This window comes from Peromyscus leucopus, chromosome 18 (genome assembly GCF_004664715.2).
Source record: "Peromyscus leucopus breed LL Stock chromosome 18, UCI_PerLeu_2.1, whole genome shotgun sequence".
Classification (NCBI taxonomy): Eukaryota; Metazoa; Chordata; class Mammalia; order Rodentia; family Cricetidae; genus Peromyscus; species Peromyscus leucopus.
Window position 1 is genome coordinate 709,091 of NC_051078.1, and position 72,089 is coordinate 781,179.

The 72,089-nt window shown below is 39.6% G+C and overlaps 4 protein-coding genes across 4 annotated transcripts; 3 read left to right on the forward strand and 1 right to left on the reverse strand.

The window, feature by feature from the left end:
- The first annotated feature begins 6,964 nt into the window (after positions 1–6,964).
- Positions 6,965–7,903, forward strand: LOC114683524 (olfactory receptor 6C74-like). The gene has a single exon (XM_028857852.1). It carries the CDS (start codon positions 6,965–6,967, stop codon positions 7,901–7,903), a length of 939 nt encoding a protein of 312 aa, XP_028713685.1.
- A 13,658-nt stretch (positions 7,904–21,561) lies between these two features.
- On the reverse strand, positions 21,562–27,954 carry LOC114683544 (cytoskeleton-associated protein 5-like). The gene is given in 5 exon segments (XM_028857869.2): positions 21,562–21,792; positions 21,795–24,564; positions 24,755–24,888; positions 24,891–27,042; positions 27,044–27,954. Coding segments are annotated over 5 exon segments (6,075 nt in total). The 5' UTR covers positions 27,917–27,954; the 3' UTR covers positions 21,562–21,646.
- Positions 27,955–39,452: 11,498 nt separating this feature from the next.
- LOC114683545 (olfactory receptor 6C6-like) lies at positions 39,453–40,909 on the forward strand. Its single transcript, XM_028857870.2, has 2 exons — positions 39,453–40,351; positions 40,781–40,909. Exons 1-2 carry the CDS (start codon positions 39,453–39,455, stop codon positions 40,815–40,817), a joined length of 936 nt encoding a protein of 311 aa, XP_028713703.1. The 3' UTR covers positions 40,818–40,909.
- Positions 40,910–57,913: 17,004 nt separating this feature from the next.
- LOC114683551 (olfactory receptor 6C6-like) lies at positions 57,914–58,879 on the forward strand. Its single transcript, XM_028857877.1, has one exon. The coding sequence runs from the start codon at positions 57,920–57,922 to the stop codon at positions 58,877–58,879; it is 960 nt and encodes a 319-aa protein (XP_028713710.1). The 5' UTR covers positions 57,914–57,919.
- Positions 58,880–72,089: the final 13,210 nt, after the last annotated feature.

A 72,089-nucleotide genomic window follows, 5' to 3' on the forward strand; every position in this document is an offset into this window, starting at 1 on the left:
AATATTTCTGAGACTGTTATGAGTGGGATTTTCCCCCTGATTTCTTTCGATGTTTGTTACTGGCATATAGGAAGGCCATTGTTTTCTGTGTCACTTTTATGTCTTGATACTTTGCTAAACATGTTTACCAGCATTAGGAGATTTTGTCTCTTGTATCTCAAATTTTCTAGAACTTTCATCCTGAAGGAATTTGGATTTTGTCAAAGGCTTTTTCTGCATCTAAGGAGATGACCATGTAGTTTACATCCTTGAGTCTATTTATGTGGTGGTTTAAATTTATTGGTTTATGTATGTTGAATCATACTTGTATCTCTCGATTGAAGCTGATTTGATCTTGGCCAATGAACTTTAAGATGTGTACTTTTTTTCATAAGATGAGTTTTGTCACTTTTTATTATTTTTAAATGTTTCATGTCATATGTTTTGATCATATTTTCCCCTACAAAATAAATAACTCTCCTTTATACAAGAAACAAAAAGAATGAAAAAATCTGGAGAGCAATCACATTCACAAAAAATACTTCTTAAAATTAAGAACCTTGGAATAAATCTAATCAATAAAGAATTTGTAATAAAAGCCTAGACATTATAAGCTTTAGGACACTGAAGAGAGAAACCAAAGATGACACAGGGAGAGATCCATACACTTGTATTGGCAGGTGTAGTATGTAAATGGTATCAATAACACACAATGCTGGGCAAACTGGATATCAACATGTAAAAGAATGAAACGTGCTCTTCCCCTCTCGCCCTACACACAAATCATTTTCAAATGATCAAAGAGCTCAATATTAGACCAGAAACTCTGAACATTCTAGAAGAAAGAGTAGGACGTACACTTCAGGACACTTGCTCGGGTAGGGACATTCTGAGTACGACACCACTCACACAGAAAACAAAACCAGCAATCAAGGGTGGAGTGCCATGAAAACTGTTAGTTAAATGCAGAGACAGCATAGAGAATGGGAAAATATCTGTCAATTACACGTCCAACGGTGGACTGTTGTCTGGAATTTGCAAAGAACTCAAAAAAACAAACAAACAAACAAACAAAAAAACCTAAACATCAAGAAAAACAAAAACCCTGAACATAAAAGACAAAGATTGTCAGATGACTACAGGAATAAGTGTCTTCTGGCCACAGCAGGAGATTTTTCTTACAATATATTATAATTATGGTTACCCCAAACTCCTCCCAGTTCCTCCCCACCTCCCTTTCCATCTAGATCCACCACTTTCTGCCTCATGTTAGAAAACAAACAGGCATCTAAGGGATAAAATATAACAAGATAAAACAAACAACAACAAAAAAACGAATCAGAATAGAACTTCTGAACAAGCCATATGGAAACCTATTTTATAAGTTTCATGTTCGGGGATAGGGGGTTGTGTGTGTGTGTGTGTGTGTGTGTGTGTGAAGTCTGATCAAGAACTCTGGTTTTGTGTCATTTGAATGAGAAATGTCCCCTATAGGCTCCTGTATTTAAATACTTGTTTCAAGTTAGTGGTGCTGTTTGGGGGAGCCTATGGTACCTATAGAAGGAGCAAACTCATTGGAAAAATACCTCACTGAATGCAAGCTTTGAAGGTTTATGACCTCACACCACTTCCTACTTTTTTTTTTGCTTCCTGTTTGTGTTTTAAATGTGATCAGGCAACTTCATGCTACATCCATCATTCCATTCCTTCCCTACCACAGTGAACACTCCCCCTCTGGAATCATGAGTTGACATTAAACCCTATTTTTCTGGTTTTCGTCATTGTATTTTATCAAGAAACAGAAAAGTAATTAGAAGAGCGATTCTACAGGTCCCAGGAGTCATTTTCATAGTATCATTTTGCTAAATATCAAAGTATAAAACTTCTCTCTAATTTGTATTTCTGTCCTCATAAACCAGTGTTACTCTCAGATCTTATCAGAGAAATTTCTTCATGTAATGCATGATTGTTAATGCAGAAACTCAAAACCAATCAGAGTTCAGCAAACAAGTTTTATTGGAATGCTCACTATCTACAAAGAGGACATCAGTATAACTCCCCATCCTCCCAAAGCTCAGGGACCCTGATAGAAGAGGGGCAGAAAGACTGCCAGAGATCAGGAAGGACTAAAGAAAATCATGCATTTAGGACATGACAGTGCTTCTGCATCCATGAACTCAACAGCAGCTGTGGGTATCTGCATAAGACCTGTGCAAACTCAAGACAATCAACATTACAGATAGACAGGGAAAGGGCTCAGAAGACTATCTTTAGCTGAAGAACTATTGATTATTGACAGTTGATAGCTTATAATAAAAGGGCAGTCTCTTTTTCTTGAAGTTGTGGCCCTTAGTAGCTGACCACACTTCAGTGGACGGCTCCATACTCATGAATATACAGGAATCACAAACTGTACTCCTTGAATTATGTTTAGAAAAGAGAAACAAAGTTAGGGATGATGATGGGATGGATATAGGAAAAGTTAGGAGGAGGCATGAGAGTGAATACGATCAAAGTACATTATAATCATGTATAAAATTCAAAGACTTAATAAAATATATTGGAAAAGAAGTGGACTGAAATGTTATAATAAAATCTAATATTTAAACTACTTTAAAAAGTGGAATGCTCATCATCATGTTCATTCATCAATTCCCTCCCCTTCAAGGTTCAAGGATCTAGGAGAGAGAGAAGATGGAAAGATGGCAAGAACCAGAAGTTATGGGCGATTCCAAGGAAATGGCGTCTTCTAGACACATCAGGACCAACAGAGACTGTGGCAGCACAGACAGAACCTGTACGGACTCCAGCCAGATGTGGTCTTAGCAATAAGAGGGAAGAGTAGACATGGGTTCCTCCCCCCAACGAAGAAGCTATCTGCAATTCACATCCACTTGCAAAGGAAAAATTAGTTTCTCCAATGGAGTCTCTCTGAGTGTATTAAGTACACCTCAGGGCTGGTCCCATGTACAGGAGTGGTTGGTAGTTGGAAAACTCAATGGTATTTTTGTAGTTATGGGGTATGTGTGTATTGTATTTCTAGATTTATTTGTTTTGTTAAGATAAAAAGATAAAGAACATAAAATTGGAGATTGGGAGGTTCTGGGAGATATTGGGAGAAATATGATCAAAATATATTGCACAATAAAAAAATTAGTAAAAAATTTAAAAATATATGTTATATGAATTTTCAATTAAAAAAGGAAAAAATGGTCACAGCAAACAAACCAAAAGCCATCCCACTGTGTTTTTATTTAAGTCATAGTATTTAGCACACTTGTACTTCCTGTCGTCACTCAACAGACAGGGAATGTAGTATTCACTTGCCATTCACTAGGCCTCTTCAGCACTCAGTTGACAGCTTGCAGCACATTCTAAAATCTTCTGTAGATGCTGAATTGAATATTGTTTCTGCTCTACAGTCTACTTCCACCTCTTCTGGCACACACACACACATATATGTCAGAACATCCTTTAGTTCCACACAGCTCAAGACAAACAATATTTCATATACAATTTCTTCAGTTCAGTATTATTTACCTAAAATTATTTAATGCCACATCAATCATCATAGATTTGTTATCTTATCAACTCTTTCAACTATTTCATTCTTCCAAACTGCTTCAAACCCCCCAAATAAAGCATATACTTTTAAAAATTGAATTTTTTTCTTGTCAGGGCAGAATTAAATGTTAGAAATTTCCCAACATGCATTTCTTCTTCACAAAGAAAATACCTTACCATACTATATGTTTCTCAATCAGTTGGTGATGTCAGTATGTGTGAAAAGCTCTGGCATCATCTGTAGCAACCTTAATCTTACACTAATTTAAACTCATTTATATAATAAATTTCTTAACAAAAATATTTTGTTTTGATTTTCAGCAATTTGTTCTTACATATAACTTCAGAAATAACATCTTCCCTGTAATTTTGATTATAGGTCTATAAATTTTCAGATCATTTTCTTGAAAGATTTTATTTACTTACTTACATTCTGTAAGTTACTTTCTGAAATTTGAGTTAGGTCATGTTTTCTAGCCAGGCTGTTAGTATATAGACATCAGTGTGTTGAGTTTATTTGGAGACTGTAAGAATAAAACAGGCTGGACTTTCACGAAAGACATATTTCTTGTCAAGATATGATAATATTGTCAAATGTAGATATAATAATTATTCCCTTCTCATATATTTTTAAGTAGATAATTAAGGAGCCCATCCATGCTCAGAATTCTTAGGAATCCTAAAGTATTTTGAAGAAAGTTGAAATTTTACTGTAGGTCTTAGACTCCTTCAACATCAACATAACAAGATTCCCTATAGATACTAGGACTCTTTATTAACTTAGTTATTTTGTTTTCAAAGTTAATGATAAAAATGGTCAATTAGCAAACTTTCCACAAAAATCCCCAAGGTTTTGTACCAGGTCTGAGTGAAAACATCATTTATTATTAAAGAACACGACGCCTCCAGTGGTATAGAGACAAAGTCGTGTTTATTGAAGATGGAATAAGGCAGAGACTACAATTCTTCAGTTACAAGAAAGCAGAAGCACACTACTGTTTGGAAAGACCCTGGTTATTTCATTTGTAGGGAAAACAGAACAGTGGATTGAAGGATGGAACATCCTGAATTCTGATTAAAGAGGGAAAAATATAATTTTTTTTTAAGTGAGCTGGATTTTAATCTGAACAAGAAGAAAACATGGGTTAGGAAAAAATACTCATTTTGGAAGAATTATTCATATTGAATTTTTAAACAAAAAAATAAAATTCCACGATGTATCTGCAAACAAAACCTCTGTTGAACTCAGAGAAAGTAAGTATTTTCAGTGTTTGTCATGCTGCATACAAAGAGGCTGTATTATGAACAGTTATGTCTTGAATACAGGTTATACCATCTAAACCCGGCATTAGAGATATTCAGACAGCATCCTTATAACTTGTGGCTAAGCTTCCTGTGGATGTATCTGAAAGCTGGTTATTCTTGTTTATTAGAAAAGTTTTACACATAGAACTCACAGTGCTTTTATTCAAACTTTATTGGTATACATTGCTTTACATTTAAAAATTAGAAAATATAATACTTAATGTTGGAGGCAGTACTGAATGTGTAAATTATTTCTTGCACAAACAAAGCTACTCAAGTTGAACTGAAAAATAATTGAGAAGAAATGCTTTAAATTTCATGTCACAGGTTTATTTTCTAATTGAAGTAAGTTTAAATGTAAAACTCATAAAGTTGTTTTTCCAGCTGAACTAGTTCTATTTAATAGTACCAAAGAACTCTAAAATTAACAAATACCACTAACAAATACTCACTTTAAACAATTTATTTCAAATCTCATTGAAATTAATTTAGCCCCTTAAAATATATATATATATATATATATATATATATATATATATATATATATATATATTTATTCTAGATGTGGTGTTACATGCCTTAAATCCCAGCACTCAGGAGGCAGAAGCACCTCTGTAAGTTTAAGATCACCTTGAACTATACCAGGTAACTTTAACTCCTGAACCAAAACTTGACGTAATGAACTTTCTCATATCAAACATATGCCAAATTTATCGAAGAGCACATCCATGTGGAATTCAGAAATTCTGGATGATACTGAAGTTCAACTCCACTGACAAGTCCCCAAACTAAACATTTATCTCACTTTCTATGTTTCTTAAATACTTTTATAACTAACTTTTAAGGTTTTTATGATAATTATTATTTTACTTGGTCTATTTCTAAGGGATAAAATAATATTAATCTTGTTTTTATGTAGTTTCAATTAAAGATATTGTGCTTTTTTTTTTTAAGGCCACCTTGGATGGCTCCTGGCTAGCTTGGGATATGTAGTGAAACCCTGTCTCAAAATCATCAAACTCCTCCCCCTGCAAGGCTCATGCCTAAAAGGAGATTACAAGAATGTGAGAGCCAGAGGGGGTGGAAGTTTCCAAGAAAACAGTACCTTCCACACTTAAGGACTGATGCACATATGAACTCACAGAGACTGTGGGAGCAAGTACTACAAGACCTGCATTGGTTGGTTCAGGCAAGGTGGAAGCCCAGTTCTGAGATGAAAAATGAACATGGGGTGCCTTTCTAACCAAGAAACCATTTGCAATTGATACCCACTGACAAAGGGATAACCAGGTTTCTCCCCTTCACCCCCACCCCCAGAGCTGAGGACCAACCAACACAGGGCCTTGTGCTTGCTAGGCAAGTGCTCTACCACTGAGCTAAATCCCCAACCCTGAAAACCAGTTTTCTATAATGGAGTCTCAGTGGATATAGCAACCACCCTCCAGAGTAGACCTCATGCCCAAGAATATTTGGCCAACAGAAAACAAACTTCATGACTTTCTTGAGAACTTTTTGTTTCATTTTATTGGATTTGTTATGTTTTTATCTTGTTTGTTTTGATTTTGATTTTTGTGTGCAGTTTTTTGTTTTTGTTTTTGAGAGATAGAGAGACAGGGAGCATTAATTTGGGTGGGTAGAGAAATGGGAAGGACCTGGGGGAGGGGAAAGATGATCAAATATATTAAAATAATAATAATGATAATCAGTAATAATAATATATAGAAATGCTTTGTTTGCAGAAACAAAGAAGATTATTTGAATAAAACGTATATTTTTCAAACTAGACTAAACTATTGGGAATCAATTTTCAAAAAGTGGTGAAAATGGGAAATGTGTAAATACTGATCACAAAAAATAATATAGAATTTTTTGCAAGTATGAAAAAAATAGCCAAAAAGAATGAGAAATGAGTATCTAGGAAATGGGATTAGATACAGTTGTTATGCTTGTAGTTCTAACCAATGAATAAATGTGAAAATATTGAAAGGGGTAAAAGCTGCATTTCCGTTAACTTGCTGGATTCTTAGTATCACCTTCAAATATTTACAGAAGAGAACACATCAACTCACATGTATTATTTTTCTCCAGGATGAGAGGATTTAGAAGACATTTAGACATGAGGAACCACACATTGGTGACAACATTCATTCTTCTTGGATTGACAGAAGACCCAACATGGCAAATTGTAACCTTCTTTTTCCTATTTATAACTTATCTGCTGAGCATCACTGGAAACCTTATCATTATCCTTCTGACTCTGCTGGATTCCCACCTCAAAACACCCATGTATTTCTTCCTTCAGAAGTTTTCCTTCTTAGAAATCTCGCTAACATCTACCTGCATCCCTAGATTCCTGGTCAGCATAGTGACCAAGGATAAAACTATTTCCATTGAGGCCTGCTTCACACAATTATTTGCTAGCCTTATCTTCGGGATAGCACAGTTTTTCTTGCTGGCTGTCATGTCCTATGACCGCTACGTGGCCATTTGTAAACCCCTTCATTATACAACCATCATGAACACCAGAGTCTGTACTTGGCTATTTGGCACTTGCTGTTTAATTGCTTTGTTGGCGATCTGCCCTGGAGTCATTGTAAGTCTGGGTTTGGAATTCTGCGATGCTATTATTGAACACTTTATCTGTGACTACTCTCCCATCTTGAAGCTTTCCTGCAGTGATACAAGGTCTATGCAACTGGTCAACTTCATTTTTGCCATCATTATTCTCCTGATGACCTTGGCACTAGTAATGTTCTCTTATGGGAAAATCATAAGTACAATTCTGAGGTTCCCTTCTGCCCAGCAGAAGAAGAAGGCCTTCTCTACCTGTTCCTCCCACATGATTGTTGTCTCCATCTCTTATGGCAGCTGCATTTTTATGTATATCAAACCTTCTGCAGAAGAAAGGATAGCTTTAAACAAGGGGGTTGCCATACTCACCATTTCAGTTGCACCAGTACTAAATCCTTTCATATACACCTTAAGAAATAAGCAAGTCAAAGAAGCCCTGAGGGATGTCATTAAAAAATGCACCTCAGCTACTTCAAAACAGTGACTTTGTCCTGATAAAGTGTGCTAGTAAGATAACTGAAAGTTATAGGCCATATCAGCTACTGTTTTGACATATCTCTGTTTTGCTTTTCTATTGTGGAAGTTACAGGTGTCCGTACTTGACTCTAACTCTTCTTATAGATTTTTATATTTTTAGTGAGATTATTTCTCTTCATTCTTTCCCATATGTGTTGCTGGATTCACTTCATTCTTTTAATTTAATGCTATGAATTGTTTGGCTTCAAAAATATTCCACTATGAATTCCCTATGGAAACAGCATATTGTTAGTTTTCTGGCTGCGTTGTGTTCTTACCCTGCAAGGAACGTCACAAAACACGACAGAATCCGCTTATAGAGTTTATTAGAAACGAAGGATAGAAAGTGTGCAGGCCTTTGGGAGAGACACGTGCGTGGAGAAGGGGAGTGGGGAATATGGCGCCGGACTTTTAAAACCGGCTGGGGGCATGGCCAGGTCACGTCACTACTCTACGTGTGTACGTAGGGCACATGGTGGTGCTGCGCGCTTGCATCACCATGCAACGTCACGGGACTCTGATCACGCGAGACCCTTGGCCCGGAACTTGATGGGTGGAGACTTCCGGGCCCACCGGTATCCTAGCTATGGGACGCTCTTGATGCGGAAGTGGCTGGACGGAAGTGTCCGCCCCGTAAATGGAACCGTGTTGTGGTATTCTAGCTACGGGACGCTTTTGATGCAGACATGGCTAGACGGAAGCATCCGCCCAGTAAATGGAACCGCATTGTGAACCCTTCACATATGTCTATGATTTTCTAGCAAATATGTGCTTAAAGAAAATATTTTTTCTTTTATTTTATTTTACAATACAATTCAGTTCTACATATCAGCCACGGATTCCCTTGTTCTCTGCCCTCCTGCCCCTGTCCCCTTCCCCAAAGAATGGAAACACATGAACTATGAACCAATGGCTGAGGGGCCCCCAACTGGGTCAGGTCCTCTTAATGGGTGAGACAGTTGATTGGCTTGATCTGTTTGGGAGGCATCCAGGCAGTGGGACCGGGTCCTGTGCTCATTGCATGAGCTGGCTATTTGAAACCTGGGGCTTATGCAGGGTCCCTTGCCTGGCCTGGGAGGAGGGGACTGGACCTACCTGGACTGAGTCTACCAGGTTGATCTCAGTCCTCGGGGGGGGGGGGGGGGGGGCTTTGCCCTGGAGGAGGTGGGAATGGGGGTGGTGGGCTGGGAAGAAAATATTATTTAAGAGCTGTTTTAATAATAACTTATTTTAGTCTATAAATCTCTAGGAACACTTTCTTCTGTGTTACTTTACCAAATATCCAAAATATCTTATATTTTTGGAAACAAAGTCTTCTTCCATCCTTAATTTTATTCTTTCTTATTCTCTATCTCTGTTTTTCTTAATAGTGACTGATAGTAATTTTCCATACATATTCTTTTTTTATAGGTCATTTACAATATTTTCAGTTTTTCTTTTTTTATTCTCTCTTTGTCTCAATAACATACTTAAAAATCTATATTTGCAAACCAGAATATTATTTACAGTCATCAGCAATACATATCCTTGTGACATATTCCACACTTCTGTTTTTGAAGACTTTTGATTTTCAAAATAAAGAAAGCAATAAAACATAAGAGCATCAACATGCTACATCTTCAATATCCATTCTCAATCCCGTGTATGTGTCTGTTCTCTGTCAGATTCCAATCAACCACCACTGCTACTCAGTGCTCCTCTCCTCTCCTCCTCCTCCTCCCCCTTCTCCCCTCCCCGCCCTCCCTCCCCCTCCCCCCATTCAGTGCTCCTCTCCTCTCCTCCCCCTCCCCCCTCCCCCTCCCCCTTTCCTCCCTCCCCCCTCGCCAAGAATAATTCCAAAGTCCAGACCCCACCACCCAGGCTAGGAGCCTTTTCAAGCACAAAAGTTACCTGGCATTTCGCCCTGTGGGCTGGGCACAGCTGTGCAGCTTTGCCCTGTGGTGGACATGAAGGGTTAACTGTACAACACAGCCCTGTGGTGGACATGAAGGGTTAACTGTACAACACAGCCCTGTGGTGGACATGAAGGGTTAACTGTACAACACAGCCCGGTGGTGGACACAAAGGGTTTGGTTCAGTAGGCAATGTCCACCTTCTTTCATGGAAGCTTTAGACAAACTCGGTGTCAGAAGCAAAAGACACCAAGGCTTAAGGAGACTAGAGACTTAGGCTTCAGACTGGCAGACAAGCAGTCTCAAGAAAGACCGGTTTTAACCGGTCAGAACAGACTAGCAAAACCTGTACCTCTGGCTCCAGAGTCTGGGCTGGCTCCAAACCCCTGCTCCTGGACTCCCAGGCTCTGGGCACCAGAGGTGAAGCCTGGAACAAACGTCCAAGAGATTAGGGGGGCAAATGATGGAGGAGTTTGGAATTTAAGGACATTTTGTATCTCAGCTGCCCAGCCCCAACTAGGACGCGTGTGACCCAAGTGTGAGTTCACGAGTGACTCAACTTCCCAAACCTCTGCTTCTCCCTCTGTGAAGTGGGACTAACTAAACGTACACACGTGCTACTAAAATCCCTTCCCTTGGGGAGATAAACAAGATATAGCCCTCTCCCTAAGGTTCCAGGACAAATGAAAGCAGGATTTGCTGAAGTTCACTCTGGAGAACCATCCCTGGGCTGGTGGTCCTGGGTTCTATAAGAAAGCAGGTTGAGCAAGCCATGGGGAGCAAGCCAGTAAGCATCACCCCTCCATGGCCTCTGCATCAGCTCCTGCCTCCAGGTTCCTGTCCTGTTTAAGCTCCTGCCCTAACTCTTTCAATGATGAACTACAACGTGTGAGTGTGAGCCAAATAAACCCTCTCCTCCCCCAATTGCTCTGCGCATGGTGTTTCCTCACAACAGTGACCTTCATTAAGGTACCAGCCTATATAGTCTAGCCCTCCCCAAGGTCCCAGTGCATCAGGGAATGCCTTGCATACAACAGGCGGTAAAGAGGGTCTTGTGACCCTCTCCATTCCCCCCACAAGAGAATGTAAAGAACCAATAAGCACAGCTGGACTGGTGAGTTTGTAAACAGGCACAGCTGGTCTCCCCAAGATGGCTGCTGCTTGGCACAGAGAACATGTGAGGCATGGGACCTGGGGATAGGAAGGAGAGAGATCCATATCAATAAAGCGAATATTTTAGTGGGAGGTACAAAGTGGCTCAAGACTGCTGTGTGACCTTGGGCAGACCATCTGGCCTTCTGTGCCTCTTTTTCCCCCCCACCACTAAAATGGGCACAATAAAAGCCCTTGCTCCTCGGGTAGAAAAGCACTCTTCTCTGTAGGGTTCTTAACCCAGTTCTTAGCCCACAGTGCGAGCTGATGGTACAGCCATGGCAGATGCAATTTCCACTGTACAGTCTGAGAGTGGTTGGAGAAGGCTGGCATTTGGCCACCTGGGCACAAGGGGCACAGAGTGAGTGGGGGGCAGCAATCAGGTGGCAGGGGATGGGTCCTGCAGGAGGCCGGAGGGTACCGAGGATGAATGGTGTGCTCACAGAATGGTGTGCTCACATGCTCATGCATGCTCTGTGTCCCTGGCAGCCATACCTCAGCTCTTTTCTCAGCTGCTTTGAAGGGAGGGAGCAGGGCATGCCCTGGGCACTCTTGTGACCAAGAAGCAGGTTCTGGAATGAGGTGACTCACTCAGGACACAGTACCCTCTCTGCTTCCCTCCTCCCCTGGAAGAAAGGCCAACTGAGTCCAGGGAACTGATATGACCCCAAGACAGCAGGCCTGGGGAGCTGGGCGGGGCAAGAGGTTGGGTTGGGCTGCGGGCGAGCTGGACTACTGGCACTTCAGGTGCTAGGCATGGCCTTCCGGGATGTCCGCCCTGAGCTCTGTTGCCCCAGCAGTCCGATTCATCAGTTCTAAGATGTGAAAGGACTTCTCTCTCCCTTCCAGGCTGGCAGGACAAAGCTACCTACAGACCCACCGATGTGTTCTTCTTCAGGGCTTTGTGGTCAGGTTCTGTCCCTATTCTTTTCTCTCCATTGCCAGTGTCTATTCCTTATGCTGGGCTTGAAACAAAACAACAACAACAACAACAAAAAGGGGGTGGGGAGTTGGGGATTTTGCTCAGTGGTAGAGAGCTTGCCTAGCAAGCACAAGGCCCTGGGTTCCATCTTCAGCTTCAAAAAAAAAAAAAAAAAAAAAATTGGTACAGTCCTTTCTCTAGCCTGATAAGACTCCTGTGGCATGCTCCTCGGCCCATGCCTTAGTCACATTTCCCTCATGTGTCCTTAGTGTTCCAGCCTCAAACGTGAGGTGTCAGCCTGTCACACGAGCCAGCTTCACATGGCTCCCAGCCACAAACAATTATAGAGATGGTGGAATCGAGAAACTCCCCACACTCATTATTACAGAGTCTGTTGGGCCATGGTCTGTGGAGGGGACCATCGTCTGGAGAGGGGACTACTGTCTGGGGAGGTGGCCATCGTCTGTGGAGGGGGCCATCTTGGAGGTTTTGAAGCTAGAATGTGCAGTCTTCCTTGAAGCCACAGAAATGCAAGATGGAATGAAGGAGGTAGGGAGCAAGCAGAGGTCAGCCATGCCCTCACTCTCTCTGATCTGTGCTTGCAGCTGGCCGTTCTACTGTGTGCAGACATGCCCAGCCAGTCTGGGTTTCAGTTGGTTCCAGATGTCATCATCACTGGGGTGGAAAGAGGGTGGGGTGGCCAGTCGGGTACTGACTAGGATGGATTTGTTATGTGCTGGAATGGTGCTGGCACGGAAGAGGAAGTGTTAAATGTGGTGGGAGCTCGCTCGGGTGGGAGGTCAGCACCGAAGAAGACAATCGGCCTATTCAACAGACACTTAGTGCTCAGGGGACAGCCATGGCCAAGGAGGTGCCACAATGGTCCCTCTTGTCATGAGTGTGTGCTCTGCTGATGGCAACATGGAATGCAGCCTGCAGGGATGTAGTCCCTGAAGGGGTGGAGCCTAAAGTCTTACCCCAAGACTAGACTTGGTGAGGGATGATCCTGGAACTGGGCTCCTCCATTCTGATCAAAATTCCAAGCAATTCCACACTCAGTCCTTCACTGAACCACCTCCAAAGTCCCCTAGAGTAAGCCTCTTTGAAGCCAATTCCACAGCTCAGAGTGTCTGGGAGGGTGTGCTGCTGACTTTTCTGGTTGCTGTGACCAAATACCTTCAAAAAGCAACTTGGGGGACGAAGTGTTTGTTCAACTGGCAAAGGGTTCAAGAGGATGCGGTCCATCATGGGGGGGGGGAGGCAGGGCAGCTGGAAGGTGCAGAGGGGATGAATGTTGGTAGTTAGCGGTTCTCTGCTTTTTATGCAATCTACTTCAGTCGGTGGGATGGCACTGCCCATATTTGAGGTGGGTGGGTCTCCCCACTTCAATTAAATAGATAATCTCTCACAGATATACCCAGAGTCATATCTCTGGTGATTCTAGGCCCTGTCAAATGGACAACCTACTGTTAATCACCACAGAGGGTCAATGCCAAATCTCTTCTGACAGAACTCCCTCCACATCTGGCCCACTGTCCCTTGCTATGTGCTGATTCTTAGAATTTTGGCAGAAGGAATGTCACCACAATGGGTCTCCCCAGTGGGTACAGACAGATGACAAGGAGACAGACGGCTTTTCTGATCCCTGGCAGCAACTGTGAGCTCAGTTTGTTGGGGGCCTCAGAGTGGAGAAGAAGGTCAAGTCATTTGGGTCTAGGGAGAAATCATCAGCCAGCGCTGTGACTCAGCGTGGAGATGGATGGCCCCTTCAAGTCTTAGGGCTGAGCAGAAGTGGCCACCAGAAGACAGAAGGAGGAAGGAAAATTCCACCATGCCCTGGGTTTTGTGGGAGGAAGAAAATGGAGGACAGAGAGCCACACTCCAAAGATGCAATTACACCACACAAATATTCAGAACCGACTTTTCCCTGTGTTTGTCTCCAGCCATGAAAGGCAGCTCTGTTACTGGTGTTCATGTTCAAGGTGTGGTTAATCCATTATCCATGCACTAGCTGTCAGAGCACAGCGGCTAAGGCCTGTCACTGTGCGGGGCTTAGATTCAGCTGATACCTGCTAGCCAAGAGCTGCCACACCCAGATAGACAGATGCACCAGATAGTCCTTAGGTAGCCTCAAAAGTCTGGATGGAACCCTGCTCAGGTCACAGTGGGGCTGGGAAGAGGGATGCCCAGCCTGACCTGGAATATTCATACAGATTGCCTGAAGGTGACCGACAGATGAGAGGGGGTTAGGAAGTGTAGTGGGTAGCTGAGACCAAGCCAGAGTTCTCTGCTGGGTGGTACCCCCATCTCTCCTGGATCCTGTAACCCATCCCTATTGGCTGTAAGTTATCCCAGAAATAAACCTCTCTTGATTACCAGATAAATTACGTGGAAATTGCCTCATTAAAAACAACAATAAGAAGCCGGGCGGTGCTGGTGGTTCACGCCTTTAATCCCAGCACTTGGGAGGCAGAGCCAGGCAGATCTCTGTGATTTCGAGGCCATCCTGGGCTACCAAGTGAATTCCAGGAAAGGTGCAAAGCTACACAGAGAAACCCTGTCTCGAAAAAACAAAACAAAACAAAAAAACAAGAACAAAAACCCCTACAACAATAAGGAAGCATTTAGCCTGGGGAAGAACTGGAGGTATAAGAGAGAGGCAGGGTGGGGGTTGTGAGAGGAGAGGAGAAGGCTGGGCCTGGCTGGGCAAGAAGCTGTTGTGAGATGAGCCAGACTGTGGGTAGATAACTGCTCATGATGGATGAGACCCTAGATTCCTTCTCTAGGGCCACAGGACAAAAAGAAGCCATGAGGGGGCGGGAGGGGGAGGGGACACGGAATGGAGTAAGCAATGTAGTAGAGGTGAGAGGGAGGGAGGAAGCTGGATGGCCACTTTGGCTTTTGTCCCACAGGCCTCATAGACACCAGGGGCAAGTGCTCACAGTCCTTGTCATAAGAACGAAACATGAATCTGTAGAGATGCAGCCAAGTAATTCTAGGGTATGGAACGCAGTACTCAGAATGTGTGATACGCATACATAGGTACATACAGTCACAGGACTGTCTGAGATGTGTCTAAATGGCCACATGAAAAAGCCTAGCGTGCTCCTGTGTATAAGAACAAGACATACCGGGCGGTGGTGAAACATTCCTTTAATCCCAGCACTCGGGAGGCAGAGGTGGGCAGAGCTCTGTGAGTTTGATGCCAGCCTGGGCTACAGAGGAGTTCCAAGACATCCAGGGATGTTACACAGAGAAACACTGTCTCAAAAAACTAAAAAGAAGGAGGAGGAGGAAGAGGAGGAGGAGGAGGAGGAGGGCAGCAAACATGTGAGGCACCCTCCTCAGGAGTCCCCAGGAATTCTGACCTAAGAGTTGGTGAGAAAACAGCCCTGACTTGGTCTCTATCAGCCTTGTCCTTGCTCATTCTGAGAGAGGCCCAGTTAACAACAGCTTCCAGAGACCTGGGGCAGCCAGTCAGGCAGTGGCCACCTGAGAACACACAGAGAGGGAGCTGCCCTGGTTGCCACCCAGTACCTGGGCCAGCTGAGCTACAGCACTCCCAAGCCATGGAAAACGCCACCAGGAGAGCAAATGCTAACTCAGTTTATGGGAACCAAGCTGGAGAAAGGGTGCTCTCTGCAGGCAGGCCTGGGTCCTCAGGAGATGTGTGGAGTGCTTCCAGAGGGGTGTCCAGGCTGGTGACAGTCACTAGGAACTCACAGAGGGGGATGCTCCAGCACAGATGCCACACATCACTGTTCAACAGAGTCACCAAGGTCATTTAAAACAGGAACACAGGCAGGAGGGAGGGATGGAGGGATGGCTCCGTGATTCAAAGCACTGGCTGCCCTTGCAGAGAACCCAGTTCGGTTCCCAGCTGCTCACAACTGCCCATTCCTCCAGTTTCAGGTGAGCTAACGCCCTGTTCAGGCCTCCAAGGGCACCTGCACTCATCTGGTATACGTACATGTGAAGAGCAGCATTGACGCACATAAAATAAAATGAATAAATCTTTTTAAAAAACAAAGCAGAAGCTGGGCATGGTGGCACACACCTTCCATCCCAGCACTGGCAGGGGCAGGTGGATCTCTGTGAGTTCAAGGCCAGCCTGGTCTACATATCAAGTTCTAGGACAGCCAGAGCTACATCATAGAGAGACTCTGTCTCCATTAAAAAAAAAAAAAAAAAAAAAAAAAAAAAAAAAAAAAAAAAGCACTGGGCATTTTCTATATGGAGTTGTTGAAGTAGGGACAAGGGGACAGGCAGGCCTAGTCCGTCCCATCCCGTTCCACACCACATCCCGTGCTGATCTCCAGCACACACTGACCAGCAGCTAGTAGAGGGAGAACAGCCCAAAGAGTTGCTCTCAGCTCACACCACACAGGCCACACACCCTGTTCACACTGCACCCATGACACCACACACACACACACACACACACACACACACACACACACACACACACACACCTCAGAGCTCACCTCTCCAACTCTTCTGCCTACTTACCTATTCCAGCAAAGGGGGCCCCCACCCTTCTGAGAGCTGGGATCAGTGCAGGAAGTCACAGCCATCCCCTGTCTGCCTGTTTTGTATGAGAAATGCCCAACTTTTGGTCTCAGAAAGGATGGAGTGGCTGGGAGTACTCGGGGGTTTTCCATCCTGGCAGGGACTATGGGGAAGTCACCTCCCCCTGGACCCCCTCCCCCGGGCTGGGAGAGGACCCTTAAGAAGCCCAGGACTTTAGTTCCCCTGGGTTTTGTTCCTGAGGCCCATTTGGAACCTAGGGAAGACTAACTCAGAGTTTTCCTGCTTTAAAGCTTTCTGATTTGTAAGGGATCTCCTTTCTCATGGCGTAGTATAGACCCCAATGCATCAATATGAATTTGTCTTCTCTTCTCCAGGGGAGGGAAACTTAGAGGCCTTACAGACCTCTCTGAGGGGAGGGGGCCTGTTCCTGCTAGTCTGCGCCATCCCAGACACCCCAGCTCCGTCTTAGTCCTCAGAAGCAAACCTTTACTGGGCGCCATGTTGAAGGCTCTGTAGCAATGACATTACATAAGACCACCTAATGGTGGTATTTTATTTGTACTGAAATGTGATTTTAATTGTATGTTAATAAATAAAATTGCCCGGGGGTCAGAGTTATTAGAGCCATAGCAAGAGTGTGGTGGTGGCGGCGGCGGCGGCGGCGGCGGTGGCGGCGGCGGCGGCAGCAGCGCACGCCTTTAATCCCAGCACTTGGTAGACAGAGCTAGGTAGATCTCTGTGTGTTCAGAGATACAACCAGCATTGGAGACATACGCCTTTAAGACCTGGAGGGCTGTACTTACAGGCAGTGACGAGGCAGTCATGTGTTTGGGTTTACAACCAATGAGAAGGCAGAACAGAAAGACTATATTAAAGACAAACACACAAGAAGCTCTCTTTCGGAAAGGTAGGAGCATCACAGGAGGAAGGGTAAGGTTTTAGCTCTGAGCTCTGACCTCTTGGCTTTCTCTTTTACATTGGTTCTGTGTTTCTTATTTAATAAGATGGTTGGCTACATCTACACCACCCTGTCAGGACAATTGCCATTTCCTTGTGTAGACAAGGACCCAGGAGCTTTAAATAGACTGGGACTCTCACGACAGCCTCTCCCTGCCACCAAGACTGCACTGTCCTCTGTCTGGGGAAGGCAGCAGGGTGAGTAACACAGGAGCATGAGGACTATCTCCTGGGACAGCAGCATCTCCATGCATCCTCCCGGGACAGCAGCCAACTCCATGCATCCTCCTGGGACAGCAGCATCTCCATGCATCCTCCTGGGACAGCAGCATCTCCATGCATCCTCCTGGGACAGCAGCATCTCCATGCATCCTCTTGGGACAGCAGCATCTCCATGCATCCTCCTGGCTCCTGCAGCTTTATGGCTTCATCATTGTTAAGAGTGTGTTTTAATGAATGGAATTCCCACAGCGATTCATCAATTCGTTTAAAGTTGCACCCAATCCATTTTCCTGTGAGCTTGGGCTGAGGCCACTTCTAGGGAAAGAGAATTGGCCTTCTCCCACTGTCTGTCCTACCTGCCTGTCAAAGACTAGAGAGGAACATAGCATCAACAGCCAGGGAGAAGAAATGCCTCCCATGTCACCAGTCTCTGTTCCTTCCATATTCCTTTTTATAGTGACAAATAAAATGTGTGTGTGTGTGTTTTTAAATAGAATTAAAATGAAACAATTTCATTCAACTTCCTCCCCCGGTACAACCAAAGCCAAGGCCTTTCATCTTTGGAGGCTTCTGTGACTATAGTTTTTCTGTTTGAGCCACTCTTTTGTGGCTGAGAAAGAACCTTTCTTCCATGGTAACAAGACCCAGAAGTTGATAATCCAAGGCAGCAAGCTGTCCTTGTTGAGATCTTCTGGAAACAGCCAGGCCCTCTCCCACGGAACAAAGTGACACAGACCTAGGAAATCCCCAGCTCCTGCTTTCCCCACAAAGCAAGCTCAATGACATCTCCTGCATGGGAAGACAGAAGAGGAAGTGCCGTGGGTCTAGGCCAGAGGATGAAGCTGTTTCCTCGGCACACCCACGCAGCCTGGTGGGTACTGACACAGGGGCTGCTCCTTGTCCTGGGCCCAGGAGACCCAAGCCCCACAGGAGCTCCTCTGGCAGGCTGTGTGCAGATTGATACAGTTCAGTACTGGGCAGGACGAAAGTGCCCATGGGAACTCAGAAGGGAACACTATTATCAGAGAAGTGGGTCCCAACCTTCCAAGGGAGCTGGGGACCATATTCAGGCAGGGCTGCCTCTGAAGAACAAACATAAAATGCAGATTCATCAAGGAGAGATCTGACCCTGATAGTGTGAAAGAGGATGTTTGGGGCGAGGAGAGGGGAAAGAGAAGGTTGTGGAGAGACAGGTAGATGGGACAGAACAGGAACACCAACAGCTGATGCATCCTCCAGCAGCCAGGGCATTCAGAGAGAGAGAGACAGGCTAGAAGAACAGGGGCGTGTGCCTGTGGGTCATGAAATACAAGCATCCTTGGGGCCTCTGAGGCTGCAGGGGTCACTCAGAAACCACTGACATGAACCCAGGTAGAGAGGGAGGTTAGATGGAAATCTAGAAGTCCTCATTTACAATGGATATTTCTGTCTTCTCCTCCCCCAGCAGCCCAAGAAAAGAACAAGTTCTTCAGACTCCAGCCTAGCATAAGTTATTGCTACAAATATAAAACGTTTTTTTGTTTGTTTGTTTGTTTGTTTGTTTTCTGAGACAGGGCTTCTCTGTGCAGTTGTGGTGCCTGTCCTGGATCTCACTCTGTAGACCAGGCTGGCCTCCAACTCACAGAGATCCGCCTGGCTCTGCCTCCCGAGTGCTGGGATTAAAGGCCTGGGCCACCACTGCCCAGCAAAATGGTTTATTTTTAAAGCAAAATCTCCCTTTTAGTTACGAAAATAAAGCCTATGTGGGCTGGGAATGCAACAAAGTTGGTCAAGGGCTTGCCTAACACTCATGAAGCCCTGGGTCAGGTCAGCAGTACTAAGATTGGGTGTGGTGGCACACATCAATAATCCCAGCACTCTCAGAACGTGGAGGCAGGAGGATCATGAACTCAAGGTCATCCTCATCTATATAACAAGTACAAGGCCAGCTTGGGCTATATGAGAGAGACTTTGTCCTGAAAATAAATAAATAAACAAATAAATAGATTGTGCTTGTGAAAATTCCAGTAAAATGAGTATGAAATTAAGAATTCACCTTAGATGGAATACATGCAAAGGAACGAGCAGGCAGACGAGATGGTTGAGAGGGCAAACGCACTTGCCAAACAAACCTAATGACCTGGGTTTGGTCCCCACAGCCCACACAGTGGAAGGAGAGACCAGACTCGTGAAGGCTGTCCTCGGAGCTACCTCCATTTGCCCTCCGGGGCACAGAAGCAGGTGCGTGCAAATGTGTGCATATGCATGCACACACACAAATATTAATAAACTATATGAAAAAAGAAATTTGAAGTAATGAGCAACTGCTGGGCTTTTGCCCTTTCAAACACTTGCTATGCATACCAGGATGTTAGTGCACTCTGTGGAGGGTAACTTTGTGTGTGTGTGTTGGGGGGGGCTAGCTTACACTTTCAGAGGTTCAGTCCATTATGATCGTGAAGGGGAGCATGGCAGCATGTGGGCAGATGTGGTGCTGGAGCTGAGAGTGCTACATCTTACAGGCAACAGGAAGTCGACTGACTGTCACACTGAGGGAAGCTTGGCAAAAGAGATCTCAAAGCCCGCCCGCCCCCAAAGTGACACACTTCCTCCAACAAGGCCACACCTCCTAATAGGGCCAATCCCTTTGGGGGCCATTTTCTTTCAAACTACCACCCATGTGTATACGACCACTGGTGTAGTATAGAGTGACCATAGGAAAATGGTTAAATAAGTTACACATGCCTTTAATCCCAGCACTCAGGAGGCAGAGGCAGGTGGATCACTGTGAGTTCCAGTCCAATATGGTCTTCATGGCGAGATCCAGGCTAGCCAGAACTACACAGTGAGACCCTATCAAAAAAGATACATTTATTTGAAAAATGTGATTCCGCTAGAACAGTAATACCAATCAAGAGGACGACTGTCTGTGCTCTCCTTGTTATGGTTTTTATTTAACTACTGTTATCTTCTGTGTATGAGTGTTTGCCTACATACATGTGTGCTCATGTGTGTGTGCAGAGCCTGTAGAGGGTGGCTGTCCTTACCTACTTCATAGTCCGATGCTGTATGTACCAGGCTGGCTGGCTCAGGGAGCTTGCCGGGAGTGCCCGAACTCCACTGATCATCCCACGGCAGGAACATTGGGATTACAGGTATATGTTACCATGACCAGCTTTATGTGGGTTCTCAGATCTCTATGCTGGGTGCAGCAAGTATTTTAGCTTCTGACTCCTCACCTTAGCTCTAAAAAAATGTAATCCTGAGACATCTACAACAACGATAATATGACTGTTATTATCTATGAACCATATAGGCAACATTTCCATGTCAAAACCACAGTAGTCTAAGACTGCTGTGATAGATCATCAGTGAGATGCTCAAATTCCTCTGAATTCTATTCATAAACCCGCGAGTAGCCATATTCCGGGTCAAGAATGTGAGCAGGTTAAGAATTCAAGGCTTCCTCTTAGTTAGCTTTGCCTCCTAAGGAAGATAAAAGCAAGACCATCTTTGTGGTAACCCAAGAAAGGCTCCTGTATGTGGACAGTGTGGCCGAACCAGAGGGGAAGGCTTGTTCATTGTGTAAATTTGTTTATTTTTTTTATAGTTAATGCAAACTTTATTTATAAAAGACTCTTAAATTAGTTGTCTCATACCATGCATTCATACAGAATACAGTGTCCCTTCAGGGCTACAGGAGAAGAGCTCACAACTCAGAAGGAACTATTAAAAGAGTTTCTAATGGCTGAAAGCTAGGAAAAAATTAGGACAATTTTACAAATGAGCCAACAAAACAAAAAAGATATGGAGCCTAGTCTGCGCTGAGGGAGCAGCTGTTTTGAAGTCTGTACACTAACCTAACCCAGCCAGTCTTCTAGAAGCAGCACCGACGGGAGAAACAGCCTGTGCAGACGTGTGCCACTACTGCTCTTCCCCATCTGCTGTCTGATGCATACAGTTTGTGGACAGGAGGCCTGCAGTGGCCACTTCACACTACAGGATTTCTAGATTAGTAAACTAAAGCTGCAGAGTGCTTGCTGAGGGATGGGCAGCTTCATTTACGACTGCTCTTTATTCTCTCCAGTCTCTTTTTCAAGTCATCAATGTTAGTTGTGGAGGAGGAGGAGGTCATGGTTCCTGCAGAGTGGGTCTGGTTGGAATCCAGGTCTGAGTGCTGGTGCTGCTCGCGGGACTCCCGCAGTCTGTGGAAGAGGCAACTGGAGGAATTGCTGGTTTGGAGAGCAAAGAGGTCAGTGGAGGCCGGTCATCTTGCTTTGTGTTGTCAAGACCACACTGTTGTCGGAGAATTTTTAGCCTTTCCAGGTAGACGGACGGTCCCACTTCTTCTCCATTTGTGTTCCCTATAGAGGACACTGTGCTTGTGGGGGTGGGCACACATGTGACCTCCATCTGAGGGGAGATGCCTGTTGAAGAGGGAATGCGGCCTTTGCCTTCTCTCTCCATCTCAATCACCCAAAGGCCTCTCTCAACGTAACTCTGAAAGAACTGTGAGGAGTTTTTCAGGAATGGTTCAATGTCAGCATCTGAATATTTCTTCTTATATTCATATAACTCTGCTAAGCCCTCTTTAGTGTTCTCTTTAGATCCAATCTTCTTAAAAATCTCAGCTAAGAAATCATTTACTTTGGCCTTTGATGATTTTTCATCTATCCGAGAAGCTCCCTTTTCTGTTTCCTTCTCAGACTTGCTCCCAGTCTGGTCCATACTGTGCTTCATCATTCGACACAGGTGAGCCTCCAGCTCAGACTCATTCTTATTGTCAATCATTGTAAGGTGGTCTAGGATCTTAGGTCCTTTTAGTTTGCATAATGTATGCAGAAGGGTCTTTAGAGTCCTTATAGGAAATTCACTTTTGCACTGCTTCAGTTTCTCTTTGGGAAAGACCTTCTTGAAAATGTGGATGTCCAGAAGAATTCTGTCTAGGCTAATGCTGTTGATGGTGTCAGGCAATAGTCGAACCATTCTCCGTAGACACTTCATAACAAGTTCTGAGAATTTGGGAGAAGTAGCTGTTGCTAGTAGGCTGTCCTGAAGTAAAACAAGCAGGGCACTGAGGATATTGGTTCTGTCTGATTTCTCCAAAACCTTCACCACCAAGAGGTTCACAGAACGAATCACCTGTTTTCCTTCCTCAAGATCTTCAATCCGAGAATCCAGCATTAATGTGATCAGGCCATGCATCAAGTCTTTCAGTACTCCAGTGGAGGCCTCCCGGGCCAGGCTCTCTATCTGAAATAGCGAAATCATGTTGCCAATGATACAGCTATACAACTTGATGATTTCATCCTTGTCCAACTTCTCATCCGCCATATGTGTGCTGTAGATGAGTCTCAGCTGCATAAAGGTTGCGATCAGAAACTGATCAATGTGGCCAGACATAGCTTCCGCTTTGTCTTCCTGCCTCAGGACCTCATCAATCTGTGTCAGAGCTTGGATACTTGTGCTGATGTTACCACTGGCTACTTGGCAGATAATGAAATTGATAGTGGATGCTGTATTACTGTGCATGTCATCAAAAAGTGGAGAGACAGACCGGATCTTAGTTTCAGGAATAAGGACAGGCTCAAAAATGTCATCAAGTTTGTGCTGGACGAGTTCTGGCATTTCACACCGGACTGTACCATTGTCATTCTCAATCTCATCTAAGTCCAGCTGGAATTCTCGGCGGACCATCTGCTGTGCTGCTTCAGGATGCCCACTCATGCTTTGAGCTTGGTTAAGTTTGGAGGACATGTCTTCAGCTGGTCCCTTGCATAGCATGTTGGCATTGGAGTTTATATTCTGTGTGCGCTGAGGTTTCTCTTCAGCCTGTTTCACTGGCACAGAAGAGGGTCTCTTTGCTGACCGCTTTATCCTCTCCTCAAGCATGCTCATGTCCTTCTCCGAAAGATTTCCAATCAGTTTGAACACCTGATCTCCATGTACGTTGTACACTGTAATGATGGTGTTGAGGGCAGCGTTCTGAACAGCATTGTCTCGGTCTCCTATGTCAATAGCTATCTCCTTTAAGGCTTTTCCTGGGGTTGGATGACACACATTCATACCATAGGACTCAACTAGGCAACCTAGCTCTTCTAGGCACTCTGCTCTCTGCTTAGAGTTTTTGGATCTGGTCCCTTCCATGATGAAGGGGAACATCTTGCTGGCTGGGTAGACAAGGCACATCTGGTTCAGGATGGCACGAACATCTTTACGAATGACATCCTTTGGTTCTCCAACCTTGAGGATGAGATAGGGGATAAAGGAAGATGCTTCGTTCTCAGTAAGATGATACTCTTCCTCACTCAGCAGGGTAAAGAGCAATTTTAAATATTCCAGTACTTTCATTAGGACGCTTGTATTGGTGTTGAAAAACCGGAGGGTAAGCCATTTTAAGATAAGATCCAGGCAACCAATGACACCTTCTTTTTCACTTTCCAAGTGATCAACCATGACAGCCAGGGCTTTATTGTGATGCTGAAAGTCTGAGTGAAACATTTCATCTTGTAACCATTTAGCCACACAGCTAGACATTTGAGTCTTCAGCTGTTCAATGTATTCATCACGTGGGGTAGTAAAATTCCACTTTAGCACCTTTAATCCTTTCTCATCTCTCATCCTTTGCTCCTTCCCATTTGGAACAACAATAAAAATAGGTCCCAACTTGTCGTCATCTTCCTTTAAGGTGGTTTTGCTTGGCACTTTCTTCCCTTGTGCACTCTTTGCTTTGGAAGAAACTCCTGGAGCTTTAGCCTTTTTCAGATCAGGCTTAGCTTCTAGGGTGCTGGAAACAGAATCTTCAACAGGTGCTGGTGTAGGCTGGAATTTGGTTGGAGCCGACCCTCCCACTGGTTTGGACATTGTCTTAGCAGGTGCAGCAGGATTGGATGGCATGTTAGCTTTGGCCTTTTCTAGCATGGACAGTACTTGATCTTTAGAAGTTGGCTTTAGTTTCCCAGTAGCCTTGGCCATTTTTTCTTTTTTTTTTTTCTTTTTTTCTTTTTTTTAAAGATTTATTTATTTATTATGTATACAGAAGAGGGCGCCAGATCTCATTACAGATGGTTGTGAGCCACCATGTGGTTGCTGGGAATTGAACTCAGGACCTTTGGAAGAGCAGTCGGTGCTCTTAACCTCTGAGCCATCTCTCCAGCCCGGCCATTTTTTCATATCCTAAATGCATCATAAAGAATGGCAAAGCATCTTGGGCCTTCTTTCGTACATCTCCATTTCGATCTTCCAGACAAGAGTACAGATGAGGAACACAGAGGATAAGGTCTGTTGGAGTGGAACGAAGGTAGGTAGTTTCTCAGCCAGCCAGCCCAGAAGCTCTTGCCTCAAGAAGGGATTTTCTTTTTTGAGTTCTTCAGAAAGATCTTCTCCCTCCAGACATTCCTTCATGCCAGTCTGTTCTGCCCAGGCATTCACAGTTGCTAGGGCAGCAGCTCAAACATTGTTCTTGCTATCACCAAGGACAGTAATGACAGGGATGCCTAAGTTCTTTACGTGCTGCTTGATGTTCGGGCCCATGGCTACTGCCAGCTGCTGAAGGATAGTCAATGTCTGCTGCACCAAGATTTTATTTGAATCATTGAGTCGACCCTTCAAGGCAGTTGGAAGTTCACCTATATTTGGTTGGATAAATTTTGCTTCATTGATAATACCTGCCACTTCATCTAGGCCTTCTTTCCTGATCTTCCAATTCTTGTCACCAATTTTAGACATCAACTCTGAAGTAATTTTGTCACTGATCTCTATCCTTGGCAAAAGATCAACAACATCATTGCCCCCATCGTCTGGTTCTTCTCCTTCTTCTCCTTCATTTGTACCACTTGTGCTGTGCTTGGAAATTCCTCTGGTTGGAGTGGGTGGGCTTTGTCCCTGCATCTTTTCAAACTCTGCATCTATCTGGGATAGAAGGGCAGGCTTCTCATCCTCAAAGAACATTCTCAAAGAAGGACCAACATATAGATACATCACGCCAAGCAAGGTAATGGCAGAAGTCCTCACAGCTGGATTTGTTGCAGCAAGAGCAGTCTTCACATTGCTAATGAAAGCTTTGACATTCAACCCAGTAAAACCAAATTCTTTTATTGCATTTGATAACCAATTTAGAGTTTCTGACTGATTCTTGGGATTCTTTTGTGAGAAGGCCATTGACATCACCTGTTCAGCTGTCCATGGCAACATACATGCTTCAGCTATTGCCATCATAGCTTCTTTTGCATTGTTCCCACATTTCACATCTCCAATCTTGTCTACAAGGCCATCTAATACAACCTGAGCACAAGTTTTAGAAAAATTTCCCTTCTGGGCGATCAAAGCAACTATGTGAAGCTTCGTCTGCATCACCTGAAAATTAGTTTCTTTCCATCCAGGTGTTTTGGCTAGCATCCTCACTAATGCCTGGCATGGCATTTCAGTTTGCTCCATTAGTTCAACAGCCTTTTGGAATTCTTCCATACAGGCTAGCCTTTCCTTCCAGTTGCTACTGTCTAGAAACTGAATACAGGTTGGGGGAAGAACAGCTGAAGCCTTTTCTTCACATACTTCAATCGAGAGTTCGGGCTCCACCATTTCTTTAGTCTCCAATCCCTTCTTAGTCTTTGTTCCAGCATTTGTGGAACCTCCTGGTGCAGTTGCTTTGCCTTTCTTAGGTGGTCCACCAGCCTTAGCAGTAGGTGCTTTCTTTACTGGTCCTGGTTTAGATATTGAAACATCCTTCGTGTCTTTGTCCCCTGCAGCCCCGGATGGAGCAGCCCTTCCAGGTGCAGGCTTGCAGTCCTTCTTTTCAGCTGCAGAACCAGTTTTCTTACCATGAACTAGCTCTACTTTTTCTGAACATTCTTTGATCTTGTCAAATTTGAGTTTGTCAACATCAGCTAAGAATGGGTTTACCGCTTTCTCACCAACCACCTTCAAAGCAGTACCCAGTGCTTCAAATGCAGCATCTCTGACCTCAGTAGCAGAATCATTGATGTGCTTAAGTAGAGCAGCACAAAAGGGCTTTAGTAAACTCTTCGGCAACGTAGAAGTGGTGCAGTGACAGAAGCTTCTTGCAATAAAAAGAGACGTCTGCTGCTTGATGGTTGGGTTTTTATTATCCATTACTGCTAAAACATCCTCACTGATGTTCTGTAGTGTGGTAGTGAGGAAGATTGCATCGATTGCCTCCTGCAGGGCTTGCACCACTTGAGGCTTCTTTTCTTTGAATTTTTCCAAAATTGTTGGTACAACATGTCCTGCATATTGTCCGAATTTCTTCCTTAGCCCAACAGCCAGGCCAGTAAGACATTTTGCTGCCAAAGCTACCAACATGACATTGGTGTCCTTTCCAACAACCTTCTTTAAGGCTTTGACTAAATCTGCATAATCGACTGCTTCCAGTTTGGGTTTTTTCACTAGTACTTCTACAGACTCCAGGGCTTCTTTTCTCTCTTGCCACTTTTTTTGCTTCAATTTTGTCATAAAAGTCTTTGGGAAGTTTGGAAAGGATCTCTACTGCTTCCAAAAGCTCATAAGCATCTATCTGTGGTACCTCATCACCATCATCACCACCGCCCTCTGCATCTCCAGCAGATTGTTGCTGTTCCAATTTAGCTTCTAGTTCCTGTTGGGAACGCAGAAACCGACTTGGTTTAGGAGCACCTGTTGGCAGCTTGACCCATTCTTCTTTTAATTCTTTCAACTGGACAGAATTTATATTTTGTAATGGATGTCTCAGGGCATCTCGAATCCATCGATAAATCTCGACAGCAATCAGTTTGGCTTCATCCCGAACAGCCTTGTCTCGAGAGTCAAATAGTTTTGGCAACACTTTAATAATTGGCTTAAGTAAGATGATTTTGGAACCAAATTCACTCAAGGCTTTCCTCAGTGTCTCTGTACAGGCCACTATGATCTTGGGGTTCTTATTATCCAGACCCTTTAAGAGCTCTTCTTGTACAGACTCTCCTTTTTCAATCTCTATATACATGAGGCAAATCTCTATGCCCAACTCCTTGGCTTTGGCTTTAGGTTGGTTGAAGACTTTACTTACAACACCTGATACAACTTCTCCCGTGGTTTTCCCTGCAACAGCAACATGGGCATTTTCAACATAGACAAGTGTGGCTTCCAGTCCTTTCAACTGAACCACTGCATTGGAATCAGTGACAAATTTTTTGATTAATCCTAAGTATTTGGACCATTCTGGGTTTTTTTCATCCTTTATTTTCTGGAAGATCTTCAGGGCCTCTTCATACCCACTTAATCTTGCTTTCCACAGCTTATGTTCACATTTCTGATCAACTGGCACTTTCAACCACTCACTGTCATCTCCCATTGTGCTTCTAGGTTTTTCTTGGAGTTAAAATAGTTCCTCCGCCGCCGGGTCAGACTGTTTATTTTTTTTTAAAGATTTATTTCTTTATTTAATATACAGTGTTCTGTCTGCATGTATGTCTGCAGGCCAGAAGAGGGCACCAGATCTCATTACAGATGGTTGTGAGCCACATGTGGTTGCTGGGAATTGAACTCAGGACCTCTGAAAGAGCAGCTAGTTCTGTTAACTGCTGAGCCATCTCTCCAGCCCCAGATTTGTTTATTTTATTTTCTGTGTGTGAGTGGGTTTGCCTGTACTTATCTGTATGCAGTGCATGTATGTCTGGTGCCCGTGGAGGTCAGAAGAGGGCACCACGCCCACAGAATCCGAGTTACCCATGACTGTGAGCCACCCTGTAGGTGTTGGGAATCAAACCTGGGTCCAGAAGTCAGCCCTTGGGTGTTGTTCCTCAGGCACCATCATATCAACTTAACATGGCATAACAAGATGCAGTAAGATGAGGCATAACACTCAAATAAAGGCTGGACAATGAAAACAAGTAGGAGGAAAGGGGTCTTGAGATCAGGCAAAAGAGTCAAAGACACCTGCCACTCCCACTACTAAGAGTCAAACAAAAAACCCAAGCTAAACAACCACAGCATGTGTGCATAGGACCTAACACAAACCCATGCAGGCTCTGTGATAGTCTATGTGCCCTGCCCACTTGATTCTGTGGGCTGTGTTCTCCTGGTGTCATTGACAGTCCAGGCTACTACAATCCATCCTCCCTCTCTTCCTGGTATTCCGTAAGCTCTGTCTCATGGTTGTGGGTCTCTGCACCTGCTCACATCAGCTGATGGAGGAAGCCTTTCTGAAGATGATTGGGCTAGGCACCGATCTATACCATCACATGGACAAAAAATGTACAACAAAAATTTTGATCTAACAAAAATGAGAATGTGCTAAATGTCACTAGCTGATTCTCCTGAACAAAAGAAGAGATTGAGTCAGTAGAATACTGTGGGTATTTGTTATCTCCAAATCTATACTTCTGTGTCGACTGACAGGCATTCACCACAATTTGGATGTTTTCTTTCTACTTTGCCAAACTGTATCTTCAATGCCCCAAGTAATCTCACATTTATTCTGGACAGGAATAAGAGCAGAAAATATAGTGTAGGGCAAGATAGAAGAATGAAAGCTTGCACCTCTGAGTAGAATGTGCTTTTATGTTGGTTACCTTAAGTAGTCTTTATAAACCCTCCTAAGTCACTGTAATTCATAGAGCAGAGAATTAAGATGGGGAAGTAGGAGAGAAGTAGGCATTCTATGTCCTTAAGTATCTCATGATTGTTCTATGGTTAATAATAATTGTCAGCTCAACACCTAGGAGAAAAGCCTACAGGTACACTTGTGAGGGACTTTGGAGATAAGGTTAATTGATGCTGGAAAAACCCATCTTATTTGTGGGTGGAAACATTCCCTGACCACTGGATCATGGACTATATAAATGAATAGGGTAAACTGAGCACTAGTAAGCATGCACCAATTCATAGCAATTCTTGACTGTAGATGTAGTGTGACTAGTTGTTTCAGTTTCTTGCTGAGGTATTTTTCCCTACAATGAGGAGATATAACTTAGAATTGTGAGCCAGACAATCTCTTTCTCCCTTAGTTTGCTTGTGTCATGGTATTTTATCCACCAATGGTGAAAGGAACAAAGACAGTTTGTATACGTGTATATGTTTTGGTGGGTTTTTAACTCTTGGGTCACTGTCTTTTGTTAAGTACCACAATTTCAAGGAAAAAATTTCATGATGTTAAGCAGGAAAAAATAAATAATTATTCTACCTATCACTTTAGTATCACTTAAGTTGAATCCAACATTTTAGAGGTGGTCCTTTCTTCCTGAGAAGTGGTTCATTGCTACGTGATTGACTTTGCCAACTGAAAAAAGGCCAGAAATTCTATTTTATTGCCTAGGAATTTTCTATTAATGAACCCTTTTTTGCTACTCCAACATCACCCCCCCCCATATGAAACATAACCCAAAACTTATTTAGGAACCAGATCAGGCATCAAAACCCCAAAACACTTCTGGCATCACTAGTTCTGGAAAGGACAAGAGGCCCAAGTATGTTTATGTCATTATCCTTGAAAGGAACTGGTTACTTTTCTTGTGATCTTTATCCTAAACTCTGGAGCCAGTGTTCAGCTCCTGTTATCATCATTATCACCACCCACTCTCAAGAAGTATCATGAACTTGGGCAGTGACCAGTCTACCTTCTTCCATCACTGTGGGGCTGTAGGTGTACCGTTAAGGGTATTCCTCCAGTAGGCCCATCTAAAAGCACCCAAAATCTGCATCAGCAATTTTATTCATATAACTCCAAAATGTAGAGAGGAAAGTAAGTCCTTAACTGGTGGCCAAAAAGATATGTGAAGGAGAAATAAAGACAAGAGTTATTAGCATTACATGACCTAGGCAGGTAATCAGGAAAAGTCAAAACAAAGGACACTTTTTACATGTTCAAATCAACATTTTCAATAGGCTTTTGAAAAAGCGTCTTGCTATGTAATCCAGGCTGGCCTTGAATTCCCCATTTAACATCAAGCAGTCCACAAACATGTAATTATCCTTATCCTCTTGCCTCATGTTCCTCCATCCCCACTAATTCCTGGTCTACAGAGTGAGTTCCAGGACAGGCACCACAACTACACAAAGAAACCCTGTCTCAAAAAAAAAAAAAAAAAAAAAAAACAAGCAACAACAAAAAAACACTAACCATGAAGATGAAACACGTATAATGAAAATATGCACTAGAGATAGGTAACACAAGATTCTAAAACATGCAAAATATCCCAGGTTCATTATCTTGAACAAGTTATATTGTGCCAGTGGCTGTATTATCTGAAGCAAACCACAGATTCTGAACAGTCACAGTCACAACACCCACGAGTTCTTCATAAGAGCAGAGAACAATACCAAAATTCATACAAAATCACCATAGAATCAACATACCCAAATAAATCTTGACAAAAATAGAATAGTGTTGAGATTTCTCAATAGACAATTTAAATTTATGCCTCAAACCCATAGTGACCAAACATAGTGAATGGTATTGGAATGAAAACAAGCAGATGACTAATAGAATATAAATATTCATCTACAGCCATGACTCTTGACAAATGTCAAAAACAAATGGTAGAAAAGAGACAGACTCCTTAACAAGTGGTGCATCTAATTTAAATGATAAAAACTAGATTCATTTCTCTACTCCTGTATAATATCAGCTTAAGATAGAATCATGATCTCTTTATAACGTCTTTCCTTTCTCCTTCATAAATCAGTTCCTTATCATCTTCTCAAAAATTCGTTTATTGAACAGTTTCACACAATTATATAATATACACTGGTCATTTTCACCTCTATTACCTTCTCTTATCCTCCCAGTCCTTCTAGTGGAATCCCTTAAACTTGAGTGGGGAGTCATTTACCAGAGCATGAGAAGCATACCACTGGCTATGACACTGAAGAAAATATCTTGCTATCCATCCATCAGCAGCCATTCACTGTTCTCATGGGGGAGGAGAGATGACTCAAGCTGGAATGTTGAGGGACTTACCCATGTGCAAGTAACTATTGGTATTGTTAGATCAAAAGTGCAACAGCTATGTCATATACAGAAGATAGGGATTCATAGCATACCTCCTCTTCCTCTGACTCTTAAATTCTTTTACTCAACTCTTAGGCATTGTGCTGTTCCCTTAGCACAAGAGAGGAAGACATACATACATACATATATACATACATACAATTATGTATTAGCATACATATCAATAGTCACTTATTTTTAACCTGTTGACCAATTACAAGTCTTCACAGTAACATACATCTACTCTAATCAACACTAATCTACTCTTACCAATACTAATGTTGATAAGTGCTAATCTATGACCATAAACAAATACATTGAAGAAATAGTGATAGCCATAACATGCCCCAATAATAGCTTATTCCCCAAGACCTAGAGCCTCACTAGTCATGAGCTTTTGATGAGGTTTACAATAAGCATGGACTTCCTTCTTTGAAGCAGCATTAAGTTAAATCAAAAAGTGATTAGTGACTGCCATAAGAATCATGTCACTTTTGTACCAGGGATGCAACAATTTGACAGACCATTGAACTATTTGGTCTTCTGAGTCCACAGCTGGGTAAAATACAGCCTTTTCTCTCTCAACAACCTGCATGGCAGTTTCCTCCAATATGAAATCTAGCCTTCAGGGCTTAAGCTTCTACTTTAGTTCCATCTTTATATCTGTGTATATTAGAGCTAAACAATGAGATATCTTCAACAATATAGTCATCACTTATCTACGGTATGAAACCATAAAAATTGACAATAGCCTGTTTGGTTTGGGAGGCCCTAGGAGGCTCTTTCACCAAATTCTAGAGAGGTATCATACTTTTGGCACTGATGTTTTCCTTTTGTAACATATGGTTCTGGGACCAGTATTATTTATGCTGGCACTATACCCTAATTCAAATTCATTGACAAAAGTTAGATATGCTACTAAATTAGCTTACACAGTAATTTGGTTTCCATGTGGCTTTTTCAACTGTCTTTAGTTTTGATCAACACCTCCTACTGTTTTCTCTCCTCAATACTTCTTACCTCCCACCCTCTCTTAAAACTTTCCACTCTCAGTATCCCCATATTTTCATATCACACTTGTTCTCCTACCCTCCATATCGTGCCCTCTTTCTCCTCCTCCTGTGTTTCTTTTCTAATTCTCTCACATGTACAAACATTAACTTCAACTTGAGCAGAGAAATCTAAAATTTTGAAGGTAGAATCCACATATGAGAGAAAGGAAGTGACATTTGACTTTCTGGGTTACCTCTTTTAGGTAAACTCTTTATTTAGAGTTACCTCTTCATTTCAACCATTTCCACACAAATTTCATAATTTTGGTCTTTTATTTCTTTTTCCTCCTAAACAAAATTCTATTGTGTGTATATTTCACAATTCCATTTTCCATCCATCAGTTGATGAGCAAATAGGATGACTCTAATTCCTAGCTATTATAAGTAGAGAAACTGGTCGGGCGGTGGTGGTGCACACCTTTAATCCCAGCACTTGGGAGGCAGAGGCAGGAGGATCTCTGTGAGTTTGAGGCCAGCCTGGACTACCAAGTGAGTTCCAGGAAAAGGCGCAAAGCTACACAGAGAAACCCTGTCTCGAAAAACCAAAAAAAAAAAAAAAAAAAAAAGTAGAGAAACTATGAATATTGATGTGCAAGAGTTTCTATGGTAGCCTATGGTAGCTCAAGGAGTGGGGTAGATGAGTCACACCATAGTTCTGTTTTAGCTGTTTAAGGAACTAAAACACTGAGGAGCTTTTAGTATTTAATATGACAAATTATGGTTATAGCTGTTACAATCTCCCCAGATTTCATCACACCCTTTCCATTTGTTTCTTTGATAATAGAGACTCTGACACTCTTATGCTACATAGAATGCTCAAAGTAATTTGATTTTCATGTCTTTGTTGGCTAAAAATATTTAACACCTTTTAGAATGTTAATAGATATATATTCTTACTTTCAGGGCCTTCTTTTAGTTCCAGGGCCCATTTTTATTGAATAGTTGTTTTTCTTGATGTTTGAGTTTTGAGAGGTTATTTTATATTCTACATGAGTGCTCTGTTAAATATGTACTTGACAAAGATCATCTAATTTTGTGGACTTCCCCTTCATTTATATAGCATTTTTTATTGCTTGCTATACACGTGCTTTTACATTTCATAGGATTCCATCTGTATGCCTTATTTCCTAAGTAACATATTCAAAAAGTCCTTACCTATGCCAGTATTTTGTAATTTTTTCCTACTTTTTCCTCTTGCTGTTTCAGTTGTTCAATGTGATGATTTTGTCCTTTTTTTTCTTTTCCTCCTCAGTCTATCATAAAATTATTATAGCAACATGAAATAGGATCTTCTTTCTAAAATAATGAATGCTGGTGAGCATGTAGGCAAAAGGAATCCTGATATATTGCCAGTATGAATGCAGATTACTATACTCACTATATGGTATAAAGACGTCACAAAATAACTGTAAATACAATCACAATGTTTAACAGATAAACCACTCCAAAGTATACACTCACAGGTGTCAGTCACTATACAAGATATGAGTGAATAACCATATCTATTGCAACACTTTTCACAATATCTATATCATGGAGTCAGCCTAAGTGACTGTCAATGCGGAGATATATTAAGAAACTAAAGTAGATAAACATAATTAGTAATTTTCAGGCCCCCAAAAGACCAAAATCATGTTAGTTGCAGGAAGAGATAGAACTGGAGCTCAACATATAAAACAATAGGTCTGATTCCCAAAGACAAATGTCACGTGCTTTTTGTCATAAGTAGAAAAAAATGTTTTTATGAAAGTAGAATGAAGGAGTTACACAATTATTCTGAAAATTATGTACAATCTATAAAATGCACTTCGAGTATATATATGTGTACGTCTCTGTGTGGGGTTGTGCATGTAAGTGCAGTGTCTATGGAGGCCATAAGAAGGTATCAGACCTGAAGAGCTGTAGTTACAGGTGGTTGTGAGCTCTGCAACGTGGGTGCTGGGAGCAGAGTTCAAGTCCTCTGCAAGGGAAGAACCAGCTTGTACCTGGCCTTAACTATTCTTAACTATTGAGCCCTCCCTCAAGCTTCTATAAATGCACCTTGAGTAGAAATATAAAACCAAAACCCCACTCTGTGGTTGAGGATGTAAGAAACAAGGGTCCTGATACATTGCTGTTGGGAATTGCTTAAATCTCACAGAGAAATTTAGTTTAGATTCACTTACGGTTTACTTCTTATTCAAAAATTCCAATTTGAGGACTTCATCTGAAAGCCTGTTGTTAAACATTATGGGATTTTGAAATATACCTTCTATTCTTTGAGAATTTCATATATGAATGCATTTTGAGCATATTCACTGTCCAGTTCCTCCTGAATATCGCTCTAACAAAGTATCTCCAAAGCTCATGTCTCTTTCATTTTCTTATTTTTATAATCCCCTGCGTCTAATAATGCTGCACATATGAGCATGGACTTAAGTTTTTAACTTATACTTTATAATGTGCACATGCACTATTTTAGACATTAGTGTATTGTTCTAATTGTTGAAATTGAAGAAATTTTCTCCTAGAAACTGACCTCTAAGAGAGGAATGGTATTTCCTTCCAAAATAAATTATGCAGTTGTAGGCAAGATTAAAATCCCTCCAAGCACTTATGTGATGGATTGTTAAAGAAATAAGTCAGATGAAATGGGGTATTTGTAGAATAACACACGCAGATTAGAGTTAATTGGTCTATGACAGGTTATCTTTTCACATCTAAAATTATCAATTTTATAGCCACTTGAAATATTCTTTATTTTCTCTGATTTTAAATCCAGAACTGTGTAACTATAATTTCAAAAGATAGACATGTGTTATAAATCAAGCACAATTCTGGAACTAAATTTCTAGAGTCATAGCTTTAAAAAGTAAAAGTTTGTGCATATATTTGTATTTCCATAAAAAGTACTTCTGTACCTAAATCTGTCAGTCCCTTAGGAAATGATGGTCTTGGTTTGCAGTCACCCTGAGAATTCATTGTTCTTAGATGATTTCCAATAGGACACAGGCACAGCTCTTCCATTACATCAGACACAGTGAATTTTCATATTGTTCTGTATGTCACACTTAGCCAGGTTTATAATACTCCTGATAAATAAGTTGTAGTAAGCAATAAAAATGGTGATTTCATGCACCTTCCCACCAAGCAATAAATTAGTCAAAACTATTATCTCTAAGACAACTTGAAAATCAGTCATGTATTTTAAGTTAGGATGAAGTGAGCCAGAATGGTCCAACCATACTCTTTGTTTACCAGGATAATGGCTGAAAAATGCAAGGGCACATTTACCAGGAATCTACATATACAACTGAGGAAAGCCATTGAATCAATAAAAGGCTAGTATTTTAATATCTTTTTATAGAGAAGTAATAGTAAATTATTACAAGTGAGATGTAGTAATGATGTAACAGCAGGAAATATTTTAATTTTTATGTGATATTTATAATATCCAACAAAATTCAATGCAATTGTATTTACTAGACTGTGATCAGATCATCTTATAGTGTAATTGGTGTTGTTATCCTTTTCAGTATATAGTGTGAGGATGTGTGGTATATGTAATTGTTGAAGCAGAACAAACCAATAGTTTCAAATGAGGAAATTCCATGGTAAGTGTTACAGTATTAATCATGTGGTTAAATTATAGATGAATAAATTTGAGGATGCTGACTATTTTTTTCAAGCTGCAGCTGGTTTGGTATATAGTTTCTTTATCTAAGGCTGTTTCAGCTGCCTAGAGAACTCTGTCTCAAGTCTTCAATCCTTTAGAAACCATTTACAGGTCCAAATGCTCTGAAATCTCCTTCTGTAAATTCCTGTAACTGACAAAGGAAAGTATATTTATTTTCAATTATCATTTACTGCTTCATATGTTTATTTCATATTTGTACTGTTTTCAAATGAACAATTTGTGCTTTACAGGTTGCAAATAATTCTATTATCATCACAATGCAAAACACATGGTGTACCTAAAATACATTTTCTACTTGAAATGTCTTAAATCATTTCATTGTGATAATTGAAAAAGCACCTAGTAGGAAATTTTTCCCTAGAGATGTCACTATTTTTCATAGTAGCCATGCTCTACAAAGTGACTTATAATTAGAATTTGAGTAAAGTGTTGCATAAAATCTTTTATAGAACAGTAATTTTAAAACTATGACTTCTGAAAACAGCCTCTCTTAGTTGTCCCCTGCAGTAAATTCAAATCACAGTAGTTTTTTTTAAAAGTTAATATCTAACTCATTTAATTTCAAGTATATAACAGTGGGGAAATAGTGATTATATATATATATATATGTGTGTGTGTGTTTGTGTGTGTGTGTATACATACATACATACATATATCTCAGTAGACAAAAGATTGTTGGTATGTTCCAATATTCTAATAGTACTATGAATACTATCTAAAATGTGTGTCCATTTCATTCTTACTATGTACTGTGCATTAAATTACTATGGACTTTCAATGTGTTTTTGTTTCCTTTTGATCATGCTCACTTGAAACATGCTCATGCCTTTGTTTGTACACTTGGAAATAAGCAAGATGTACATTAGTAGCATAACCATTCCCTGTTTAAAAGACCCATCCATTGTACACTTATATTAAGAAATTATCTTCCACAATATTAAATTTATTTTTCTTCAGTTAGTTCACAAAAGTAAAAAATTAGAACTTTTTAGGATTTCATAACTCTTTATCATTCTCTTCACTCCATGATTTTCTTAACATGTGAAAATAGAAAAATATTTCTCTATGTGTGCAGTAATTTCCTGTGTATCTCACACCAGGAGATCCTATATATTTTAAAATCTCAGAAATATGAAAAACATAATATGTTGCTCTCCCTAGGAGCATCATCAAACTATTCCAAATGAAATTACATTGGAAAGGAATTTGCATTTGAGATAACACTACAGGTGCATAATTTGGATCCTCATAAGAAAAACAACTGACCTCACCTGTGTTTGTTATATGAAAGTATCTTTAAAAAAATGGTATCACAGCCGGGCGGTGGTGGCGCACGCCTTTAATCCCAGCACTCGGGAGGCAGAGCCAGGCGGATCGCTGTGAGTTCAAGGCCAGCCTGGTCTACCAAGTGAGCTCCAGGAAAGGCGCAAAACTACGCAGAGAAACCCTATCTCGAAAAACCAAAAAAAAAAAAAAAAAAAAAAAAAAAAAAAAATGGTATCACTAGCTATAAAACAAAATCACTAAAAATGAACTGGTTTAAGTTTTGTTGAATTGAATGAAGTAAACACAACACAGCAATTCTAGCTACCAACAGTAGATCTGTTCATGAAAGCCAGATACAGACTGTTGTTCATGTGTCATTTTAATCTACTAACAATTTAAAAGTTTAACTGGGAACTTATATATCATCTTAATTTCTGTATAGTACACAGAGAATATGCATCTTAGAAACCTTAAGGATGTTGCAATTATTAACATACAAATTTTACTTTTGACACTTTAAGGACTATAAACATGATGGAATATATGAAGGATCATTATTGAATCAGATACTCTAGAAATACAAAGTATTTGTCTTATGTAACTCTAATAGATGAATGAACATTGCATACATACATGAAACACCAGTTTGCAATGTAAAGGTTGTTATTTTTTTCATAAAGATCTTTTTTCCCTCTGACACCCATCATGAGACAGAGGACAGTACTGGGAAAGAATACTAAAAAGGATTTTATGGTAGCAAGTTTAAATGACAATTCTATTTAAAACTTTTAAAATATTAGAATACATTTTACAATCACATTGTTTTACTCTTTGAAGTTTTTCCTTCTTAGAAATTTCCTATATGTGTACGTAGCACTAATTTTTAAATGTCTTGTAATAAAAACATGGGAGCCTGATATTGGGGTAAATGCTGAAAGATCAGAGAGACAAAGGAACAAGCCACTGCCATGTCTCACCTCACCAACTCCACGAATCCTCTGATTGAATGTCTCTGAGTCTTCCAACAAAGGGGGTCCAGCTGACAAAGCCTTTAGTTCCTGTCTTCTGATGCCTTACATACCTTTCTCTGCCCAGCCATCACTTCCTTCCTAGTGCTGGGATTAATGGACTGTGTGCTTCCCAAAACTGGGATTAAAGGTGTGAGATCTCAAGTGCTGGGATTAAAGGAATGTGACTCCCAATTATTGGGATTAAAGGTATGTGCCAACTGCCTGACATCTCTGTTTAATCTAGTGGCTTGTTTTGTTCTCTGATCCTCAAGCAAATTTTATTATGGTACACAATATATCACCACTTTGACTTTTCAGGCTGAGGAGTCCTAGAGGTAAGACTGGGCAGCGGCTTGTTCCTTTATTCTCTGATCTTTCAGCATTTACCCCAATATCTGGCTCTGGGGTTTTTGTTATAAGACCTTTTAAAATTTGTGTTACATATGTATCCTTAAATCATTAGTTTTATGACTCCTGGGAAAGCAAGAATCTCCTATAAATATTGTATTACTCTTAAGGCATTTCATTTTGAATTTTTGAGATGAAATCTCAAAATTTCAAAATACCACACCCTTGAACAATTTACTGAGATAAAGTATATTAAAAGGACAGGCACCGATGGACTTTAATGAACTGAGGAGCTCTATGTTGAATGACTGACATGACTCCTAGAAGTTTGTACAGAAAGAAAATAAGAGTTCTAATAAACATGCTGAAAAGGCAAAGAACCTGAACATGGGATGAACTCTAAAATAATATTTTAAAATATTCATACACACTGTTTAAACTTCTCAAAGTAGAATGTTCTAGGATGGAAAAGGAACACCTTTTAAATTTAGTTTTTGGTTGTTTTTTTTTTTTTTTTTCCCTGTAGACTTAGTAGAAAAGAAAGAAAAATGAAGAACCAATCTGTGGAGATAGTGTTCATTTTGCTTGGACTGACAGATGATCCTCAGCTACAAATTCTGATTTTCCTGTTTCTGTTTTTCAATTATATCTTGAGCCTAATGGGGAACTTAGTGATCATCCTCCTCACCCTGCTGGATCTCCACCTCAAGACTCCAATGTATTTCTTCCTCCGGAATTTCTCCTTCCTAGAAATTGCATTCACATCTGCCTGCATTCCACGGTTCTTGATGAGCATTCTCACTGGAGACAAAACAATTTCCTACAATGCTTGTGTAGCTCAATTCTTCTTCTTCTTTCTATTACTAGTCACAGAGTTCTACCTCCTGGCTGCCATGTCCTATGATCGCTATGTTGCCATCTGCAGACCACTGCACTACCCCATCATCATGAACAGCAAAGTGTGCCACCTGCTGGTCATCAGCTCCTGGGTGACTGGGTTCTTATCCATCTTTCCTCCTTTGATGTTGGGACTCAAACTGGAATTCTGTGCTTCCAAAACCATAGATCACTTCCTATGTGACACGTCTCCTCTCCTCCAGCTGTCTTGCACAGACACACGTTTCATAGAATGGATGGCTTTTGTCGTAGCTGTGATGACACTCATCATCACCTTGATCTTAGTGATCCTCTCCTACACATTCATCATCAAAACCATCCTCAAGTTCCCTTCAGCTCAACAACGGAGAAAGGCCTTTTCCACATGCTCCTCACACATGGTTGTTGTCTCCATTACTTATGGGAGTTGTATCTTTATGTACATGAAAACATCAGCCAAGGAAAGGGTGACTTTAAATAAAGGTGTAGCTGTGCTCAACACTTCTGTGGCCCCTTTGCTAAACCCTTTCATTTACACCTTAAGGAACCAGCAGGTGAAGGAAGCTTTCAAACAGGTACTTCACAGATTTTTTTCTGCTCAAACCAGTGAATTAAGATTTAGGCATAAATAGCATGCTGTTGTAACATGACTGAAAAAATGAAAATGATTGTCAAATATATTCTCTGTGGCCAATGCTGTTTCTCTCCTTTACTACTTAGATCATAGTAAACATTCCATTCTTACTGCTCTATGCTCATCTTTCAGAATAGATCTTCTGAATCACTTCTTCAATCCACAATGTGTAATTCTATCTTTACTCAAAAAAATCTCTCTTCTCATTAATGATAGGTTTATTTACTAAATGTATTGTGTAATTGAATGTTGTTAGATATAATGGAATAATTCTATATGTATATTAATTGCTAAGCATTTCATTAGCAGTTTAATATTTGATTAGCATTGTTAAGCATAGAGGCAAGTATAGAGTATGAAATTACTCTATAGTGTGAAGGAGGTTGTTATGAAAAATAACTAGAAAGTCTGAGTCAATTTAAAGATAAAATTAGTCTTCTAGAAGGAAGCATCCATATAATGAAACTTATGAGATAAATGAAGGAAATAAATCTTCAAGAGGACTGTAATAAGATGTATGAAACATGTAAGGGAATGAATTGTTTCTCCTGTAGGGTTATAATTAACAATTAGTTGATGTATTTCAATGGCTTCATAGGGAGAAATAACTTGACTTCATGCTTTGATGCTATTTTTCATATTTCTTCATGGTCCTGAATCCTAAAAATGATACTAGTTGTGAAAAAAATCAACATGTAAAATTTGTTAAATGTTGGTTTGAAGAAATTTCTATTTGTAAATTAAAATTTTCTAATGAATGTTCTTCAGTCATTTTTTTACAAAATTAATGATGTATCTCTTATACACTACAGTATAAACTTTAATCTAAATACATTGAAAATTTGCACAACCATGGAACTATGCTGTGGCATGTCTTTCCATACCCTGTGAATATGTGTTGCTCTCATTGATTGATAAACAAAGCTGTTTGGCCAGTGGTGAGGTAGGATAAAGTTAGGCAGTAGAATCAAACTGAAGATGAACTTGAAGAAGGGTGGTGTCAGGGCAGATGCTGCTGCAACCCACCCAAGAAGCAAGATGTGAAAGAACTGGTAAACCACAGATCACGTGGCAATACATAGATTAATAGAAATGGATTAATTTAAATGTAAGAGCAGGGCAGTAATAAGCCTGAGCCATTGGCTAAGCATTTGCAATTATTATAAGACTCTGAGTGATTATTTGGAAATGGCTGTGGGACGGGGCAGGATAGAGAAAAGCCTCCATTTACATAACTACATAAAATGTGATATTGATGCTTTCTCTTCACCTTTTCTCTTATTTTTTCATGCATATAAATAAAAATGAAAACAACACAACCTCTGAGGCACATTATTTTTACTAATTTTTAAAATCACCATATAAATCCATGGCCTTCATTTTGACATTCTCATATACAGGTCACTATTCTTTTCTCTAAATTTCTCCCCACTGCTCTCCTACAACCTCCCCCAGTTCCCTTCCTTCCTACAGTCTCCCCTCTGCATTCAAGGCTCAAGTTCTCCACTATGCTTTCTTTCTCCACTCCTTCAGTGTCTCTACCTATCAGTCACTCTCCTGAAACCCCCCACATCTGTTTGCAATTAAATCTAGTGTCCACTTCATGGATTTCCTTGAGAAGGGGAAATAGAAGAGATCTCCTGGACAGTGGGTGATAGAAACTTGAGAGAGCAGGTTGGGAAGGCAGGTCATGGGGAGCAGGTTGGGATGGGATGGAGTGGGGAGTAAAGACAGAGGCTGATGGGGGATGGGGCATTTCAGGATTTGGGGAAAACCTGGTGCCAGAGAAACTCCCAGGAATCCACAAGGATGACCCAGCTAAAACTCCTAGCAATAGTGGAGAGGGTGCCTGAAGTGGCCATCTACTGTAATCAGATTTGTAACTACCCTAATTGTCATCAGAGAGTCTTTATTCAGTAACTGATGGAAGTAGATGCAGAGATCCACAGGCAAGTACTGGGCCGAGCTCCAGGAGTCCTCCTAAAGAAAGGGAGGAGGGATTGTACAAGCCAGGAGAATCAAGATTATGACAAAGGAATCCACAGAGACAGCCGACCTGAGCTCTTGGGAGCACATGGACTCTGAACCAATAGTTACAAAGCCTGTATGGGTCTGACCTAGCCCCTATGCATGTGTGTGACAGTTGTGTAGCTTAGTCTCCAGATAATGCTCCTAGCAGTGCTATCAGGACCTATCCTTGTCCCTGGAACTTAGCTGACTTTTGGGAACCTGTTCTCCATGCTGGATTACCTAGCCTAGCCTTGATGCAGAGGAAAGAGCTTGGTGATACCTCAACTTAATGTTCCATGCTTTGTTCAAGCCCATGGGAGGCCTGCACTATTCTGAATGGAGAGGGAGGAGGAACAGATGGAGAGGGGGTAGATGGGAGTGGGGATGGGACAGGAGAAGAGGAAGGAGGGGAAACTGTGGTGGGCATGTGAAAAAAATGAAAAATATTAATTAAAAAGATTAAATATAAAAAAAAATCTAGTGATCTTTCTGGCAACTTAGAGAATGCTGTTCTCCTATCCACACAAAAGAGACTTCATGCTTTGTGTGTTTTCCTTTTGTTTTGTTATTTTTTGTCATATTGGTTTTCTTTCCTTCCTTCCTTCCTTCCTTCCTCTTTTTTTTTTGTGTGTGTGTGTGAGAACATAAAGTTGGGTATTTAGGGAGGTGGGGGGAGATGGGAAGTACTGAGAAAGCGAAAGAACACAATAAAATCACTACATAGGAAAAGGTTTTTTAATTAAAATGTGAAATTTCAAATAAATAATTTTCAATTTTTCACTTTATATGTGGATTTCCAGCCAAAAAAAATTTAGAGGTCTCCCAAGCTGTACTCTGTTCCCTGCACTGATTTGGTGAAGCCGCTGTCCATTGCACTTATTCTTTGCCAGCTTTCATTCCTTTTTGTCAATAGTTTTTGGTTTTGTTTAAAGTTCAAAAGAATAAATTATTACTTAGATAAGTGTAAAAAGAAGGTATGTTGAAATGCCAGCTCCTGAAAACCTTTATGTTTTCATAATGCCTCTTCATGGGAGTGGGGCATCCTATTCCTCATGTCTCATTCTCTGTGCAGAGGGGTTTATGAAATAATCCTTAGAAGAAAACAAAACTGTGCGGGATACATTCCAATCCTGATGATGCCTTTAAGAACTCATTCTTTTTTTATATTATAATGATATCATTTCCCCTTCCCTTTCCTCCCTCCAAACTGTCCCATTTACCCCACCCCCTTGCTCTTACATTTCATAGGCTCTTTTTCTTTAATTGCTGTTTCATGTGTATGTGCATATATGTATGTGTGCAAGTGTGTATAAATACATGAATATAACCCATTCAGCCTGTATAATGCTACTTGTATGTATGTTTTCAGGGCTGATCTCTTGCTGTTGGATAACCAACTGGTGTGCTCTTCCCTGGGAAAGGCTATTGTCCTGTTCTCAGCACTTTAGCTGAAAATCAATTCAAAAGTGATTTTCTGCACAATGTTTAGGATTTGGGTCAGAGTCCTGCTGGAAAGTGCAAGTGATATTAGTGGGAAATGGCAATGATTTTGGTGATGTCTGAATGTTTCCTAGTGATCTTAGCACAAATGTAAATGGTTCTCAGTCCATGAAAACCCATCATGGACATCATATTAGTTCATCACCCTGGATGCAAAAAACAAGTCTCTTCTCTACCTCCCAATATCAAGTTATACACAAAAATCACCCTTCTGAAAGTCTACAATAGAAACACTTGGGAAAATACATGCTGTGAAACAGCTTCCCTGCTTCTCCTCATCTTTTCAGAAGGTTGTGAGTGATGCTGATATGTTAGCATACAGTTAAATGCAAATTCTGTGTAAAATACCTAAAATACCTAAAGCCATACTGTCAGAAGTTACCACTCGTACTTCTATCATTGATCATACCCAAGTCTATGTTGTGAATAGGTCAAAATAAATTGACTTAATTTTCATTTTTTCTAGAGTTTGCTTGCACTTGTAGGATCACTTCAATTTCTAGATCTAGACCACTATGAATACTCAGATCCATAAAATGCAATCATAATATTTCAAACTCCTTGAACCCCCTGGTTGGAAAGGCCAAGTTCTACAAGACACAGTTTAATGGAAAGGATACTTATGTATGTATAACAAACTTTAAAAAAAAATACATTCTACTGTACATCTTTTACTTTTCCAGTAATAAACTACATCTATATTCTCTATGTATTCCCATAGAGAAAAGATACATTTCCAAGTTCTACAACAGATTCTTTCCAGTCAGTAATTTTGTGTCCTGCGAAGGAATTTACTTTTATGGGTTTACATGTGAGTTTAATCAAGAAGCTCTAAGAATTAGTAATAGTTACAGAAGTTGCCACAAAAGATATGCTCTGAGAAAGTAAATGTTGATAATTTCATTTATTACTAAATGTGTTCTTTGCAAAAAGTGTTTTCTGTAGGAAGCAGATGGAATTCTGAGTGAATGTGTATTGTTTGACATGGGTGCAGCCATCTCAAAGACCCTGATGCTTCAGGCCCATAAGAATGGCAGTCTCCCCCTGGTCAGGCTAAGAGAATGGCAAATCCTTCACCTAGTGAGTATGCAAATGTTGACTCAATGTACAGAAATCAACTGCAGCTTCTTCCCCTAATATCTACAGCAAAACTGATGCCCTACAGACACCTCTTAGCAAGGCTAACTAACCCTTCCACTTTGCACTGTGCATAACAAATGTGCTGAGTTTCTATATCACATAGTAGGTAAGCTCCCTCCAGGCAAGCACTAGATACCGATCCCAGATTTTCTGTATGTGTGTCTGTCATGTTTAAAGTGTCATTTTCATTCCCATATCACTCCAGTCAGATTTCCAAGACCAAGCCATGCTGGGTGCAGCAACTTACAAATATATTTTTGGTATTAAAATGCGTAATAGTGGTCCATAAAGATGGTTCAGTGGATAAGAAGCACTTGCTATGCGAGCACAAGGAATATTTCAAATTGCCAAAATCCACTTTTTAAAAAGAGTTGTAGGGACAGTGCCTGCAATCCTGGCACTGGTGAGATGGAGACAAGTGGATTCCGAAAGCCTGATAGTCAGTCAATCTGGCACGAATGGTGAGCCGCATGTTCAGTGAAGAAACTGTTTCAAAAAGTAAGGTAAAGATTAATAGAAGAACGTAGCTGACATCTGGCCTGCACATGCTCATGCACAGATAAGCACGGCCAATCATACAGGTGCACACAAGCACACCACACACGCAAACAAAATATCTTATGTAAATTTTTGTTTGCAAATGTTCATTATACATGGTAGTAAATTTCATAAAGACTTTTAATACATTCTGACCATATTCACTCCTCCCCTCTCTTTCTTCTCCATCCCTGTCCCACTATTCCCATTCATACCCCAACTCTCATGCTCTATAAGAATACATGATGTAATGTATATCTCTATCTGAAATCTAAGATCCACATCTGAGACCAAACATCCCGCTGCAGAGGGGCCCAGCCCCCAGCAGATCAGAGAAACTGGAGGGCAGATGGAAAGCAGACAAACTACTGAACAGACCCACAGACACACATGGGAACTTTGTCCAAGGGCCAAAGCTTAACTCTTCACTTTCTTTTTCTTTCTGCTGAATGCTCTTACTCTGATCTCTGTGCTGACCTTTGACCCTGCTGTTTTTCTTCTACGTTTTCTTCCCAGTTGTTTCCCTTCTTACCTTTCCTGATGTTTTCTTTTCACTTCTTCCCTGGTGTTTCCTTTCTACCTTTTCTTTGTTTTTCCTTCCACATCTTTCCTTCTGCATTATCTATTTTTCTCTTATCCTGTTTATACCCCCAATACAAAGATTTTTATGCAAGAAAAGATTACCTCTGAACCAAAAGTGACATATCTTCCCAAAACAAATTAAAGTCTTTACGTAAGAAATTACATGAAGATCACAAGTTACAGATTTCCTTAGAAGTTCACAAATAGTTAAAAAAATTTGTATTAATTTTTCCACCTCCACCCCAAAGCAATGATTCTTTTATAATTGATAACAAAGTTTGAAGCGAGTCAAAAGTATATTTCAGCCAGTTCCTTTTGTAGGCAGGTAGCTGCTTGCAGATTCAGTATAGCAGATTCTTACAAAACTCCATTCACGTGGCCAGCTGACCATCTAATTATCTTTATACACAACAGGGTCATTTAATTTCCTTTCACAACTTTGCTGTTTTAAAGGCATGTTCTGGGGCCTATGATTAATTCTGTAAGCTACATGACCAAGGAATTCAGACCTAACTGTGGATGTAGGGATATAATTGCTTTCTTTAATCATCGACCTGTTTTACCACAGGCTGAATTCATGAGTCTGTAATGCTTGAAACATCCTAGTTCTTATTTTTTATCCTCTGCAAATCTCATATCTTAGAAAACGGAAGGTGACTTCTAGTCTATTTTTGCTTATTTTGTATCTCTTGATGGAGCGATTGGCAGAATAACCTAAACCATTTCACTAATCATCTTTACTAACTGCCTTAATTCCCCCACCCCTGTATCTTTTAGGCTAACTCAGAAAGTCCAGTTAAATCATAGATCTCACTAGTCATCATTGCTCCTATAAGAATTATCCTCATTATCACCTGCAAGTAAACTTCCCAGTGAGCAGTGGGATTTTCCCAAGAAAAGAAACAGTCACACTATACTGGATAGAGTGGGATCTTTTCATACAGTAATCACATCATGCCAAATACGACAGGACCGACTGTGGCAGCAGCAAGCAGGAGGAAGCACAGAAGGAGCAAGAGGCATTCTGGAGACAATCCCCAACACCCGGGGCTTTGCCTCTCCAGGGTTTAGTGAATTTGGTGAACTGAACTCCATAAGCTCCATTGCTGACTGCAGCTCCTCTGACATGGCCACCGACAACATTCCATATTTGTTTTTCTGAATCTGAATCATTTTACTTAATAATATGCTCTCCAGTTATAATCATTTTCTTGAAAATGACATCATTCTGTACTTCAGTGCAGATGTGTGTGTGCGTGGGCGAGGTGTGGGCTCGGTGAGGGTGTATGAGTGTGTTGACAGAAACCTATGCTGACCCCATGACGTAGTGTGCATAGCACTGCAATAAACCTAAGCATGCAGTGGTCTTTGTGGTATTTAGAGTCAGAGACCTACAAGTATACACTCTGGTGTGGTATAGGCATATTAATCAGTACGTTTATTTTTTAAGTCTATGAAGATGTGCAGAATAATTCAATGATAATAGTAATTCTTTTAGTAGTAAGTATAAAATATCTTATAATTTTGAATTAAAATGATAATTTCAAGTTGCTTATTAATTGCTATCAAGGTCCAAAATACAGTTATAGCACAATGAAATTCTAAGAAAATCAACCAGGGAGAGGAAACATTGAGGAGGGTCACAGAAAAACTCTATTCTATCACATTCCTGAATTCAAATTATTGGAAGAAACACCCACACAGAAAAGAGACTCCCCCGGCTGGAAGCTGTTCGAATTTTGGAATGCCCAAACTGATAACAGTGCTTCCAGAAAAGAATCTTCATTTTCCACTCCAAGAGAAGAGTTAGTCAAGATTAGTTAAATAGGTACAAAAGAAAGTGGAAATAAAAAATGTTGTGCTTGAGAAATACCATATAATATACTGATTACAACCAATATTACGTGTATGTGGTATAGCATTGGGTCTTGTTGATAGCAAATTTAAATTTAAATTTCACACTTATATACATAATGTCTTTACCGTGCTGATTTTTGTTTGGATTTTCAAGCTAGCATGCAAAGCAGTGGGCTCCATTATGAGACATCTACACACACTTTGCTCTTACGTGTCTTGCTTCTACACTGGCATCCCTGTCGCTTTGAGATCTTGCTGATGGGTTTCTCTTCAATATAGCAGTCCTGCTTTCAGGTCAAATCAGGAGGAGAAAACGTAGGCATGACTGATGGTCAGCCTACCTGGCACACTGCACTTCCAAATGAGAAGCATGGCACACCACGCTCCTAGCATTCTCAGAAGTCACAAGACTGAATTCTGAAGTAGGTGAGTCAGTAACCGGCCTGCTGATGAGTCTGCACTCTCCAAGTCTCCTGTTACATGCTTCTTCAGAACAGAGACTCTGGTGGTATGAGCACTCAAGGTCCCTCTGCGGTGAGGTGCTAGCCAATCACAGTCGATAGGCTTCCATATATAAATAGTTGTTCACATGCAATAAAGGAGACACTGTTCCCTGAAACCATCACTGGAGTAGTTCACTTCCAAGCTCTCACGGGCATGGTAGTCTTGTTGGGGGATGCCCTGGTAATGAAGGATTTGCTTCTCCTTTCATAGCCCTCCTCCGAGGTTTGTTTGTTTGTTGTTTTGATTTTTTGTTTTGTGTTTTTGTTCTGGTTTTTGTTTTTGTTTTTTTTTGAGACAGGGTTTCTCTGTGTAGCTTTGGAGCCTTTCCTGGAACTCACTCTGTAGCCCAGGCTGGTGAACTCACAGAGATCTGCCTGCCTCTGCCTCCCAAGGGCTGGGATTAAAGACGTGTGCCACCACTGTCTGGCTCTTCCTCCTAGTTTTAAAATCAACACTCATACCTTTATACATATGTATGTGTTCCTATGCATGTGCGTGTACATGTGCATGTGTGTGTGTGTGCATGCGTGCATGTGTGTGTGTGTGTGTGTGTGTGTGTGTAATCGTGTGTGTGTGTGTGTGTGTGTGTGTGTTCCACACAGGAAAGAAAACACAGTATTGGGCTTTATGAGACTGGCATATTTCACATAATATGATTGTTAGTGTGATCCATTTTTTCTATAAATTGCATGACTTCAGTAGTGAAGGCTGATTGTCCCATGAGTATGTGTACCACATCTTAATTATCCATTGGTCTGTTTTGGATGGATATCTAGGCTGGTTCATTTTCCCTGCTAGAGTGAATAGGGCTGCAATGAACATAGATGTGCAGGTACTTCAGGGGAAAGACTTTAGTGTTCCTCGGGTACATGTCCAACATTGGCATAGTTGGGTGATAAGGTAATTCTATTTCCATTTTTTTTGACAACTAATCCAATTTTCCAAGTGACTGGACCAGTTCCCATTCCTCCCCGCAGTGTATAGGGTTCCTCCTCCCCACATCCGTGACAGCACTTTCTGCCATTTGCTTTATTAATGATGGCTATTCTGAAAATAGATGTTTTACATACAATATATTCTGTTTATGATTTCCCTTCTCTCTACCCCTCCTAGCTCTCCCCAACCTCCCCTCCCATCTGGATCCAGCCCCTTTCTGTCTTTCCTTAGAAAATGAACAGACACCTAAAGGATAAAAATAAAATGAAATAGTAAAAAACAAACATATGGAAATGAGATAAAACAAACAGAAGGAAAAAAAGCTGAATAAAAGGCACATGAAACAGATATAGATGCAGAGATCCAGTCATTCACACATTCAGGAATCCCATAAAAACACCAAACTGGAAGCCATAACAATAATTATCATAGATATATGTTATAATGTCCAAATATATATATATATATGACCTGTAGGGTAAAAAAATTATATATGTATTAAATTAATTTTTTTAAAAGGGGAAAAAGAAAAACAAACAAACAAATAAAAAGCTCTAACACAACATGAGACAAAGAACCTGCAAAAATGTCTTTGAGTTCATTTTCTGTTGGTCTTCTACTTCTTGGCATGGGGCCCAAACCCTTAAGAGTAGTTAGTTTCCCCAGTGAAGCTTTCTCGGGGAAAACTAAATTTTTTTTGCAAATGAATATCACCTGGAGGCAGCTTCTGGCTAGGATAGGAGCATGTACACACTTCTCCTTTCAGCTTTAGAGCCCCATCTGGTGTAGATCCCTACAGGCCCTGTGCATGCTGCCTCATGCTCTGTGAGTTGTGTGTGGCCCCTGCTGTGTTTACAAGGCCTTGTTTCCTTGGTGTCCTCCATGCCTATAGCTCTTACACTCTTTCTGCCTCTTCTTCCAGGGGGTTCACTGAGCCATGAGGAAATTGATTTGATAGAGACAACTTTTTTGGGGGCTGAGTATTCTGAGATCTCACTCTGCATAATTTCTGGCTGTGAATCTCTGTATTTGTTCCCATTTACTGCAGGAGGAAGCAGTAACCTAACAAAATGGAAAATATTTTTACATCTACACACCCAATAGAAGGCTAATATTCAAAATAAATATATAAAGAACTCAAAACATTATCTATCAAGAAAACAAATGAACCAATTTAAAAAATGGTGGTGCAGACTCTGTGAGCCCATATGAGCCCTGTTTAGTTGATTCAGTCGGCCATGCTCTCCTGGTGTCCTCCATCCACCTGACTCCTACAAATTTGCCTTCCTCTCTAACACCTGAACTACGAGGACAGGGACCCAACCCGGTGGAATTCTCCAATTTAGATTATCTCTCCAGATAATGTCTGGCTGTGGGTCTTTGCATCCTCTCTCAGTCTGTTGGAGGAAGCCTCTCTGATAACAACTGGACTAGGCTCTGATCTAATAGTATAGCAGAAAATGATTAGGAATCATTTAATTGCTTTTTTTTTTTATTTGCCAGTGTTGTTTGGTTCTATCCTCGGTCTCTGGGCTATCCAGTCTCCAAGAGACCTGCATGGGTCTGCACCAGGTCTTCTACATATGTGTAATAGACGTTAGCTTGGTGTTTTTGTGGGACTCCTAACAGTGGGAGTGGCTGTGTTTCTGATTCTTTTGCTTGCTCTTGGGACACTTTTCCTTCTTTTGGGTTGCCTTGTTCAACCTCAATATGAGGGCTTTTGCCCACAGAATAGCCAAAATCAATAAAAAAAAAAAATGACAGTTATCCTGGCAAGGATGTAGAGTAAGGGGAACACTCATTCATTGCTTGTGGAAATGCAAACTTCTATAACCTCTATGTAAATCAGTGTGGTGATGCCTCAGGAAGCTGAGAATAGATCTACCTCAAGACCAACTATACCACTCTTGAGCATATACCCAAAGGACAGTTCATCCTACCACAGAGACACTTAGTCATGTTCATGGCTGCTGTATTCATAATAACCAGAAATGGAAACCAACTTACATGTCCATCAACAGAAAAATGGATAAATAAAAAATGTGGTACATTTATACAACGAATTATTACTCAGTTGTTTAAAAAAAAATGAAAACCCTGGGTGAATGGATGGAACTAGGAAAAAAATCCTGAATAAGGTATACTAGATCCAGAAAGATAAATATGACATGAATTAGCTTATATGTGAATATTAGCTGTTAAGTCTATGATAACCAATCTATAATCCATAGAATCACAGAGGTTAGGAAGTAGAATAGGCAGTTATGGAAGAACAGGAGTCAGAGGGATGGAATAGGAGGATCAAGAAGGTAGGGGGAGAAAGGGAGGATGAGAAAGGGAATATTCAGAGGGACAGTTAAAAGTAAGAGCCATTTGAAAATAAGCAATCTCTATAGTTCTTATATATAGTAGATGTATGCATATATATGATTATATATAATATGTGTAATATATTAGACTATATCACATATATAATTAGATATATCAGTGTGTATAAAATAACTTGCATGTGTTCAGTCATAGCCTCAGGACATTAGGAATTGATCAGGTTGCACTGGGAAATAAGCCAAAGCCACAAAGAATCAGCCCCTGGCTGACCATTTCACTTCACCTACAGAAACTCAGGTTATGCAAGCAACTCACCCTGAGAAACCACAGAAACAGCTGTAACTTCCTTATCTGTGGGGATGGGAGAAATATTTAGAATGTAGTTAGGGATTATGCTAGTTTAGTAAAGTGGCACTTGTAGGTTCTACTGCAAGAATCATGATCTTACTAGCCATGGAAGGCTGGCTAGATTTCTAGTGCCAGGGATGTTTATAGTTCATAGGCATTCTGAGTCTGTGCTACCTCACCTTTGTAAAATATTCCAGTTTCCTCGATTTCCATGCAAATTTTATAATTTTGGTTTTCTTTGTGCATGAATAAAATTCCATTTTGTGTAAAATTCACATTGTCATTATCTACTTAACAGTTGATGAACAACTAGGAAGATTCCCAGGTATTACAAATTGACTGACAATAAATATTGATTTGCAAGCATCTCTATGGTAGTCCTTTGGAATACAACAAGGAATGCTATACATGGTTCATGCCGTAGTTCTATATTTAGCTGTTTGAGAAACGAAACACTGAGACATTGTGGGCTTTTTTTTATTTCATATGATTTATTAATGGTTCTGCAGTCACATACTGAGATGTTGTGGGGGTTTATATTTAATATAATTTATTAATGGTTCTGCAGTTATACACTCATCAGCACTCCCTGCAGCCTTGGCATCATCCTTTGTCATTTGTTGTCTTGATAATAGCCACTCTTACTGGTAAGTTAGAATATCAAAGTGTTCTCATTTTGCATTTCTCTGTTGACCAAGAATGTTGATCATCTTTTAAAATGTTAATAGATTTATGCCTCTGCTTTTCTGAATTCTCTCTAGGTGCATGGGTCATTTTTATTGGGTTGTTTATTTATTAACATTTACATTTTTGGCTCTTTTATATATTTTAGATATTAAAACTCAGTCGATACATCATTGGCAAAGATTGTATCTCATTCTGTAGAATGTCTCTTAATTCACTTAGCAGTTTACTTTAGTGTACACAAGCTTTTTAATTTCATAATGTTCCATCTGTCAATTTGGGGTCTTATTTCCTAAGTCCAGGGTCCTATTCAGAAATTCCTTATCTATGCCTGTGTCTTAAAATTTTTTTATAATTTTTTCTCTTGTTGTTTTAGAGGCTCAGATATTATACCATTTATTCACTGAGGTGACTTTATCGTTTTTTTTTATCCTTGGTCTATCAGGAAACATTTTTAGCAGTGCAAAATAAAATCTTACATATAAAAATAATGTCTGCTAGTAAAGATGTAGGGGGTAGGAGCCCTGATACATTGCTGGTGTGAATGTAAATTAGTACATTCACTACAGAAATCAGTATATAAGCATCTCAAAATAACTGGAAATAAAATAATCATGTTTACTGGGTAAAACACTCCAAAGTATATAACCAAGGACATCGGGAACTATACAAGAGATGACAGAATATTTGGATACTATTCACAATATCTACATCATGGACACCATCTAAGTGATTGTCAACAGTATACTGAGAAACATTATTTATGAATGTGTGTGTTTACATTATATATAAAGAAGTACTTTAAATTTAAAAAATCAAAGAAAACAAACTCATTTTGGTTCAGGAAAATAGAAAAACTAGAGTTGAGCATATAAAACATATTATGTCAGACTCTAAAGGTACATGTCAAATATTTTTTGTCACAAATGGAAAAGGGGGAAAAGATTGTATGAAAATAAAAAGAAGTGAGTCCACAAGCTTAGAGGAAACAGGGTTTTGATAGGATTTAGCTTAAATTTGATCAACCTGAGACAAGTTATCTTTTTCCATCTCCTATTATTACTTTTCATAGTCACTGGGAAAATTCTTCATTTCCTCTGCTCTAAACCTGGAACTATATAACCATAATTTCAAAAGATGGATGCATGATAGATAATCAAACATCAATTAAAGTTGACACACACCTTTAATCCCAGCACTCTGGAGGCAGAGTTCTCTGAGTTCAAGGCCAGCCTGGTCTACAGAGTAAGTTCCCAGACAGCCAGGGCTACACAGAGTAATTCTGTCTTGAAAAAAACAAAAAACAACAACAACAATAAAAATATCAATCAATAACAGATTCTCTGCAAGTGTGGTTTTCAAAAGAAAAGTCCGTGCATACATTTTTATTTCTATGAAAGTACTTTTGTATCTATTTTTGGCAGTCCCTTAGGAAATAAATGATGGTCTTGGTTTGCAGTTACCCTGAGAATTCATTGGTCTTCAACACTTTCCAATAAGACACAGAGGTACAGCTCTTCCATTACGTCAGAGACAGTGAATTTTCATATTGTGCTGCATGCTACCCTTTGCAAGGTTTGCAATACTTCAGATAGGTGAATTGTAGTAAGAAATAAAAATGGTAATTCCATACACCTTTATAACAAACAATAAATTAGTAAATATAATATCTCTAAGACAACATGAAAGTCATTATATATTTTAGATTAGAAAGAGGTGAGTAGAGATAGTCCATCTGTACTCTTTGTCTACCAGGATAATGGCTGATATATGGAAGTGCATGTTCACCAGAATCAAGATAAACAATGGAGGAAAGCTTTTAAACTAATAAGTGGTAAGTGTTTTAGTACATTATTAAATTAACCTATAGACATATAATGACAAGTGACTATAAGATGCAAAAATATTTTAACAGAATATTTTAATTCTTATGTGATATTCTTTTTTTTTTTTTTTTTTTTTTTGGTTTTTTGAGACAGGGTTTCTATGTGTAGCTTTGCACCTTTCCTGGAACTCGCTTTGTAGACCAGGCTGGCCTCGAACTCACAGAGATCCGCCAGCCTCTGCCTCCCGAGTGCTGGGATTAAAGGCATGCGCCACCACCACCTGGCATGATATTCTTAATATCCAACAAAACTAAATACAATTGTATGTCTTGGCCTGTGAGTTATATAATCTCATAATGTGATTTGTGTTGTTTTCCTTTACATTATACGGTGAGAATGTGTGGTATATGTAATTGTTGAAGCAAAACAAAGCAGTAGGTTCAAATGAGAAAGTTCTAGAGTAAGTATTATACAATTAGACATTGGTATCAATGTTGTCAGTGGCACAAATTTCATAAGTGAGACTATTATATAATAAGTTACTTTACTTTTATCTGTATGGCCTGAAGAACCATTGAGTCTATGACATTGTCTTTTAAAAAGATTCTAAAGTTACATCAGAGTTGAATAAATACTAGAATGTTGAATATCTTTCAAAACAAAGTTAGTTTGGTATATTAGGTTTCTATATCTCAGGCTGCTTTATCTGCCTGGAGTGCCCTGTCTCAAGTCATCAGTTACTGTAGAACCCATTACAGGTCCAAATGTTCAAGTGTCTCCCTCTGTAAATAACTGTTAAAGACAAAGGGAGGACATTTTTTCCAGATAATTGTTTTTTTATATTTAATTTTTTTATTTGTACTGTTTTCTAAAGAATAACTTATACCTCACAGGCTGCAAGTTATTTTAATTTATCATCCGTTCAGAACACATGATCTTATGCATTTTATACTTTAAATGGCTTACATTCTTTCATTATGATAATAAAAAAGTAATTTTCCCTAGAGATATCACTAAAACCTTATAAATGTTTCATAAGTGAATTCTAATTAGAATTTGGATAAAATCTTACATAAAAGCTTTCAAAAATAGAGTATTTTAACACAATAATTTATAAAAAATAATTTTAAAACTAAGACTTCTCAAAGCAGAATTTTCTAGTGAGCCTGCTGCTACCAATGCAAACCAGAATGATTTTTACTTGATCTTACTTGGTAGCATAATAAAATATGAATAAATAAATAAATAAACCAAGTCTGTGAAATGCTGAATTTTTTCTTAATAAACAAAAGATTATTGCTATGTGAGCATTCCAATAGCACCATGTACACTATCCAAAACTTGTTTTCACTCAATCCCTGTTACATACTGTGTGCGTGCAAAAGTTGCTAGATTCTTTGTGGCCTTTTCCCCTCTGATCACACTCACTTGAAAAACATTCACACCTCTGTATGAACACTAGGAAAGAATCAGAGGTCTGTTTGTTGTTGTTGCTGCTGCTGGGATTTGGTGGTGGTGGTGGTGTGGTGGTTTGTTTTTTTTTTTTTTTTTCGAGACAGGGTTTCTCTGTGTAGTTTTGTGCCTTTCCTGGATCTCACTCTGTAGCCCAGGCTGACCTGGAACTCACAGAGATCTGCCTGGTTCTGCCTCCTGAGTCCTGGGACTAAAGACATGCACAACCACCGCGCAGCCAGAGATCTGTTTTTAAAGTGCTGCCTATATCATATACTTATGTTCCATAACTTATCTTTCATATATTTAAACTTTTTTTCTTGAATTCCTTCACACCAAAAGGAAATATAAACATTTTATGCCTCCATGATCACTTATGTTTCTCTTCACCTTGTGTATTTTATATGTTGTAAAAAAAAACATATATTTCTCCATTTCTGCAATAATTTATTGTGCATCTAATACTAGTAGATCCTATCTATATTAAAACCATGGAAATACGAAAACTGTTATGTTGCTGTCAATAGAAGCAGCGCCAAACTGTCCTCATGAAATTGTATTGGGAAGGAAGTATTCTCTGGAACATCACCAAAGATGCACCATTTGGAATTCTTATAAGAAAGACAATTGAATTCACCCATGTTTCTTACAAGAAAATATTGGGAAAACAGTATAATTAGTCACTTAAAAAGTCATTAAGAATCAGTTTAAGCTTTGTTGGATTGATTAAAATAAACTCAACAAACAAATTCTAGTTATGGACGTGAACAATGACTGTTTCTATGGCTATTTATACTAAATGCTAAATACTTGTTATTGTTTGTCAATTTTGATTCTACTTCACAAATTAATTAGGAGAAAATTGCAAGCTATCTTAGTTCCAGTGCATTGGACAACATGTGACTTTTCTTCTAAGCTTTAAGTAATATTATTGTAATTATTCACTTGAAAATTGTGACATTTATAAAACTAGTAAATTGGTAGAATAAATGAAGGCTTAATAATGAATTAAGATACTCTAGAAATATAAAGTATTTTTGTTAAAACAGTTTTTCTAAAAAATGAATGAGCCTTAAATATCTATTTGAAACACTGGATTTACTTTTATATATGAAACACCAGTTATTATTTTTATCATACAGATATTTCCCTTTCTCTCACTTGTCATAAGTCAGAAAACATGAGTGGACAATCATACTTTAAAAAAAAACAGAGCTCATGGTAGCACGTTGAACTGTTGATTCAATTTTGAACTTGTATGTTCTTCCTGCTTCCCAGTTATTTTCTAAGTACTTAACTCAGAACATCACCATCCTGACCCTGCAAGAATCTCATGTAATGTTGCCATTTATTTAAATTCTTCATTATTTTTCTTTCTTAGAAATTTTGGATATATGTATCCCTAAATTAGAACTTTTAGGTCTACTGGAAATATAGATAGTTATCTAATATAACCATAAAATTTTAAGTATTATACACCTAAAAAGTCTAATGAAATAAAGTACAGAAAGATGAGCAAAGAATATTAATGAAATGGAAGACCTATATTTCCAGTGACCAACATTCCTTCTGTAAATGCACAATCATAGCATACTCAACTCTTTACAAGAAGGGAAATAATTGTTCTTTTAAACGTACTATTAAAATGGAGGACAGGTTCATAGATAAATTCTAAGATAATTTTTAAAAAATATATGGACATTGGTTAAACTTCTGAATAAGAAATTTTCTATGTTGAAACAGTTTTTAAGTGTGTACTTTTTCTAAAGTTCTTTTATAGACAGGTTGGAATAAAAGAGGAATGAAGAACCAATCAGTAGAGATTGTGTTCATTTTGTTGGGGCTGACCAATGACCCTCATCTACAAATTCTGATTTTCCTGTTTCTGTTTTTCAATTACATCTTGAGCCTGATGGGGAACTTAGTGATCATCCTCCTCACCCTGCTGGATCTCCGCCTCAAGACTCCAATGTATTTCTTCCTCCGGAATTTCTCCTTTCTAGAAATTGCATTTACATCTTCCTGCATTCCACGGTTCTTGATGAGCATTGTCACTGGAGACAAAACAATTTCCTACGGAGCTTGTCTAACTCAATTATTCTTCTTTTTTCTACTACTAATCACAGAGTTCTACCTCCTGGCTGCTATGTCCTATGATCGCTATGTTGCCATCTGCAGACCACTGCACTACCCCATCATCATGAACAGCAAAGTGTGCCACCTGCTGGTCATCAGCTCCTGGGTGACTGGGTTCTTATCCATCTTCCCCCCTTTGATGTTGGGACTCAAACTGGATTTTTGTGCTTCCAAACTGATAGACCACTTCCTATGTGACACTTCTCCTGTCCTCCAGCTGTCTTGCACAGACACACGTTTCATAGAATGGATGGCTTTCGTCATAGCTGTGATGACACTTGTCATCACCTTGATCTTAGTGATCCTCTCTTACACATTCATCATCAAAACCATCCTCAAGTTCCCTTCAGCTCAACAACGGAGAAAGGCCTTTTCCACATGCTCCTCACACATGGTTGTTGTCTCCATTACTTATGGGAGTTGTATCTTCATGTACATGAAAACATCAGCCAAGGAAAGGGTGACTTTAAATAAAGGTGTAGCTGTGCTCAACACTTCTGTGGCCCCTTTGCTAAACCCATTCATTTACACTCTAAGGAACCAGCAGGTGAAGGAAGCTTTCAAACAGGTATTTTACAGATTTTGTTCTGCTCAAAACAGTGAATTAAGATTTAGGCATAAATAGCATGCTGTTGTAACATGACTGTAAAAATGAAAATGATTGTCAAGTATATCCACTGTGTCCTATGCCATTTCTCTCCTTTACTACTTAAATCATAGTAAGTATTCTTACTGCTCTATGCTCATCTTTCAGAATAGATCTTTTGAATCACTGGGAAGAAACTGCTTCTTCTGTCTACAACATGTAATTGTATCTTAACTCAAAAATCCCTCTTCTCACAAGTGAAAGGTTTATTTACTAAATGTATTGTACAAGTAAATGTTGTTAGACATACTGAATTACTTCTATGTGTGTATTAATTGTTAAGCATTTTATTTGCAGTTTAATATTTTATGTTGCTAAAAATAAAGACAAATTCAAAGCATGAAATTATTCTGTAATGCAATGGAGGTTGCTGTGAAAAATAACTAGAAAATCTGAGTTGATCTAAATATTAGTCTTGTAGAAGGAAGCATCCAAATGATGTACCTTGTAAGATGAAAGAACATAAAGATTGAAGGGCACTGTGTTGAAAAGTATGAAGCATCTAAATGAATAAGATGTTTCTCATCTAGATTTATAATAATTAAGAATCAATTGTCAGAATAATTAGATCATTTTGTCAATAGTATCAAAGCAAAGGGCACAGCTTTGTCATCAGAAGGAATTAAAGACATTGTTCGGAGCCAAATTTGAGTGACATGGCCTAGAAACAGATTTATGTTACCTTTAGTTTCACATTCCTATTGGAAAGAGTCTTATGAAGGTTTTTGTTTATTTGTTTGTTTTTTGTTTTCCTGTTGTTGTTGTTTGTTTTTTACTTTGGATAACAGAACAAAGAAAGCCAGAAATCAAGATATTTCTTAACTACAATGGTGGAAACATCAGGAAGGTGGTGGATTACAGAAAGGTGGGGAATCTTTCCTATAGACTTCAGATGTTTACTGATGACATCCTTAGCTTTTCGGTTGTAGAAACTACTGATCTATTAAGTTAATAGGTTACAGAAAAGATTTTTTTGGTTGTTTTTGAATTTTTAACTATTTTTATCCGTTTATTTAAAATAGATTTTTTTCTCACATAATACATCCTGATTACAGTTTCCCCTCCCTCTACTTCCCCAGTTCCAACCCAACCCATCTCCCCTCCCATTCTGACCCACCCCCTTTCTGACTCTCATTAGAAAACAAACATGCTTCTAAGGGATAATAATAAAATATAAGATAAAACAAAAACCAACACATTTTGGTTGTCCTACAAAACAACCAAACAGAAGGAAAATAGCCTAAGATACAGGAAACAGATATAGATGCAGAGACCCAATTGTTCAAACTCTCAGGAATCCCAGAAAAATGCTAAACTGAAATCCATATTAAACTGAAATCCATACACACACACACACACACACACACACACACACACACACACACACAGTCACACACACACACACAGTGTCAAAAGTTTTTTTGTCTGTTAGTCACAGGATTTATTTCTGATGAAGAAGTTGGCAAGGAATTGCTGTTCATAGGCTAACCTAGATAGGTGAGGCTGTCAACATCTGTAGTATTCCCACGTCACTGAAGCTCTGATCAGTCTATCATCCTTTCGGTACACAGCTTCTTTCCAGGAATTCTCATTGACAGTAAAAATAATTTGACTTCAGGCTTTGATGCTAATTAAGAAATAAGGATATTTCTTCATAGTTATGAGTCACTAAAATTACACTAATTTGTGAAAAAAGTAAATACATCATGCTTTTATACCTTGGATTGAAGAAATTTTCTATTCGTATATTGAAATTTTCTAAGGAATTTGGCTTCAGTCAATTTTCACCAAATTAATGATGTATCTTGCATGTAAAACGGCATACAATTATTTTAATCTAAATACACTGGACAAATATTCATGCAAATGGAATTACAAAAAACACAAGAATGACTTTTTCCTTCGTCTTTTTCTTTCTCATTATAATTTTTAAATTAAATACACAAAAGTAATGGTTTTCATTACGGAATTTTTATTCATATGTGTAATTATGGTTTTTACTATTTAATCTCCCCACTGCTCACCCATGCCTTCCCAGAGTCCTCTTCATCTTCATGTACTCCATTATCCTTTTTTCCCACCTGCCTTAAGGTCTCTACCTTCTCTCTCCAGTCACTCTCCTGATACCTCCCATGTCCTTTTGTAACTAAATCAAAGTATTCACAGTTGATATTTTAGTCACTATGTATAGTCTTGTCCCTTTTGAAAACTTAAATCAAAGAAAATCCTCAATTTGTCCATTACATCTGGAGTTTCTGACTTAACATAAAAATTTGAGGTCTCCCATGCTGTACTTGATTCCCGGTGCTGATTCGATGTGGCAGCCTATCTGTGGCGCTTTCTTCTTTGACAGATTTCCTTCCCTTTTGACACTGTGTTGGTATTTTTTCTTCTTTCAGAAACTCACAACAATGAGTTATTACTTCAATTAGTGTGGAAAATAGGTATAAGGTAGTGCCAGCTTCTGATGTTTTTATCTTTCCAGAATGTACCTTTGTAGGAGCATGGCTGACTGTGGGCCAAACAGAGTTCCACCCAATTCTCCTCCAGGTGTGGGGGTTTAAGAAAAATCCTTAGAAGAAAACAGAATTCATGGAAGTAAGGGGGACCTCGTGGATGGTCACAGTGGGCAGAGAAACCAACTGTGAAGAGGTGAGAATGAAAACTCAATTCAGATTTACTTCGTCAACCTGGATCAAGACTTCAGGGAGTCTGAAGCCCGAAATTTAAACACAGTGTAATTTGGGGTCGGGGAGTTGTTTCCTGGTATAACACAATCCTCAATGCACAAGGAAGGGTAATTATATCAAAACTCGACTCCGGGTACATGTCAGTTCTTCCAAGAAGATTGGGATCTAGACATAGGCTACCGTACTAGCTTAAGGGCATAAGGAAGGACCAGGCCTGGTCTCCGTCCTACAGATAACATAGAGGTCATTTGGGCTATCAGCCACCTCTAGTTTTTGTTGTGCATCTTGGGGGAGCCTCCAGCTATGTAGATAATAAAGGGTCGTTTGGACAATTAGGCATCTCTGGTACTAGTTGGGGGACCTTGATATGGCCTAGCCCAACAGATAACACAGGGCAACTGTCTATTAATCACTTCCAACTCCCAGCTTTCTGGATGGACGGGCAGGTTTTGCACTTTTCCCATTGGAAAGACAATCCTGCACTGCTTAACTTTTTTGTTTTCTCTGGAGGACTGTGGGAGCAAGGGCCTTCATGCTGTGCTCCCATCATGGAAGGATTCATTTCAATTCTCTTGCTGTCTTTAAGAACCCATTCCAGCTGATACCGAAAAGTGTTTACTTGTTTATTACCTCAGCAGACAATGCTCAGCCTCCTTGGAAAGAGCTGATGGGGCTGAAGTATGAAAATTGCTGATAATGTTTAGCATTTGTGTTAGAACCCTGCTTGGAAGTACAACTGATATTAGTGGGCAATGACAGTGATTTTCAGTAATGTCTTAGCACAAATGTAGATGGTTCTCAAACCATGAAAACCCATTATGGATGTCATATTAGCTCAACACCCTGGATACAAAGAACAAGTCTCCTCTCTGCCTCCCAATTCCAAATCTTACACAAAAATCACCCTTCTTAAAAGTCTACAATAGAAACACTAAGAGCAATAGATGCTAAAAAAAAAAAAGCTTCCCATCTTCTTCTCATCTTTTAAGAAGGTTGTGAGTGATGCTGATATATTGGCATACAGTTAAATGCAGATTTTGTGAAAATGTCTAAAACCATACTGTCAGAAGCTACCACTCATACTTCTATCATTGATCATACTCAAGAGAGTGTATTGGGATCGGGTCAAAACAAGTTGACTTAATTTTAATTTGTCCACAGTTTGCTTCTATTATGTAGGAACATTTGAAATTCAGACCATTATGAATATGCAGATCCATAAAATACAGTCATAACACCCCAAACCCCTCCAAAGCCCTAGCTGAAATGTCAGGTTCTGCAGGGCACAATCTATAGTTCAATGGAAAGAATAATTAAGAAAGGGTAACAAACTTTGTAAAATATATTACATTATATCATGGATCTTTTACTTTTCAGGAGATAAACTTCGTCTGTATTCTAAACCCTATGTATTCCCAAGGAGAAAAAGAGGCATTTCCAAGTTCTGAAACAGATTCTTTCCAGTCAGTAATTTTCATACCCTGTGAAGAAATTTATTGTTATAGGTATAAGTGAGGGGTTAATAAAAAAAAATGCTAAGATTAACAATATTAACAGATGTTAACATGAAACATGCTCTGAGAATGTAGATGTTTATAATTTCATTGATTACAGAATGTGTTCTATCATAAAATATAATACTTGCAGGTATATATCTGAATACCAAATGCATAATTATGGCATAAAGGGTTGGCTTAGTGGCTTAACAAGACTTGCTATCCAAGCATGAGGAACTGAGTTCAAATTACAAATACCCACACAAATGCTGTGTTGGTACCGGTGAGCTGGGGACAAGCGGATCCCAGTAGTTTACTAGCCCATCATCCTGCCACATATTGTGAGCTGCATATTCAGTGAAGAGACCATTTATAAAAATAAGGTAGAGATGAGTGGAAGACACCTGAACTCTGGCCTCTCTGTGCACACACACAAGTAAGCACAACCATACACAAAAGTAGACACAAACATATGAGGCACACACACACACACACACACACACACACACACACACACACACACCACAAACACACAAAATGTATATTACAAGATTTTGCATATTTAAAGGACCAGGGATTTTTCTTTTCTTTTTCTCCAGCAATATTTTTATTTATTTTATTAACTTTTACAGAAGTATACATGTATAAAGTACATTCTAATTAGTACAATCCCTTCATCTCTAAGTTCCCACTTCACCTCCCTAAATAGCCCATTCCTACATCCTTGTTTTTTTTGTTTTTTTTTTTTAAATGGTTTCTGTGTGGCGTCTGTTTCCTAACTATCCATTGTTAATGGGTGATGGTGCTCTGCATGCTGTGAATGTGTTGTTTCCACTGGTTGATAAGTAAAATGCTGATTGGCCAGTAGCCAGGCAGGAAGTATAAGTGGGATAAACAAAGAGAATTCTGGGAAGAGGAAGGCTGAGTTGGGAGTCACCAACCAGACACAGAGGAAGCAAGATGTGAAGGCAGAACTGAGAGAAGTATCAAGCTACATGGCTAAACATAAATAAGAATTATTGGTTAATTGAAGTGTAAGAGCTAGTCAGTAATAAGCCTGAGATAATGACCAAGCAATTTTAATTAATATAAGCTTCTGAATGATTATTTTATAAGTGACTGCAGGGTCTGTGGGGCTGGGCAGGACCAGAGCAAAATTCAGCTGCACAATATTGTCTGTGGGTCTCCTCAGTGAACACACAACTAAAGACAATGGCAACCCCTTCCCCAGAATTCATCAGTATCTGGCAGTTCAATTGGGAAGGGTAGTGTTCTCTGAGCCTCTGCCCAGTCCCTGATTACAGTACAGAGGCCCAATATTTTCTATGCCCCTTTCAGGCAGCCCTAGTTTCTATAAGGTCATGATATCACTGGATCACTGGCTGTGTTATGCCCAAAAGATAGCATTTCCCAACCTTTCTTCCCATCTTTGGACCCTGAGATTTTTCCAACCCCTCTCTGTAATACCCCTGTGCCTTCAGTTGGTGAGGTAAATGTCCTGCTTAGGGCTGATCACTCAATCACTTATTATCAGTACCTTAAGCAGACAGGTGACCCTGCATTCAAAATCATTTACTACAAAGAGAAGTGTCTACATGTAAGGCTAGGAGTAGCATCTGTCTATTTATACAAATATAACATTTAGAAGGCAGTGTGGTGATATGACAATTTAGATGAACAATGGTATAAAATATGCCCCCACTGGTTGTAAGACCTCACCAGCCAAGGATTTTTGCCTGTATTTTTTTTTTAACAATACCATACAATAATCCCCTCTTGTGAAGCTGGCCAAAATCCGATCATACAGTTGGTTACCCCTCCCCCACCAGAGCAGACACATCACTATTGCATCAGTGAGTACATCTTGACTGGAATGCTGGTCTTACAGTTCACAGGGTTCACTTCTGGGTTGAGCTATCAGTGCCTTTTCTCCACCTTTAGCCTCTACAGCGCCACCAGGCACTATTAAATCTAGACTGCAAGATGGGAGCTTCCAGCTTGGTTTCTCTACACTTTGCAAACTTGGTTTCTCTATACTTGGTGTGGTGTCTTCAGCAGTAGGGTCTTATCAAATAGCTTTATGGCAATGAAGAAGAATGGCAAGACATGTAGAATCTTGGAGGCCTCTGGAGCCTCCTTTGACCAACAACACAGAACGAGGAAGCTCATACCTGTCACTGGGGTCATTTAATGACCTTTAGCCTGTGGGAGCATAATTATGCACACATGCACGACATCGTCCTTCGGTGTCTCTTATCTTTTAATAAGTTTTGAACTGGTTAGTAAAGTAATGTGTTTCCATATGAACTTTTCATAAAACTTTAGTCCCATTTATTTCCTCTTGCTCTATCGTGTCTCTCCTATGCCACCAATTCCATCTACACCTCAAACTTTCCACCTGAAGTCCTGCCCCTCTGTTTTCATGTAATCTGTGTTCTGACATCCTGCCCTCCCTTAAAAGCACCCCCAATCCCAATGGCCCCTCTCTAATTTGCTTACTTCTAAAAATACTGCAAGTTAAACACAAAAACTAAGATTTAAAGTTAGGATACATGTATGAGAGAAAGTATTAGGCAGTTATGTTTTTAGGCCTGGGTTGTATGTCACAGTACAGTACTTTTCCTGGTTTTATCCTTTTACCTTGACATTTCACAATTTTCTTTAAGATGAATACAATTTCATTCTGGGTATGTCCCACATAATCATTATCTATCCATCTGTTAGGAGACATTTAGCCAGACTCTTATTTCTTAGCTATTGGTCCCAATAGACCAATGAATGTGACAGAGAAAATGTCTCTGTAGTATGGTATATAATACTTTGCCTACATTCCCATGAACATATAGCTGAATGCCAAGCTGCTTTTATTTCTAACTTTTCTAGGAGACTTCATACCAATTTCCACAGTGGCTGCACTGTTTTATCTACACAGGAGGTCTTTCTTTCTTCTAGTGTCTTTCAAATTTCTCTCAAGTATATCAAAGTTTACTTTGTAGAGATTTTTTTATTTTATTTTGTTAGTTTTATTTGCAATTTGGAGAGAGATGGATAAAGAGAGAGAGTTGTAATTGGATTGTTTTCCTGATTTCTTTTTCACTGCATTTACCATTGATATATAGAAAATCCATTGACTTATATATGTTAATTTTATATCTTATCATTGTGTTGAAAGTGTTTGCTATCTCTGTTTTTTTCCTCAATTGGTGAACTCTTTATGGTCACATATATTGAATCATATCATATGCAAATACGAATGTTTTGATTTCTCAATTCACATTTTTATCCCTTTCATTTCCTTCTCTTGTAGTATTGTTCTAGCTAGGATTTAAAACCCTGTATTAATTAGGCATGAAGAGAGTTGATTATACTTTCTTTTCCCTGGTCTTTAGAGGAATTTTTTGATGTTTTTCTTCTTTAATCAATCTGCTGCCTATGTTTGTCAAGTAAACCTTTATTATGCTGACAGATGTCCCTTTCATACTTAGCCTCCTGAACTTCACAGGCCTTTTCTGAATCTCTGTTGATGATTCTGTGATTTCTGTCTTTGAACCCATTTATATGATAGATTTCATTTACTGACTTATGTATGCTGAACCATCTTTGCATGGTTTGAATTAAGCAAGCTTAATCATGATGGCTGATCTTTTTGATGTGATCTTTAATTTGGTTTGCAAGTATTTTGTTGAGTGTTTTACATCTGAATGAGTCATGAAAATAGGTCTGTAATTTTTTCTTTCTCTCTTTTTTTAATGCTATGTCTTAGTACAATTTTGGTATCAGTGTAATAGTGGCTTTATTTTAAAAGTTTAGAATCATTTCCTGTGTTAGTTGAGAAAGTCTTTTGTCAGTGTTTCAGTCCTATTGCTGGCTATATGTATGTGTAAATTGTTTATTTTCTTCTGTTTAATTTTGGTAGACCAAATGCTTCATTTATTTAAAAAATTATATTAGTGTAATATCAGCTTTTAAGATATGTCCTAGTACTAAGGCTCACATCATGAGATGAAACCCATGCTCACCATTGCCTAAGTGGCTAACAACCTAAAACTAGATAGGCTGTAGATGTAGGGAAAACCAAATACTATTGTTTTGCTAAAGGAATGCAGCAATTAAATGACTCCTAACAACATTCTGCTATACTCTCAGATCAATATTTTGTTCAACCACCACCATCAGAGAATTTTCACCCTGCAGCATATGAGAACAAATATAGACACTCACAACTGGACAAAGTGCAAAGAGTAAGATACCTTGGAACACTCAGTCCTAAAAAAAAAAAAATGTATCCATCAACTCCCTCCCCTCGGGGCTCAGGGAACTGTGAAGGAAGCAGCAGGAAGATTTTAAGAGCCAATGAGGATGGAAGACACCAAGGAAACAAGGCCTTCCAGACACAACAGGACTGACACACATACAAACATATAGATACCAAAGGAGGACGTTAGGTGTCTCTGTCACTACTGGAATTATTTGCTTGAGCCAGAGTCTGTCACTCAACCTGGGGCACACTCTTTGGCTAGGCCTTTGGCCAGCTAGCTCCAGGGTGTCACTAACTGTGCCCCACCCAAGAACTGGGGAAACATTTGACCTCTCCTATGATTACACAGGGGTGCTGGGTTCCAAACGGGGGTCGTCATGCTTGCATAGCAAGCATTTTGGCCAGTGAGCTATTTCCTTAGGGCCTTCTGTTTATTACTACATTTGGCATTTTTATACATTCTAGGAACAAGTTCTTTAGCAGATATATAATTTCCAACCATGTTTTTCCCGAACTTATGTATTCCTTCTCAATCATAAAATGTCTTTTGAAAAGCAGAGGTTCTTCATTTTATTTATTTCAATTTATCATTTGTTTTCCTTTTGATAAGATAGTGAAAGATGATAGCATCTCTATTTCAATAAATATTTGAGTCATCTTTATTGACATTCAGATGCTTTCAAAATGTGATGACATTGTTTAGGAAAATGAAGATAATGAGAAGGGTGAATATATGTTAATCGTCCTGACAGTCCATTTAGTTTTCCACTTAAATGCCTCAGAAGTGTTATTGGTACTACAGTTCATGAGTTACTGCAGAGGAAAGATGAATTCAAAGAATGAAGAATTAATGCAAGAATTTAACCAGACATTTTTAGTTAGATACTAAAGAAAATCTCATATTCGGTTCATTTTTTTCTTTCTCTCCTGTTTCTTTCCATAATTATTTTATCCAGATAGGTATTAAAATATATGAAATTGAAAATTGAAGTCAATTATTTCTGTACAAGACATGAAAGAATTGTCGTAGTTGGAAGATATCTTCAGTCCTGCCCAGATCCGATGGTCCCACATTCCTCCAGTCCTACCTGGCCCCTGAGGTCTTGTGGCCACTTATAAAACAATCATTCAGAAGCTTAATATTAATTATCAATTGCATGGCCTAAGGCAGGATTCTTGATAGCTAGCTCTTATAACTTAACCTATTTATATTAATCTATAAATTGCCACATGGTTGTGACTTACCAGTACTTTTACATCTTGCTTCTCCTGGCGGCAACTGGTGTCTCCTCCACTCTCTCCCTTGGATTTTCCCACCTGGCATAGGCCAAACGATTTTATTTATCAACAATCAGAGTAATACATATTCACAGTGAACAGAAAGATATTCCACAGCACTTCCCCTTTTATGTCTAATAAAAATAAAGGTTTTAACTTTAACATAGTAAAATTGCATATAATAGAACAGTTATCAAGTAGGAATTACAGTTATAATATTTAGTCTATTTGTATTTGGCAAAATTAAAGAAAATATTCAATCTATCCTATGTTTGTGAGTCTAAAGTTTCATATCTAATTTATCTATCATGACTAAGAAAAACTATAATTATAACTCTCTAGTCTTCAACTATATCAAAGACCCCAGAAGGATACATTATTACCTAAGTAAACAAGAAATGCATTGTAAGCAACTTTCAAAATTCTGGAAATGACAGAGACAGCTGCCTGCCTGAACAGTCCATCCAAAGTTCCTCTGTAACATTGTGGCATCCATCTTCAGCCAATAGGCCTAGAGTTTTTTAGTTGCTTCTCCCTGTGTCCCATAGAATATTTGTCAGTCTCCTCTGCTGAGCAGGAACCTAATGAACCATTTTGCCTTGCAAAGTTCAGTGGTCACCTTTCTATGGGTCCTGCTTGTCCAGTTTATATAACATATTATCAACAGTCCAGGCAACAGCAGTTTCTTGCCCAAATGATTATTTTTGCCAAGAAGAATATAAATTCCATATAGAGTGTCTTTGATGTCCATCTTTTTCTTTGAAGTAAATCGGTGCTGCCAGGAACAGACATGTCTCACTCTCCAGAAAAGTCTAAGTTTTAAAACATTTTAAATGCCATAATCTGTAGGTCTTTGAAGTGTTTGAAGATCACCTATCTAATTGAAATATATCTATGTATATCCAGAAAACTTAACTAGCATGACTATAAGTGTGATTATCGTAGATGACTAATTATTAATCTGTACTTCTTAATTATACATTACAATGTCAAATGAGCTGTACAAACATAATACCTTAAACAAGAGTAGAAATATACGTACAGTATAACACAATTAACTTTAAATTTGTAATAAACTAAAATCTATAGCAATTTAAAACATGTCACACAATTTGTTGTTCTTTAAAAGTAAATTCAATAATCTACCCTTTCATCCTTTCATACCTATCCCCCTTTTTTCTTTAGAAAGATATTGACTATGACCAATAACAATTTGTTTTTTTGTTTGTTTTTGTTTTGTTTTGTTTTTTGAGACAGGGTTTCTCTGCGTAGTTTTGCGCCTTTCCTGGAGCTCACTTGGTAGCCCAGGCTGGCCTCGAACTCACAGAGATCCGCCTGGCTCTGCCTCCCGAGTAACAATTTGTAACAAATCTCTAAACAAAGACAATATCTATAATCTAGTTATTGGGAATGTGGGCATAGTTTTCTAGGCTACTTCCTGCTGATTGTGGGCACTGGGAGTCTTATGGGGATCCTGAGAAAATTCGAGATAATGGTCAAGTCTTGGGAGGACTGGCTATAACCTTTGTTGATAGGTACCATCTGTTATGGTTCAGGAGGTCTGGCTTGATCAAATCTGATCCATCTTAACCTGAAATAAATCCATAACCTCTTACTTCCTGTGGAAACAAAAGCAGAGCCCCCTTTCCAAAGCAACATATCCTTAGATCCAAATTTTGAAGTCAAGATACCTTTAAAATACATATATTGGTTTGACTTTGCAGCCTTTATAATCAAATATCTTTCTGCAGTTAAAAATATGAAAGACAATATAATCCAGACTCTCTGTGATTTCCATCTTTACCTGGCTTATTTTTATATTACTTTTACTGTCTCTTTAAAGACGTTATTTTTAAAAATTATCTATTGCTTTATATAACTACATATATTCCTTTTCCTCTCTCTTCCAAGTCTATGCACATTTTTACACACACTGTAAACCATTTAGAGTTTTATTCCATCTGAACCTGTCTTTTGTGTATATGTTGCTTTTAACTGTAGCGTCGCTAGGACTGAAACAGCAGCTTTGGCTGCTGACTCCACCCATCTCAGCTCCCAACATGGCAGTGGTACTTTACTACCAGCTCACCATGCAGTCTGGGAAGCAGTGAATCTATGCCTCCATCTAACACAATATAGCCCAGAAACATTTTTTTGTTTTTAAACTAACAAAAGCTAGTAAATCTGCCACACAGCATGCTGTATGGCTTGGAGACACTACTGTGTACTGTGGCAAGAATCTGCCATGCTGTGTTCAAGCTCACACACCACAAACCCATCATGCTGTAGCTCATGGCTTGCCAAAGACACAACTAGGAAGCTGTCTTTATAGCTCTGTTTAGAATCTGTTTTTAAAACTTTCTTGGGTTTTAGGTGGAAACTTGAGCCAACATGTTGGGCAACCAAATGTAGTCAGGTTTCTCTGATTCTGCCCAGGCCCCATGGTCCTACATCCCTCTGGTCCTGCCCACCCCCCATGGTCCCATGGCCACTTATGAAATAATTATTCAGAGGATTAATGTTAATTATCAATTACATGGCCTAAGGCAGGCTTCTGCTGGTTAGCTCTTATAACTTAACCCATTTTTATTAATCTACAAGTTGCCATGTGGGTGTGGCTTACCAGTATTTTTACATCTTGGTTTTTCTGGTGGCAGCTAGTATCTCCTTCCTCTCCTTTCTCCTTTCACTCTCTCCCTTGGATTTTCCTGCCTGGCTCCATCTTGCCCTGCCGTAGGCCAAATGGCTTTATTTATCAGCCAATCAAAACAACACATATTCACAGCATACAGAAATCCACAGCAAATTGTGTTAATTCAGAGCGATACAGCAGCTGTTGTTGTATGAGACAAAATAAAATTACTAAGGCAAAAAGAATTATTGACATGATTTTCATGCACTCCTGTAGCAGGAATCTTAGAAGGTCTTATTAATAAAATCAAACCTGAGGCCAGTTATTGGAGTGAACACTGGAAGATCAGAGAGACAGAACAAGCCACAGAAAACCTCACCTGGCCAACTTCTCAGCTGATCTTCTTTCCTCACACTGGATGCCTCTGTGTCCTCACATCCAAATGGCTCTCAGCTGAACTGTACTGCTCAAAACCTAAAAGCTTAACCAGTCAAATGTTTAACCAGCCAAATGCTTCTATTTTCTGGTCCTTATGCCTTATATACCTTTCTGCCGTCTACCATCACTTTCTGGGATTAAAGGCATGAGTCACCATGCTTGGCTGTATCCTTGAACACATGGATTTCTGCCTAACTCTGCCTCCCAAGTGCTGGGATTAAAGGCGTGTGCCACCACTGCCTATCCTGTATGTTTAATGTTGTGGCTGTTCTGTCTCTGATCTTATAACTTCACCCCAATACCTGGCTACAGGTTGATTTTATTAATAAGTACTTTTAAGATTCCTGTTACACACTCCTTCGAGACTGTGGATGTGCTTTGGGGGAGTTCAGTTGAA

Coding starts and splice junctions, on each gene's coding strand:
- LOC114683551 (XM_028857877.1), top strand. CDS start 57,920: ATGAAGAACCAATCAGTAGAGATTGTGTTCATTTTGTTGGGGCTGACC.
- LOC114683545 (XM_028857870.2), top strand. CDS start 39,453: ATGAAGAACCAATCTGTGGAGATAGTGTTCATTTTGCTTGGACTGACA. Junction 40,352..40,780: donor CAGGTGAAGGAAGCTTTCAA/ACAGGTACTTCA, acceptor TATGAAATTACT/CTATAGTGTGAAGGAGGTTG.
- LOC114683524 (XM_028857852.1), top strand. CDS start 6,965: ATGAGGAACCACACATTGGTGACAACATTCATTCTTCTTGGATTGACA.